A 71,651-nucleotide genomic window follows, 5' to 3' on the forward strand; every position below is an offset into this window, starting at 1 on the left:
TATTGATCAAGTCAAACTTGATTAATCAAGTTAAACTTGGGGACCCATGCTTGACTATTCTCCTATTTGTTCAATTCACAAGTGATAAATAGGATTTAACCTTACGCTTAGCTTTATATCCAAGTCCGAATCGATTGTATACGACTCTTTATTTTCTAAGAAACAAATCAAGATTCTTGAAACCCAAAGTGAACCGTTCCAATTATTGGTGTAGGGTGCACCAGAATTAAACCTGAGTTTTGATTTTGTCAGAGGTTCAAGTTAAGTTTTGTTATAATATAATAAGTTAACTGAATGTGTAGGCTGTTTACTTAACTAGGAAAGTCCTAGTTGCAACTAGATAGGAAAGACTTAGTAGATTGTGGAAGCTAGGTGAAAAGACCAAGTGGGTCGAGAGGATTCGACACTTGGAGGGAAAGCTCGATAGGTTTGGAGGACCGAAGATCGAGAGAAAGTCTTGGGTGGTCGATCTAATGCTAAGCGGCAAAGTCCAAATAGGCCTAGAGGATCAAGATTTGGCAGGTAGGTTGAAATAAGCAATTGGAGGAGACACAGTGAGGTCGTGTTCCGGGAAGGAACAAATCCTAGATCGCTAATCCAATTGAAGAAACTAGGAAGGTTTCCAAGTTGAGATCAAGATAGTGTTACTGTTTATTACTACTCATGCATCTTACTATTATTCAAATGTTATTGTGCTAACTCTATTTTGCAGAAGCTTTCATTCTAACTCTGTGTTATAGGAATCGAAATTTATTGATCGACCAAACACTAGGATTGGTCGACCAAACCAAGTTGATTCAGACTAGAGATCAGTCGAAGCAGTGTTGGTAAAGTGATTAATCGGTCGATCGAACCCATCTATCTGTCGACCGAACTTTGATGATGTGGCATAGTACAGATTGACCAGAGGCAAAGAAGGAAGTCAAACTGACCGATTGACTGAACCAGAGGATCGGTCAACCGAACAATCATCGCATTAAAGATGCATTAATGAAGAATCTCAACGAACAGGGAAAGTGCACAGTTCAGTTGACCGAACAAGGTAATCGGTCAACCGAACCATTAAATATCATCAACGTACGAAGATCGGATCTCAGCAAAGAAGGAAGGGAGTGAGTTCGGTCGGATGAACCCAAGGATTGATCGACCGAACGTTGACCATTCTTAAACAAAGGAGCTCGAGGTTCGAGACTCAATAACGCATAGGTTTTGAGTTCATCTCTGTATAGGGCTGCTGTTTTGTAACAAGTCTACTACTCATCTCCAAGCAAGCTACTGCTCCATCCAAGAAGTACCGATCGAGCTTCATCCTATATCTAGTGTCGGTATATTCTTATTTAGCTTACTTTGTACTTTAATTCAAGTAAGATAGTAGGTTGTTACTATCTTACATATTTCATTGTATGAATTACTTCTATGTAAATGTTTCAGAAAAAAAAAAGAATTTTAGTGAATTGTCCAACGGTGCGATCAAGGATCGCGGGTCTTGGAGTAGGAATCGACCTAGGCTCTGAACCAAGTAATCGAATCGTGTTCTTTATTTTCCGCTACACTACTTTGGTTTAAACGCTTAAAAAGAAAAGAGTTTTTGAAAAAAGCGATATTCACCCCCCCTCTATCGCACTTTCTCGATCCTTCAATTAGTATCAGAGCTTGGTATCTCTGAAAATACTTAATTATTTTTCAAAGCAATTTTAAAAACTTTTTCTTTTCTTCTTAAAAAGATTTCTTTTCTTTAGTTCTTAATTTTTTTTATCTCGCACTGCTAATCCTAAGACGAAAGTCTTGGAAATTTCTTTTGTTAAATTTCTTGTGTAAGAATGTCATTGACATATCTATTGCACCCAAAGGATATCCATATATCTCCACAATGACATAATATGTCCACTTTGGGCTTAGGCCCTTATGACTTTGCTTTTGGGCTCCCTCCAAAAGGCCTCATGCTAATGGAGATATTCTACATCCTTTTAAACCCATGATCTTTACTAAATATTTCCAATGTGAGAATTTGATTGAATTCCAACAATCCTTCCCTCAAACAAAGGACCACAATTACTCTCATGTTCTGGGCCTCCCCGCGAGCATCTGGTCACCTTGACCTGTTCCGGGCCTCCCTGCAAGTAGCTGAATCTGGTTAATCTTGACATGCTTCGGGTCTATTCGTGAGCATCCGGTCACCCTGATCTACTTCGAGCCTCCCTACGAGCATCTAATCACTCTAACATACTTGCCTCCCTCAAGTATCGATCACCCTGACTTGCTCTAGGCCTCCCCACAAGCATCTAGTCACCTTGACCTACTCTGGATTTCCCGTGAACATCCGGTCACCCTGACCTACTTTGAGCCTCCCCACGAGCATTCAGTCACCCTGACCTACTCCGGGCCTCCTCGCAAGCATCCGATCACCCTGACATACTCCGGGCCCACCCTCAACTTCGTTCAAGACCGCCCCACATGGCATCTGGTCTAGACCATAGCTCTAATACTATTTGTTGTGCTTCGGCTCCTTCTTCGAATCTGCACATCTTGTTTCATGGACTTCAAATGTTGAAGACATTTCTTTTAAGGTGACAGATTCTAAATCTTTAGATATATAGTAAGCATCTACTAATGATGCTCACTCGGTAGTTCTAGGAAATGTATTAAGCGTGTACCTTAGCAAATCTCGGTTGTTTACCTTTTCTCTGAGATTTGTGAGTCCAGTGATTAGTTCTTTCATTCTCGAGTAAAGATGTGCAACGGTTTCTTCTGCTTTAATTTTATGTTACTCGGCTTGTTTCTTAGCAGATCCCGTCTCGCGAGCTTGGCTTCGGACATCCCTTTCGTGTAGCTCAAGAAATTTCTCCCAAAACTCCTTTGCTGAGTTGAAGGCGTTGATCCAGTTGACTTCTTGTGGCGGTAGGACGCTCAGCAGATGGAACTCTGCTTTACCGTTTGCCACGAAGTTGGCATGCTCCTTCTTTGTCCATTGGTATTCTTCCTTACCTTCGGGTGCTACAAAGCAGAACTTCATTATTAAAAGTAATTCAAATTTGGTTTTAAAGAATACCTCCATGTAAGATCGAAAAGAAGTTAGATATCTCCACAATGGTATGATATTGTCCACTTTGGGCCTAAGCCCTCATGGTTTTGCTCTTGAGCTCTTCCTAAAAGGCCTCATGCCAATGGAGATGCCTTTTTCTTATAAACCATGATCTTCCCCATGTGTTTTCAATGTGAGACTATGTTTGCAACCTTGCAACCCCAACAATCTCCCCCCTCAAACAAAGGACCATAGGGTCTCCCTCAAATATCAGGTCACTTTGACCTGCTTAGGGTCTCCCCTCGAGCATTAGGTCACTCTTGACCTGCTCAGGGCCTCCCCTCAAGCATCGAGTCACTCTTGACCTGCTCAGGGCTTCCCCTATTTTGTTCAAGGTTTCACCCACATGGTTTAATCTTGGATCATAGCTTTGGCTCATGCTTCTTCCAACGGTTAGTCCGATGAAGAGTGACCTCGCTTTGGTACCAATTGTAGGATCGAAAAGAATTTAGATATCTCCACAATGGTATGATATTTTCCACTTTGGGCCTAAACCCTCATGATTTTGCTCTTGGGCTCTTCCCAAAAGGTCTCATGCCAATGGAGATATCTTTTTCTTATAAACTCATGATCTTTCCCATGTGTTTTCAATATGTGACTATGTTTGCAACCTTGCAACCCCAACACTCCATTCTCTTTTTCCACAACTTGTGAACTCCCCCTCAAACTTTGGTGGGTAGATGCTCGATCCGACCATCGTCTCGTGTGCTTCGTTTGACGGTTAGTCCTCCTGAAGCGTCTTGGCTCTGATACCACTTGTTGCGCCCAAAGGATGTCAACATATTTCCACAATGACATGATATTATTCACTTTAGGCCTAGGCCCTCATGACTTTGCTCTTGGGCTCTTCCAAAAAGCTTCATGCCAATGGAGATATTCTACATCCTTTTAAACTCATGATCTTTACCAAATCTTTCTAATGTGAGACTTTGATTGAACCCCAACAATATCAAGAAGGGAGAAGCATCTATGAACCTCCACCATACGATCAAGTCTATTTCAAATCCTGGAGGCAAATGATGGAATGTTTCGTAGGAAGCAATAATTTTGATAGTTGGATTGCAATGAAACAACCATCTCGAAACTCAGAAGGGAATACAAAGGTAACAGATATATTAATAAATATTTTGCCTAATGAAATTTTGTGTCAATTAGAAAATTATAAGAATGCATTCGAGTTGTGGACAAAAGTGATCGAGCTTCACGAGACTCCGTCGAAACTAGAAGATCAAGGCAAAAGTGAGTTAGAACGAGAGTTCGAATTTGGAGAGCCATCCTCAGAGTTAGATACAGAAGAGCAAGACCAAATCAACTTCATTGTGTTAATGGTTTGAGGAGGAAGCTGATGGATCCAAACTCTTGTCAGAACAAGTGTCCAAGCCCGAATCCGAGATGACAACAATCAAGGGGGAGAATCCTATCGAGGATTCAAAAGGTTACATTGTCAATTCAAAATTTAAAAATCACATAACTTGTTTTAAGTGTCGTAAAGAAGGGTACTACAACAGTAAATGCCCTATGAATCAATCTGCACAATCGGAGGTAAAGGAGGAACCAATGCTTAGAATCCGGAAAAGGAAGGACCATATCTAATGCTTCAAATGCAAAAGAATGAGACATTACAAATTTCAATGTCCAGAGAGAAGACCCAAGGATTTAGGAGGAGCAATTAAGGTAAATCAATTTATTTTACATAAAAATTTGCATGCTTTAAATCTTTCCTGTTGTACTATGAAAAAACATGAAAAATCCTACATTAACATTACTTAACAAAAATAATTTAATTAATAAAATTTTAAATGTTACTAAAATTAATCAAATCAATTCAAACTTTAATCAAGACTAGATCTAGTTAATCAAAATTTATTTACTCAAAATAATTTAAATCAAAATAATTATCTAAAGTTAATTAACAATAAACAAAATTTAATGAAAAATTTTGTAAAATAAAAATAAGAAATCAAACCATAAAAATTCAAAATTAAATAAAAAATTAATTTTTAGAAAACTAGAAGAACAGAACAATCTTTAAAAAAATAAAATTGATAAATTAGGAAATATTATTAATAATTTTATCAACTCACAAAATCTAGATCTAAGTTACAAATCTAAACCAAATCACTATTTGATCCATAAGAGTCAAATACATTATTTAAATAGATCATATCTAAGCTATAACTCAGGGGGAACAAATAGAAAGACTGTTCAACCAACTTGATTAACCTACTTTGCATACTTAGGATTATGTTACTTTTTGCTTAGTTTAGAACGGTTAGTTAAAAAAGGTTAACAAAACCCTAAGAACATAGCATCGTGAATTGGGATAATAGTACGTCAAGGAAGTTTTATCAAACACATGTCTAGGCTAAATCTTGTGTATTCTACCTAGTACACTAGACTTAGTGGATCTGACCAAAGCTACCCCAGTCAAACATGGACTAGTTAGACCAAAACTCAGTATTAAGTTTTTTGGGCAGGAATATTTTAGAAAGTATTCAGTAAGTGGTCCATCGTTGATACACAAGAAGACCATATGCCTCACCACTGAATCGAAAACTTATTCTTAGGAAGCCGATTTGATTAACCCAAATCTAAATTTGAATCTAACACGGGTTAAACAACCTTTTTTTTATAGGCTCTTTATTTAACCTAATTCAATCAACTCAAACTTAACTTTAAAATCAAAATTCTAAACTAAATAAAATTAATTAAAACTTAAAATTAATTAAAACTTAAAGTTAATTAATTTAAAATTAAAATTATAAACTAAAACCTAATTAAATTTTAATATAAAATAAAAAATTTAAATCTAAAATAAATTTAATTAAAACTTTAAAATTAAAATTAAAATTTAAGCTGAACTAAAATTAAACTTTAAAACTTAACTAAAAATTTAAAATTAAATAAATTCTATGATAATCAAAACTTAAATAAGATCAAAATTAATTTACAACTAAATTACTTTCGAACTTAATTATTTTAAAAAATTAATTATTTTAAAAGTTATTTAAAACTTATTTAAAAATTAATCTAAAACTTAAATAATATTTAAAAGTTATTTAAAACTTAATCAAATCTAAAGTAAATAATTAATCAATTAATCTTGAACTTACCAACTAATTACTTAAGTACATTAACCATAAACAAAATTAATTTTCAAAATTAATAAAACTAATCTTTACCTAATTTATTTCTATGAAGCTAATTAAATTAATCCTTAATTAATTCATAACTAATTTACTATGAAACTTTAATCAACAATAATTGAAATAAGTAATAATTATTCTAATAATTATATTAATTAATTAATCTGAATGTAAATTTTTAACCCAATTAATAATTATTAAAATATAAATCAACCTGATTAATTATCTTTAACCATTAACCCTAAAATTTCTAAACTAAACATATATTAATTCAATTAACTATATATATATATCGCACACACGATTAATATTAACTTGATTAATTAATCCAATTTAATTCAAAATTAACTTAAAATAATCCAAGTTCAACTAAATTCAAACTCAACTCAAACCCAAGTCAAATTACAATAAATTTAAAATCAATAAAGTCATCTTACACAACTATAGGATTACCATTGGTGAGATGCTAAGAAAAGTAAATTGAAAATATTGTTAAAAATATTTTTGAGAACCTATAAATTTATTTTCTTAAATATATTTTTAAAATATCGATTGATGATTGATTAAGTGTATGATATATAAATTATTGTTAATCATCCCTTAAGTTTTTAAGTCAATCTTGGTCCTTAGATCATCACCTAAGTCTTTAGAATGAGTATCTAGTTAAGGGGGAGAGATTCTATTGAAGGACATATTTTCAACTTTATTTTAAAAATGTATTCAAAATCATACTTTTGAAAATATTTTGAAAAAATCATAGTTTGAAAAATACTTTAAAAATTTCTTTGAAAATTTATGAAAATGATTCCTTTGAAAGAATTCTTAGAGTTATGAACATATGTTTTTCAAAATATATTTGAATCATGATTGATCCTGTCGGGAAGCTGAGAAGATGAACCTGTCGGTATGACGTGTCTGGAGGGTTGACCGCATCCTCTTGACCTGGTGGTGAGCTGTCCTCTACGTTGACCAGATCGTCAGAAGTCCTCCTCCGGTCAACTGTACCTGTATCCAGCGATCGGGTTCCCCCGGTCTCTGGTACCTCGGTGCTCGAGGCGAATCCCATAGACATATAAGTAACCGCATAATAGTATAGCAATAAAATGAACAGATACCGAGTACGAGAACTTACCCTGGCCCAGGGGGGCGCCCTCGGATGGATGGATGAGATGACTGCGTCGTCGTGATCCCGAATAGTAGATAAATGTCCACCGAACGCGTAGCTGGCTCCAGTGGCTCGGAGCCTGATGCGATATGGATCCGTAGGATGACGCACTGTCCGACTACAATCTCGACTCGCAGGCCGGAATACAACAGCGGCTCGAAGGCCGGACACCATATCGGCTCGCAGGCCGGAATAGACAAATAGTACGATACCTGAGCACTCGAACGGTGGCTGCCCGGAGGGCGACGGAGGTTGTTGTCGAGGGGAGACACTCATCGGAGGCAATGCCGGTGGTCGCTGGAAATAGTAGCCGCTTAAGGCGGTGGCTGTTGGTTACTACTCGGAAAACCTAGAGGTTCCACTGTATAAAAATTTTGTACAAAGGTCTGAACCTTTTCCTAGCTACCATGTGTTCTTTTAAATTAAATTTTGGATCGCCTGCGGAACTTAACACGTTTGATCCAAAACTTAATCTATTCGTTCTTTTAGGTTTTGACTTGGGTCTCCTGCGGAACTTAACACGTTCGACCCAAATCACCTTAAGTTATTAATTCCATTAAATATTAATTTCCATAATCGGTTCCCAGTACTGACGTGGCGAGGCACATGGCCTTCTTGGATATGGGAGCAACCACCACCGACTAGACAAAACCTTTTATAGAAAGCTAATATTTAATTTCCTAAAATAACTTTAGGTTAACCGAAAAGAACAATCAAATCACAAGGAAAAGAAAAAATAAAAGAACACAACATCGAAAAACATATTCGAAATTCTAGAATCGTAAGCCTCTTGTATTTGGTATTATTTTCATAAATAACTAGTATGATGCGGAAAGAAAAATTACTAGTTATACCTTGTAGAAAAACCTCTTGATCTTCTACCGTATTCCTCTTCTAACATCGGACGTTGTGTGGGCAACGATCTTCCGAGATGAGAACCACCTAGCACCTTCTTTTTCCTTACAAGTTTCGGCCATCAAAACTTCTCCTAGGATGAAGAGGTTCGGCCACCACCACCATGCTCCAAGGGATGCTAGAAAAGAGGCTTCTTTTCTCTCCTTCTTCTCCTTCTTAGATCCGGCCACCAAAGCTATCTCCACCATGAGAAGGTTTCGGCCACACAAAGGAGAGGAGAGGAAAGAAAGGGCCGGCGACACCCAAGGAGAAAAGAGAGGAAAAATAGAATAGAGTTGTTCGCCTTGAAGCCTCCTCTACCCCCTCTTTTATAATCCTTGGTCTTGGCAAATAAGGAAAATTTAATAAAAACTTCCTTAATTTTTTTGCCATTGAAAAGGAAAATTTATTTAATTAAAATAATTTTCTCTTTTCAAATTATAATGGTCGGCCACTCTTCTCCCCAAAACAAGGAGAGTTTTAATTAAAACAAAAATTAAAACTTCCTAATTTGTTTCTAGAAATTTATATAATTTTCTCGAATAATTTTAATCCTTCATGATTGGTTAATAAAAGAAATTTTATAAATTAAAATCTTTCTTTTAAACATGTGGATAATTTCCAAAAGGAAAGTTATCTCTAAAATTAAAATCTCCTTTCAATCTACAAATAAGGAAAGATATTAAATCTTTTCTTAATCTTTTGTAGAAACTAATAAAAGAGAATTTTTAATTTTTAAACTTTCTTTTAAATCATGAATATAATTAAAAGGAAAGTTTTTACCAAAATTAAAATCAACCTTTTAATCTACAAATAAGGAAAGAGATTTTAACTCTTCTCTTAATCTTTTGTAAAATCTTATAAAAGGAAGGATTTAAATTTTTAAACTCTCTTTTAAATTATATTATCCACATAAGAAAATTTTTAAAATTAAAATTCCTTTTTATTTTAATAGGGCCGGCCACATGAATTCACCCATGAACATACCCATGGCCGGCCCTAGCTTGGTCTCCAAGCTAGCTTGGCCGGCCCCTATAGGATGGGTAAGAAGGTGGGTATAGGTGGGTATAGTACTCTATAATTAAGAGGCTACAATAGGGACCGAGAGGAGGAATTGGTTTTGGTCTCCCGATAAAATTAAGCATCTCGCGTTCGCCCCGAACACACAACTTAATTTCATCAATAATAATTCATTCCACTAAAGAACTATTATTGAACTACCGCACCAATCCCAAATTACATTTTGGGCTCCTTCTTATTATGAGTGTGTTAGTCTCCCTGTGTTTAAGATAACAAATGCCCACTAATTAAGTAAGTTACTGACAACTCGCTTAATTAATATCTAGCTCCAAGAGTAGTACCACTCAACTTCATCGTCATGTCGGACTAAGTCCACCTGCAGGGTTTAACATGACAATCCTTATGAGCTCCTCTTGGGGGCATTCTCAACCTAGATCACTAGGACACAGTTTCCTTCTATAATCAACAACACACACTATAAGTGATATCATTTCCCAACTTATCGGGCTTATTGATTCATCGAACTAAATCTCACCCATTGATAAATTAAAGAAATAAATATCAAATATATGTGATTGTTATTATATTAGGATTAAGAGCACACACTTCCATAATAACTGAGGTCTTTGTTCCTTTATAAAGTCAGTATAAAAGGAACGACCTCAAATGGTCCTACTCAATACACTCTAAGTGTACTAGTGTAATTATATAGTTAAGATAAACTAATACCTAATTACACTACGACCTTCCAATGGTTTGTTCCTTTCCATCTTGGTCGTGAGCTACTGTTTATAATTTATAAGTAACCGATAACATGATCTTCTGTATGTGACACCACACACCATGTTATCTACAATATAAATTAATTGAGCAACTACATTTATTATAAATGTAGACATTTGACCAATGTGATTCTTATTTCTAGATAAATGTTTATACCAAAAGCTAGGCTTTTAGTATACACTCTAACAGTGGCGACAGTAATCGCCGGAGGCGGCGAAACTGGACGGTATGACGAGGCAGCGGCGCTAGACACCAAAAGAAGAGGCAGCGCTAGACGCCAAAAGGGGCTGCGGTGGTCGCTATACACAGCGACGATGGCCGCCGGACTCGACAGCGGCAAAGGCCGCTGGACGCTGCGGCTATGACCGCGAACGGAGGTAGCGGTGGCTGTCGTTGGCAGAACCCACAGTTGCTGAGGGCGGCAGTGGCGGCAGGAGGTGCCGGCAACCGCTGGAAACGGCGGTAGCACTGAAGGTGTGCTCTCCCTGGCGGCGACTACAGCTCCCCACGGAGCAGAGCGTGGAGTGAGCTAGCGAGAGAGAGAGAGATGGCTAGCTGATGAGGAAGGAGAAATCGGCGGCGGCGGCGTGGAGGATGGGGGTGCTGGTCGTGACTTTCGCGCGATCATGGCGGCGGAAAAACCCCTCTCCTATTCCTCCCCGGCGATGGCGGGCACGCACCAAAGGAGCTCCCTCCTGTGCACAGCGGTGACCCCCCTCTCCCTGCGTGAACCGTGCTTCCCTTATACTCAAAACCCTTAGCAAGTGAGATGACAATAATGCCCCTCGTCTTCCTTATTATCACACTTCGAGCCCTCCTCATACATCCGTATCACAAGTCTTCCCTTCAAGTCTAGTCGAAGGAGGCGCGAGTCCGACTGACTAGACAGTCCGTCACCAAGGCTCAACCGCTCTCGATGCCAAAGTCAAATCGATGAATCCAATGTACAAGGTCACGCGAGCGGTCGCTATAATAATGGTGTCGCAGGAGATGGTAACGATACCGAGCGGACCAAGTCTGTAATCGGACCAATGCCGAATGCGTAGCCGCGAAGATACTGACCGGACGATCGAAGTGCTGTCGCTCGGGTGGATAGATGCAAGACGAACGCTATCGTACGTGCGATCGAAATGATGCCGATCGGATGGATAGATGCTGGACGGACGCTGTCATGCGTGCGATCGAAATGATGTCGATCGGATGGATAGATGCTAGACGGACGTTGTCGTGCGTGCGATCGAAATGATGCCGATCGGATGGATAGATGCTAGACGGACGCTGTAGTGCGTGCGATCGAAACGATGCCGATCGGATGGCTATGAAAGTACTGACTACGCAGCCTCAAGAATAGTCAACGGGCGATCGTAAGGTGCCACCCAGCAATCGAGTGAACTAAATGGAATGATGCCGAGTGACTGCATCACTCGTGAGTCGATCGGAAGTGTAGCCCGTGAATCGAAGGCTCGTGGAGGCGAAAGTCACGAGCCGAACGGGCGCATAACCTATATTCTGGTTTGGAACCAGTAGAGATACTCTTTGTTCGCGACCCTCGGAGATAGCTCGACCCTGATCGGGGGAGATAAGAAATACTATATGCTGATAAGCTGGCTCGAGGCCAGTGATAATCGCTCGCCCCCGAACGGGGGAGATAAAATATCTGAAGCTGGTCCGAGACCAGTGGCGACCGCTCGACCCCGAACGGGGGAGATAGAATATCTGATAACTAGTCCATGCAGCGGTCTTCAAGCCGGGGTTTTATAGTCGCCGGTTCGACTCTACGATTTAACGTCTGGGCTAGACGGTCTTCAAGCCGGGGTTTTTATAGTCGCCGGTTCGACTCTACGGTTTAACGTCTGGGCTAGACGGTCTTCAAGCCGGGGTTTTTATAGTCGCCGGTTCGACTCTACGGTTTAACGTCTGGGCTAGACGGTCTTCAAGCCGGGGTTTTTATAGTCGCCGGTTCGACTCTACGGTTTAACGTCTGGGCTAGACGGCCCTGAGGGCTAATTCAAACCCGGCCGATCGGATCGGGGGTCTTCGCCATCGAGCCCGTGGCGCCCGGGCTCGTATATAATCCTCCGGCCGATCGGCTCGGGCCCATCGAGCCCGTGGCGACCACGGGCTCGTATATAATCCTCCCCGCGGCTCGGCTCGCCATCGAGCCCGTGGCGCCACGGCTCGTATATAATCCTCCCTGACGGTCGGCTCTTCATCATCGAGCCCGCAGCTCGGATATAATCCGCCAGCCGATCGGTTTGGGGTCTTCGCCATCGAGCTGCAGCTCGGATATAATCCGCCCGGCCGATCGGCTCGGGGTCTTCGATCATCGAGCGCCCCCGGATATAATCCGCGCTCGAGCCGGCTCGAGGGTTCGCCATCGAGCCTCGCCGCCGTAATCCGCCCGCCCGGCGTCATCGACACCGATCGCTCAGCGGATATAATCCGCTCGGCCAATCGGCTCCGGGGTCTTCGTCATCGAGCCTGCAGCTCGGATATAATCCGCCCGGCCGATCGGCTCGGGGGTCTTCGTCATCGAGCCTGCAGCTCGGATATAATCCGTCCGGCCGATCGGCTCGGGGGTCTTCGCCATCGTGGGACTAATACAGATCATATAACTAACCGAGAACAGATAACGGAAAAACTGACCGAGGTCATGAGAATGGCAGAACTCTCCGGCGTCGTCCATCTTCACGTTCCAGATCAGGCGCGTTCCCACAGACGGCGCCAATTTGATCCTGTCGGGAAGCTGAGAAGACGAACCTGCCGGTATGACGTGTCTGGAGGGTTGACCGCATCCTCTTGACCCGGTGGTGAGCTGTCCTCTACGTTGATCAGATCGTCAGAAGTCCTCCTCCGGTCAACTGTACCTGTATCCAGCGACCGGGTTCCCCCGGTCTCTGGTACCTCGGTGCTCGAGGCGAATCCCACAGACATATAAGTAACCGCATAATAGTATAGCAATAAAATGAACAGATACCGAGTACGAGAACTTACCCTGGCCCAGGGGGGCGCCCTCGGATGGATGGATGAGATGACTGCGTCGTCGCGATCCCGAATAGTAGATAAATGTCCACCGAACGCGTAGCTGGCTCCAGTGGCTCGGAGCCTGATGCGATATGGATCCGTAGGATGACGCACTGTCCGACTACAATCTCGACTCGCAGGCCGGAATACAACAGCGGCTCGAAGGCCGGACACCATATCGGCTCGCAGGCCGGAATAGACAAATAGTACGATACCTGAGCACTCGAACGGTGGCTGCCCAGAGGGCGACGGAGGTTGTTGTCGAGGGGAGACACTCATCGGAGGCAATGCCGGTGGTCGCTGGAAATAGTAGCCTCCTAAGCCGGTGGCGACAGTAATCGCCGGAGGCGGCGAAACTGGACGGTATGACGAGGCAGCGGCGCTAGACACCAAAAGAAGAGGCAGCGCTAGACGCCAAAAGGGGTTGCGGTGGTCGCTATACACAGCGACGATGGCCGCTGGACTCGACAACGGCAAAGGCCGCTGGACACTGCGGCTATGACCGCGAACGGAGGTAGCGGTGGCTGCCGTTGGCAGAACCCACAATTGCTGAGGGCGGCAGTGGCGGCAGGAGGTGCCGGCAACCGCTGGAAACGGCTGTAGCACTGAAGGTGTGCTCTCCCTGGCGGCGACTACAGCTCCCCACGGAGCAGAGCGTGGAGTGAGCTAGCGAGAGAGAGAGAGATGGCTAGCTGATGAGGAAGGAGAAATCGGCGGCAGCGGCGTGGAGGATGGGGTGCTGGTCGTGACTTTCGGCGATCATGGCGGCGGAAAAACCCCTCTCCTATTCCTCCCCGGCGATGGCGGGCACGCACCAACAGAGCTCCCTCCTGTGCATAGCGGCGACCCCCCTCTCCCTGCGTGAACCGTGCTTCCCTTATACTCAAAACCCTTAGCAAGTGAGATGACAATAATGCCCCTCGTCTTCCTTATTATCACACTTCGAGCCCTCCTCATACATCCGTATCAATGATCATTTTGGAAACCCTAAATACATCTTATAGTCTTTCAAAAGGTATGGGAATACCTTAGGAATACAGTGAGAATATTTTTAAGAAAAGGTATTTCATCATACCTTAGAAATTCTTAGTGAATACTTTAGAAATCAAAGATTTCAAAATCACCTTGGGAATTTTATATTCAAGCTATTTTGTTACTTGTTGTTCAAGTTACCCCTATTTTTGATGTGTATCAAAGGGGGAGAGATAGTGATTCAAGGGGAGTTATTAAACTCAGGGGGAGTAAAATAAAAAATAAATACTTGTTTGCTTATATATTTGCATATTAACTTAACTATGAACTTTGGCTGTTAAACATCAAAAAGGGGAAGATTATTAGTGCAGAGTGTACCAGAATCAAACCTGAGTTTTGATGTTGTCAAAGGTTCAAGTTAAGTTTTATGAGCTAACAAGTTAACTGAGTGTGCAGGTTGTTTACTCAATCGGGAAAGCCCTAGTTACGATTAGGTATGAAAGACTTAGCAGATCGTGGAAGCTAGGCGGAAAGACCAAGTGGGTCGAGAGGATTCGACACTCGGCGGGGAAGTTCGATAGGTTTGGAGGACCGAAGATCAAGGGAAAGTCTCGGGTGGCCGATCCAATGCTAAGAGACAAAGTCTAAACAGGTCTGGAGGACCAAAGTTTGGCATGTAGGTTGAGGTAAGCAATTGGAGGAGCGACAGTGAGGTTGTGTTCCTGGAAGGAACAAACCCTATGTCGCTGATAACTAGCATTTTTATTGATTATTTTGACTCTTATTATTGACATTTTTACCTTCTCACATGCTTAATTTGATGTTTATACTATGTATTGTGAGTAGGAACTTATTTTGGACTTAATTATAAATTTCCTGCAAATTATGGAATTTAACCTCATGTTTTTATGTGGTTTTGTAGGAAATCTAAAGAGACATGGATTAGGGTCTGATCGGATCGAATTTAACTTGATTTGGAGGTTAAACAGAGGAGATCAAGCTGAATCAATATGGACCGTTGATCCTGATCTAGAGAGATCTTGTTCCTTCATTCATATCTAAGTTATCTAACCCTTCATCCTGATTTAAAGCGATCTGGACCGTTCATAGGGATCAAGGCATCAAGGGTTCAACCAAGAAGAGGAGCAACAATTCAAACCCAATCTAAAAGCCCACTCTTCAAGCCCAATTTCAAAAACCCAATTTTCCTTCTCTTATTGGATCTGAATCCCATCAACCAAATCCAAAAATCCTCATCTCCTTAACCCCAACCCGGCAACCCGTTAAGAACCCTCTTCTTCTCCTCACGCGAACAGTTTTGAGGGGGGCGATCTTCTTCTCGCGACAAAGCTATGTCACACGACTCTTCTCGCACCGACGACTTTCTTCTTCCTTTCTTTCTCCGGCCGACGACTCTTCTCTTACCTTTACAGCCGCCGGCCAGATCTCCAACCCGTTCTACCTTCTTCTTCCCAATTCCAATCTTATTTTATTGATTTGCTCAAGACGAGCAAGAATAAGTGTGGGGGAATTGAGAAGAAGAAGGTAGAACGGGCTAGAGATCCAGCCGGCGACAGTAAAGGTAAGAGAAGAGCCACCGTCCGGAGAAAGAAAGGAGGAAGAAAGTCGCCGGTGCGGGAAGAGTCGCGTGACCTAGCTTTGTCGTGAGAAGAAGATCACCCCCCTCAAAACTATTCGCGTGAGGAGAAGAAGAGGGTTCTTAACGGGTTTCCGGGTTTGGGTTAAGGAGGTGAGGATTTTTGGATTTGGTTGATGAGATCTGGATCCAAATAAGAGAAGGAAAATTGAGTTTTTGAAATTGGGCTTGAAGAGTGGGTTTTTAGATTGGGTTTGAATTGGAGCTCCTCTTCTTGGTTGAACCCTTGATGCCTTGATCCCTATGAACGGTCCATATCGCTTTAAATCAGGATGAAGAGCTGGATAACTTAGATCTGAATGAAGGAACAAGATCTCTCTAGATCAGGATCAACAGTCCATATTGATTCAGCTTGATCTCCTCCGTTTAACCTCCAAATTAAGTCAAATTCGATCCGATCATACCCTAATCCATGACTCTTTATATTTCCTACAAAACCACATAAAAACATTATATTAAATTCCATAATTTGTGGGAAATTTATAATCAAGTCCAAAATAAGTTCCTACTCACAACACATAGTATAAACATCAAATTAAGCATGTGAGAAGGTAAAAATGTCAATAATAAGAGCCAAAATAATCAATAAAAATGCTAGTTATCAACTCCTCCACACTTATTCTTGCTCGTCTCGAACAAGTAAAATAGAACAAAAAAGATAACTAAAAATGCATTCCCCTAGCAATTCTTACTCAAACTTAGAAAATAGTGAAAGAGAGTTACCTAAAATTGTCAAATTCAAATGACCAAAGCATTCATGAATTCAATTCATACACTAATTAACAAGCATGATAACTTCAATCCATAATGGATAAAATGAGAATGATAACAAAATAATCTCACAAGGAAAGTGATTGTGGTTCTCCTCTCATATATATATATACAATAATGTAGCTCACTCAAACTACTCATGGATTCATACACTACCATATGCTTGCTTTGCTTCTAATCTCCACCACTATAAATATAAGAGTGTACAATAAAATAATGAAGACATTATTTATGTAAAAAAAATATGAATCAAACAAATGATAGTGTAAGAAAAGAGATGAAGAAGATAAAGTAAGGTAATGGTGGAAGACATGGACATAGTAGAATGTTACATAGATGAGTACAAGAAAACAATGCCCAAAAACATATCTCATACAAACTTTCAAGCTAGCTCTAAAAACTCAATAAAAATGTGAATAATCTCTATGATAGCTTTCAATAAATATTCACTCATGATCTACAATAAAATTCAAATTTTACTACCATAAAAATTGTTACTCACAAAAATTTTTACCATTTTTCACCAATTCAATAGAAATGTGAACAACTCCTACTTTGACATTTCTCACCACCTATTTTTTCACTAACTGGTTCTGCCTCCACATCATCATTACTCTTTTCTTCATTACTTGATTCAGTCATCATCTTCTTATTAGCTAATCTATGACATCTCACACAATACTTTTAGCATCAAAATAAGAGTAATATAGTAAAAAAAAGTCTTATCATCATTATTTAACATAAATAGTTTCACATCATTAATTAACCTAAATAATTTCATTATTTCTGTATTTACCAAAAAACTTCCTTGTTTGTGACTTAATAGAATCTCTTCATCTGGAAATGGTACTATATCCAACACCTTTTTATAATTATAAACAAAATATCACTTCTATAATTATATTTAGAAAAAAAACATACTAAAAATATAGTAACTCACCTTACTAAAATCAATGTCGATAAATAACCAGGGAAATCTTACTCCTTTCCTAACAAAACAACCAGGGAAAACACCATAAAGACCATGCATGTTCAAATGAAGGTATGCTTTCATATAACCATGCCTGAATACACAAAGATATTATTACAATAATATGAAATATATCACAATCGCACTTCAAAAATTAAAAACTCATCATTAGGCTAACAATACAACTATCTACATATTTTTTTCTTCCTTCCAACCTATTGTCATTACCAGTATGTAAAATAAGTTGGTGGCACAAATCTGTATGCTGCATATCCCCACGTGTAATCAAAGAACCTCGTCAGGTTATCAATATAGGATATAATAAATCAAGGAGTGGAATAGTTACAAATATAAAAAATAACACAGTTAAATAGAAGACAAATAAATAGTCTAACAAAATCATCCACTTCAGAATCCTTCTCTGATCCAACTAATACAAGCATTTTATCATGAATTGCAATCTTATTTACGTTGCTGACTTTTCCTCCAAATAATCGAGTCATAAATTTGGACTTTATGCTGACATCCAAATCAATAGGTTGCCCCACATGAGCCAAACCAAAGATGATGTGAAACTCAGTCGATGTGAATGGAACTACAATGTTGTCACTAAACAAGAAAGAACGCGAAGACTGCTGGAATCTGTTTAATACTAAATCTATTTTGATACTATTAATTGACATCTTAGGAACCTCGAGCCATGGAGCAAGTGGAGTGCTTTTGATTCTCTTTTTTTGCTTATTATCCAAATTGGGTAATACTTCATCTAATACAGCTTTGAAATATGTTGGTGAACAATGCAAACGTGATTGTTTGCTGCTCTTCTCCACAGATTTCGCCTTAATCTCCTTTAATTTTATAGCTCTGCTTTTCTTTCCCATTTCTGTATAAAAATAAATTATTTAACAATTCATACCATAAACTATAATCCATGGAAGATATAGGCATTAAAGTCCTTAAATTGAGTATATTATTCAGTTTATTGATAATCACTACACAATAATTATATATCTTATTCAATCATTCAATTGAAGAAGATAAAATACAAACACATTCATAAACACAAGTTGCAATTAGAAATTCAGAACCCATTTTTATTCAAACTAACAAAATCAACCACAATCAAACAACAAGAACAATTTATAATTCATACCATAAAGTACAAGTCATGGAAAATATGGACATCAAAGCGCTTAAATTGAGTATGTTATTTGTTTTTTTGCTAATCAATACATAAAAGTAACATATATCTTTCAATTCTTCAATTGAAGAAGATAAAACACGAACGCAATCATAAAATTATAATTCGAATATCAAAACTAATTTTATTCTAGCTAGTTGATTGGACAACATCAAAAAGTTAAACTATTTATCCATTCATACCCTAAAGTACAAACCCTAAATATTTTGGAGCATCAAAGTGCTTAAATTGACTATATTTTTCAGTTTATTGATAATCGATATTTAAAACTAACATATATCTTTTAATTCTTTAATTGAAGAAGATAAAACACAAACACACTCATAAAATTATAATTTGAAAATCAAAACTAATTTTATTTGAGCTAGCAAAATGGACAACGCTAATAATTATAACAAATTACGCATTTATACCCTAAAGTAAAATCCTATAGATTTTTGGACATCAAAATGCTTAAATTGAGTGCATTACTCAGTTTATTGATAATCACTATAAAATTTGCACATATCTCATATTCTTTTAATTGAAGAAGATACAATACAAACTTATTAATAAAATTGTAATGCGGACACCTAAACCTAATTTTATTGAGCCTCAATCTCATAAAATCGAAAACACTCATAAGATGGTTTAGTCGGGTTCTGTCACCTCTTTGATTTTTGCCTTTAATGTTCATAGAGATAGTTTAGGAACGAAGCCGAGGAGTGTGTCGCCGATGGTTTGGAGTCGCGGAGGTAGAGTGCCTCGTCGAGGTTTGGAGTTGCGAAGTCGAGGAGTGATGGGTCAGATGTTGGAAGAGAAAGGAGCAGTTATGCATTTTAAATCTAAACGAGGGCAATATGGCAATTTCCCTAGGGTTAGGGAGTTGAAACAAATAAACCGATTTTGTCAAGTATTGGGAACAAATTTATATTGACATGGGACTGAATGCAAAGTTTGACTTCCAATTGGGGATTTAAAGATAATTTCTTATTTATTTAATTATTTAAAAAATAATAATTTTTCTTACAAATAATTTGTTTGGTTTAGAAAAATAATTTATAGAAGCTTGTCAATCCTAACATGTGAGACTAAAGAGAAATATAGAAAATTATTGATAAATTTTTTTTAATAATACGTTGCAGTTAAAATTCAAATTCTAGATCTTTAATTGATTAATGAGATTTTTTTTTTAATAATACGTTGTAGTTTTTCAATGTGAAAAGAAAAATAAATATTTACATAATTTAATTTTAAATTTTATCAAATTAATTAAGAGTTAATATTAAAGGTTCAGATTTTTAATAAGATATTAAGATAATATTATTATTAGCGTAATTGAATTAGCCATATAATATTTTCAGGGGAAAAAAACACGACTTGTTCTTTTCACAGAATCAAAATTTACCGAGGCTGATCGGAAATCTGTCTTATTTATTATTAAATTTAGGGCCGTGCTTCTTCCGTTCACACGCCAAAATCGCCTTGAAGCTCAAGGTATTGAATTTGATCGCCTGCGGCCGGGCGATTGATCATTCCGGCCACCGATAAATCGTTCGATCGCCGTCGTACCTCGGCACCATTCGGGTAATTGTCTTTGGAATCATAGTTTGGTTCGTCTCTGCCCTTGTTTGCCTGTGTATATTTTCTTTGCTGTCTCTATGCCATTAATTACGTTCGATTCTCCTCGAGAAGGGAAGGGTAGTAGCCGGGGAGGGAAGATGGTGCTGTCGCAAAAGCTACACGAGGTGTTCAAGGGGACGGTGGAGCGGATCACGGGGCCCCGTACTGTCTCAGCCTTCAAAGAGAAGGGCGTCCTCAGCGTCTCCGAGTTCGTTATCGCCGGCGACAATCTCGTAGCTAAATGCCCTACTTGGTCTTGGTTAGTTATGCCTCTCCTCTGCGTGTCTACGTTCTTGTTTTCTCCCTTCCACCTCATCTGAATTGCGGTTTTTGTTTCATGATTTCGCGTAGGGAGGCGGGCGAGCAGAGCAAAAGGAAGTCGTACCTGCCTGCCAACAAACAGTATCTCATTACGAGAAACGGTATGACCAGTCCATCGTCAGCTGTCTCGTAGAAGTATTATTTTTCCCTTTTTTGTTTATTCCAAATTTGTAAAAGATCCTTCTTTGTGCTCCGATCATGTGGTCGTGTTGTTGCAAAGTAAAGATGAAAATTTTCTATCTTCAGAAGCAATGCTAACTGGACACCTCATTTTTTTATCTTCTCCTTCCATCGTTCACTGTTGCAGTGCCTTGTCTAAGGAGGGCTAGTTCAGTGGAAGAAGAATATGACGCTGCTGGGGGAGAGTTTCTTCTTGGTGGTGATGATGACGATGATGATAATGATGGTTGGTTGGCAACTCATGGGATGCCCAAAGGTAAGTAAATTTTGATTCTTCCGAGTTAGACATCATTTAGTGAATGTCTATTCCATAACTCATTTTTTTGGAACTTTCAGGGACCAAGAGTGTTGATGACGAAGTTTTACCTTCCATGGAATCTCTAGACATCAGAAAAGAAGGGGCTATCAAATCTATTCCCTCTTATTTTGGTGGCGAAGAGGAGGATGACATACCTGATATGGCTGATTACAAGGATTCAGAAAATTTTATAGAGGCAGATCCGGCAAGTGCTTATTTTTTGTGTTTTAGTTCTGAAAAAATGCCATTCCTTTGATAACTCTTATTATTGGTACAATCCTGTTAGCCTTGGGTTACCAATATTCTTAGGCAATAACATCATATGCATTATAAGCAGTTTATAAGCTTGTTTTACTATTATAGGATGGTTGACTTTGTTAGAAATCAGCTAGTGAAGTATATAATTCTAAAATATACACACACACATTCAGATTAAGATTTCTTTATGGTAATGATATAAAGCGGAATTACAATCCATGGATTGGATTGGTTGTGACTATAGAAGTTGAAATTGGTATATATATATATATAGAAAAAAATGAGATTTAGGATCCTTGTTGATTAAGATAGATTATCGTATTCTTCTTCAGTCTACAATAACCTCACTCAATCAACAGTGAGGGAGAGAAAAATAAGTAAGGCATTGAGTCTAATGAGTGATGGCAAGGTCCAGTGGTTCATCGTTTTATGGTGAATGCTGAAATGTGATAAGTCTAAACAATTTATGAGGGTGATGAAAACTCTTCTTTCCATGCAACTCTCTAAGAATCAAGTTGGAAGTAAAGGGAAGCTAAATTGGTCAAGTTTCTTAAATTCATCTCTATTTAGCGAAGATGAACTAAATTTATTCGATTTTTAATATCAATTTGATCATAATTTAATGGATCCTAGTAATTTTCTATTACAATTCAACTTATTTCTAATTAATTTCCTTGAATTTCTAGTTTTTTTTCTTATCTTCTTTTTTGTTTTTACGAATGGGAGCCTTGGTGCAACGGTAAAGTTGTGGTCATGTGACCAAAAGGTCACGGGTTCGAATCATGGAAACAACCTCTTGCAAAAAGCAGGGTAAGACTGTGTACAATGGATCCTTCCCCAGGACCCCGCATGGTGGGAGCTTCGTGTATCGGGCTGTTTTTTTTTTTGTTTTTTTGTTTTTATAGTATCTGATTCTCGAAAAATATCAGAACCTTGCCAATATTAAGTCAACTCAGGCAATCCATATTGGTACTGGATGATTTTGCCAACTATACTGATTATATCTAGTCTGTTAGTTACTAAATTAGACAAGAGTTGGCCAAGTATCAAGATGTTACTATGTCCATGATGTTGGCGGCCTCAATTGTTTGAGTGCATAATGACTGGAAACATACTTTTCTCATTATCAGTGCTGCACTTATTCAAGCTCTTTGCCAAATAATTATGTCTAGGAGGTTTGTTCTCGGTGTAAAATTAATAATTCTGCAATTAAATATATTTTTTCTCTCCATTGACAGAATAAACTTATCCATTTGGGGGCCTTTATGTTTGGATTAATGTTGGTTCTATTCAGAAAAAGATAAATACAGCTATGACGCCTTGATACTTTCTTACATTAGCTTATTATTTGTTAAGTTGTCAATAAATTGCTATTCATCTATTTCTGGACAGGCTGAGTATGCAGATTTAGATCATATTTAGTCTAGTGTGGTCACCAAGTAGCTAGATCCTAGCCCTAGTTACCATGAACAACACCATGCTAACAGTTAGTTTAAAATAAATATTAAAATTGGTGCTTTTGGATGCACATACATAGTAAGGTTCTTTAAAGTTTTCTGTTGTCCCCACGGGGATGCCCAATTGGCTAGAGGGTGGTAGATTTGCTATAATGGGGTATGGTTCAATTCTTGACGGGCGCATGCCTAGAACAACTCTTCCCACCCCTAGTCACTTGGAGGTCTACTATAGGTTGACCCCGTGATTTAGTTCCCTTCACATAATATGGGGACGGGCTCTGAGGGGTGTCTAGGGTGAGCATATTCACCTTGCTACAATTTAAAGTTTTCTGTTGTGTACTTGCAGTTGGTTTGACTGCTTTTTTAAGAATAATATATTCCATCAAGTCTCTCTCTACATTTAAGATATATATATATATATATCTGGATGTTATTGTGTGGTTCAAATGCAGGCCACCCTCCAGTCTACCTATTTAGTTGCAACTGAACCAGAGGATGACAACATTCTTCGAACCCGAACATATGATATTAGCATCACGTAAGTTATATGATGGATAATGATTGTTGCTTCTCCCTAGACAGACGATTTTTGTTTGATTTTTTACTACTGCATGCCACTTCCAATTGCTATATGTTATAACCTTTTTCAATGTTTAGCTAGTACGTCTAATAAACAATTATAACTCACAGATGCACTATTCAGCTCTACATGTTGATTACAGTTTCCTAGTTTCCATATTTTTAGTTCGAGGATTGAAATCTAAGATTCACTAGCATATTTTATATTCAAAATTCGTGAAATAATAACATGACAATTGAGGACTGTGTGTATGTGCTCAACACATGTGGATCTTACAAAAACTTACATGCGATCAATGAGGGTATCATGTTTGAATAGAATTTGTATATGACATTTGGCATAACATGGTCCTATAAAAGCAGGAGCTTATTTGAGATATATCCTCATAAAACAAATACAGTAAAAATTTTAATATTGGTTTCTAGTATTTTTATTGGACAAAATCTTGAAAACCTATTGTTTGTCTGTTCTCTTAGTGAAGTTCTCTTTCGTAGTGGAGATTGATTATTGAGCTTATACATTTCTTTGTTTTTTCAGGTATGACAAATATTACCAAACTCCTCGTGTGTGGCTAACAGGATATGATGAGGTTGTTTTATTATAATTGTGTTTCTCCATGTAATTGAAAAAGGCATTGTAGAATAGCAGTTGTTTTGATTTGGTTTTGGCATTTACTTATATAATGATGGATTTGAGTGTTTATTTTTATGATTTCTTACTGACTTAGTGGTATTAGCAGTCTACTACCATCACAATTTAACGTTTAACATTATCTTTGGCAAATTGTCATGGTACTTTCTGAAGATCCATATTAGTAACTTTTTATTTATTTATTCTTGATTGATGAGATTTTATAATTTCAAATATTCAATTTTGGAAATTAATGGTTCTCTTTGGAACTTATCTGTTTCACAAATATCAAACAGTTTATTTTATGTAATTATGTAAGGTGCAAAATTGATCAATTTAACTAATTCTATCAAAATCTAAGAAATAATTGTTATAACTTTGTAATGGTTATCACTGCAATAATATTTTTTTAGTTTTTGTATTCTTGTATGGTTATTCTTGTATTGTAGATTATTTTTGATGAGTTTTTCTGTCTTGGTGGTGATTATAACCATAATTTCACTCTAAAGTAGATTCTTGGCCTTTAAATTTACCCTTTAACCTTTTATAACATGTATTAACTATGCTCTGATATTAAATTGCAGCGAAGGTGCCCTTTACAGCCAGAACTAGTATTTGAAGATGTTAGCCAGGATCATGCACGAAAAACAGTATTGTCATACTTATTTATATATTTATCATTTTATCAAATATCTTTTCTATGAATAAATATCATATGAAATAGCTAAATTTGAAACTCTTGTAATTCAAGTTTGTTGATTATGTATATGTCTTGTTAAAAGGAGTAGGATGTGGGAGGAGTTGCTGAATTCCACCCTTACATGAGAGGAGTCTTGCATCTTCAATTGAGGATTCTCAAAATATTTAAATATCAAAAAAATCTCACCTTATGTGGGTAGACATTTTGTGTTAAGATTCACTTGAACTTTAACATGCCATAAGTGCAAGAGGTTTAGGTTCAGATCCTATCAGTGCCAGAGAAATAAAATACAATAGTTAGGCTCAATGGACATGAGACGGTGTATTAAACTTAGGATGCTCTTTACCTAATAGTTCCATTTAAAATATAAATTGGTCTCTTTTGTAACGTCTCAAACTTTTGGAAGAGTGGTTAGCCAATCAAATTTATTAGTGGAAACTAGGATGACCATGCCCATAGTCCTACATCAAGAAGTCCAATGCACTATCATATAAAATATAAATTGATTTCAAACTTTTTTAGAATAATGGTTTAGATTTCAAACTTTTATAACTTTAATATGGTATGAGAACAGAGATTCAGGTAGGAAAAAAATTTTGGTTGATGAGTGGTATAGATTTTCATTTGACAAAAGATCCACTGGAAGATTTTTCAAATGGTTTCACGGAGCAACATTGGTCATATTTGTTAGGCTATAGTTAATGCCTTTGCTTACCCATTATCATGTTCAGTATGGTAGATGTGGACACCTTGATAGTTTTGTGAATTCATGCATTGGTGGATCATTTGAAAGAAGTGTACTTTTAGCTTCAGCACATTGTAGCACATTCCAGTTCAAGTCTCAATTCATAGTTTGCATTCATGTAGAAAGTTCTATATTTGCAAAGAGAAATGATATTCATCTAGAAATTTCATCTAGAAAATTCATCTAGATAGACACATAAATGATGGGACCCACAAAAAATGAAATGATGGGTCCCATTTTTATGTGTCTATCTAGATGAATTTTCTAGATGAAATTTCTAGATAAATATCATAGTTCATTTTCAAATTGCAGCCCTATTGTGTTGTTTTTCATTGTTCTCTGATGTTACATCTTTTTTGTTAATTACCCAATTTCCTACTGAACATCTCTTTCCCATTGCTAGTGTTCTTGTCTTTTATTTTTGTAATTTATTCTCGATTCGAGAACTTAATTGTTTGACGTTGTTATATTGATTATCTGGAAACTGACAGGTGACAATTGAAGACCATCCTCACATGCCAGGGAAGCATGCATCTGTGCATCCATGTCGGCATGGTGCTGTGATGAAAAAGATCATTGATGTTCTAATTTCACGTGGAGTTGAACCAGAAGTCGATAAGTAATTTCCCAGCATAATAACCCAATTAAAAAGCTTTGGGAATCTGAACTTAATAATCTTCATTTGTGCATCTGGACTTGTTTAACATCTACGTTTCTTCTAATGTTCTCATGTATTTGATAGGTATCTCTTCTTGTTCTTGAAGTTCATTGCTTCTGTGGTTCCTACTATTGAATACGACTACACTATGGACTTTGATCTCGGCAGCTCCAGTCATTGATCACAAAGGTAACCTTCTGGGTAGTGGATGTGATCTGGTGTCATATTACTGATTCATTTTCGATAAGATTCTTATCGCATTATGTTTCTCTGTTTCTCGATGCAGTGGTCTGGTTGATGACAGCATGAAGTTGAACAATATGAAGCCGTGTTGGGGTCGAATTAAAGCGACGAAGCGAGGAAACTATTTATCATATTTTAACACATGAATATGGTCGAGTCATTACACATGCATGCGTGCTTTTTTAATGTAAAACGAGTGAAAGAAAACGTAGGCGGTTAATGGCGTTATTTGTATATAATTGATGTTTTAACCTTTCGATTTCATAATCATACTCTCTCTTAAGTAAATCATCTCCTGGTCGGATCAAAGCTAAGCTATCAAATCAAAATCCTGATTTGAGTATTTCGCAACATTCTTCTTTTCTTTGTAGATTTTACTGAACTCTCTTTTGTCATGCTACCTTTTGCTGCGATTGACTGTGTTTGATAGTTATGCACTAACAGTTGCTTATCTAGTGGTACTTGAGTTAAATTTAAATGATCTTTTAAATCGTAAATTAGGGGTTCATGTGCATAATGGTACTATTAAGAGGAGTTGAGCTTTGTTGTTACATATAATTCACTTAGATTGCATCCATGTGGTTTGGTGATATTCAAGAGCTGATGATAAACATTGAATCTAGGGGCGCAAATGATGTTCAAAAATACAAATATTTTGGTTCAAGTTTTGTGTTTTGTTCGGTTTTGATTCGAGTAGAATTATATTTAAACTTGTGTTTTGTTCCATGAGTTATTTGAATCTTAATTTGAGAATATTTTTAAATTAAAAATAATCAAAATTCGGCTCATGGACAGATCGTTCAGAACGATCGAACAAACTATTTCGGTTTAAAAAAAAATTATCGAACGGCTCGAATTCGATAACCATCGGGTTGTTCCTAACTTCCTATCGGTCGAACGATTTTCTTTCTATCGTGCCATCGTGGCCTCTTTCTTCCTACTCCTCGCCACCTTCGGCGCCTCCGCCGACGATGAGTGCCTGCACACGGTGTACGTCCGCACTGGATCTGTGATGAATGGCGGCACCGACGCCACCATCGGGCTGACGGTGGGCGACTAGGCGGGGCGTGAGTTCACGGTGGTGGACACGACGGCTAGTACTGCGAGTACGTCGAGGTGACCGCGACGGGGTCCGACCTCCCCAGTGCCCAGACCCTGTTCTACGTCCGCCAGTGGCTCGCTGCCGACGCCCCACCCTAAGCCCTCTACGCCGCCATCGACGGATTCGGTCGACCAGCTCCAGACCGCTCCTCAACGGTCCGATCAGCTCCACCTCGTTGTCGGAGAAGGCGTCGCTGATGCTCATCATCCTTCTTATTCCCCCTCCTCCTCCTCAACGCCCATGGAGCTTTACCTCCGATCGCCGCCGACATTGCGAGAAATTGATCAGTATGGAGTCCTGACAGCATTGTGAACGTAGTCTTTATCAAAAAAAAAAAAAAAATGACAAGTGTTGCATTTTGGGCGTGAATTAAAAAAAAAAGTTATCTGGTAACATCAAATCTGATACGATCTTTCGAATTTTCTAACGGCTGCTAGCGATAAATTAGAAAGTCATAGCGGGCAAATTGAATTAAAAAAATAATTAATCTGATTGGATAATGTCGAGTATGGGATGATTGATTCGGTCTCATAAAATTTTTTCACATATTACTACGATAAATCGGTCCTATAAAAATTACTCGACTACATCCTTTAGTTGCGTGTCCCATTTAGAGAAAAAAATTCTATAAATTCGTTATAGATGGGACTCGAATCTTGAGTGTTTGGATAATAATCTGGATATCCTGTCGTTACACCATAACCCCGGAGACAAAACTAAAATAGAATAAAATTTTTATAATGACTGGACCCACCGCTTCGCGGTCTCATATCCCAAAAACTCCGAAGGGATTTTTTAGAAAGTCTCAATACCACTAGTTGATAAAAGTTTGCAAGAAGATTCAAACCTGACACCTCAGTCGACGAACAAATTAAATTGAAGATCGATCACATGGTTGCTATCATATTCACTGAATTTCCAAGTCCAAATCACCGTTCATTACAGGTAGCAACCACGACTACACTGCACAGTCAACGAACACAAGTATATGCACAATAACGGACATGTTTAACAACATTATTCATGTCCTTTTATATCTACAACAATCCCCTTATGTACATGTTTAGGGAAGGAGTAAGTCATGTCGACGAGTTTTCATGAAGCTGTCTGAAGGCGTTTCATTATGACGATCACAAACACAAAGATCGAGACCAACAGAGAGGACCTCACTGCATCCTCAAATGCATCGTTTCCATCTGTCTCATTCTTCTGAAACAGGAACATCTGCTTTGCCAGCCTCGTGATCTTGTCAATGAACTCAATTAGCTTACTCTTGGCATTTTCTAACATCCACCCAAGCGGTCCAGTGTCTGTGTCAACACGCTCTTCTGAGCTCCCGGTCTCACTGCTTTCGGAGGCACCTACAGTGTGCAAAGTTATAATCAACACAGTGAGCTAAGGAAATAAAACTCTGAAAATTAGTAGATTTCCCAAAAGATACCGCAATCACCCAAGAGACAACACTTAAATGTACAAATCATATTAAACCAACATTCTCAGACAGTCACATCCACAAATACCACTGTAAAAGTGTAGTCCTGGCAGTACTCAAAAGATATTTACACGAGAACAAGAATGACTGGAAACAATTAACATAACTGTAAGCCAAATTACAAGCATCTGAAATCAAATGCATAGAAGAATAATATGAAAAGGATCAATTGTAATTGGTGAATTTTTTATTGTGTGGATATTTTTATGAATCTATCCACGTGAGATGGATGTAATATACATAGGACAAATAATTTTGAAGATTAGATCTAAAATTTTAAGTTGAACAACTAGTTGTAGTTAAGCTAGAACACATGTCAACGTGAGCATCAAACTTGTGTGACAATTAGTAGAACCTCCCTCCATATCCGTGGGGCCGGCACTAGGGGGGTCGCTAAGGTAGCGGATCTACCTTTTTTTTTTGTGTGACAATTAGTAGATGTAAAGAAATGAACATATTTTTGCGATGAAAAGATTTCCCTCATAGATTTAGAATAAGAATAAACAAGTTCCAAAATTGATGCCTTCAAATTGATTGACTAGTGCTAATTTAGGATCATCTCTGAAATATACCTTCAAGAAAAGTTTTTTTCAGTTCCTGAACTGTTTTATTGTTCATGACGGCATCCCAAACAGCTTTATCAGATGAAATTGAAACAACCATTCTCTGCATGGGCAAAAAGAAAATAGAGGATAGATTATCCCAAATAATCATAATGACGCCCTACAGAAGGAGAAGAGCATCTACATTACATAATATGCATCAAGATTATGTTGATTAGGCCATGATAGTCAAATGGTCAATGTCATCAGGATCCACACATTAATATCTCAATTCATCTAGCACTAGTAGCAATAAAAATGCTTTGGAGCAATGCCCACATTGTGCTCTTTCTATGCAATTGTCATATACAATAGGTCTTGTGATGAAGCAACTGTAACTTTAAAAGAAAACAAGCAACAAATTCAACTGATGTATTGATTTACATAACAAAGTTACTTATGGAGGAATCACCTCAATGGCCAATAGATTGACAAATGAAGAACAAGAAACAAATCAATGGTTAGATATTTCTATTTGGGCCTGTAAATCTACCCAAAGCATACTCCCAAAAATCAACCATAATACAGTAGCATAGAGATCAAACAGAATATAAAAAACGGCCAACAAAACCTAAAGAGAACAATTCTGATGATCACAGGAATTTATAGTGTGCCATGGTCTCTACACTTCAGGGTGTAGCTGAAAAATCTTGTAACTCAATTTTAAGATACAATTCATACTGGTTAATGTATAGAAGAAAAGTCAGTAAGCTAACTAAACCTGAAAATTTATTCTGATTACATTACTGATGATAAGCATGAAAAATTATCAACCAATAATTTCTCTCAGTGGTTCTACATGTCAGCATCCAATATCTGAGATTGTCTTTCTAATATCTTCTATAGAATAATTATATCTATAACAAGAAAATAGAAACTCTTCTGACAATTTGTCACGTAGTGAGAGACATGATGAGAAAAGATTAAATGCAATAAAAGTCAAGCGCAAACCTGAAGAGTTGCATTTGCATTGAACAATTGAAGTGCATCTAATGCATTCTGTCGTTCTTTATAGTTTGAGATGTCTGAACTATAAACTTGCATTGAAGGTTCAATCCAGTCAGGGTGGCACAATTCATCAGTGGACTCAGATGATGAGTTGTAGATCATGTTCATTTGAGCTATATTCTTATCGATTGCTTCAGAAGAATCATAATCCTCCAATTTCGGTTCATAGTTTACAATATGTGGGAAAACAACCGGGCCAAGCATCCTACAAGAGAGCGAAGAAAAAACATAGCTTCCATGTCATCAAAAATTTATTTCTAAGTGGTTGCATAAGTGTTTGAGCTGAAGATTCAATTCGGTTGCAGTAGTATTCTATATTGCAGCCCCATATTGAATATGTAGGCAGCATATGTAGTATGCATACTGCATATACAATTAACTCCTATGTAATTCCAATTCAATTAGACAAATTCAATCAAATAAAAGATGGTATGGTCAAAATAACCTCGTATCCCTAACAAACGAGGAAGATAAAAAAAAGAAAACTCTTACAAAAAATTATTAATTCGAAGCTACACACATAATCTCTACTGTTCCTGTTTGAAATCGGTGGAGATGGAATGTTGGACATGTGGCTCGGATGTTGATAAAATGAAGACTCCTCGCTATCAAAAGATAACTTCGAAGCACTCATGCATATCAAAAGAAGCATTAGTGACCGGCCCAGGAAGGGGTCCTCGGCGTAGGCTCTCCGACGCTCAAGTCAGTTATCGGTAGAAGGCAATGAAATGAATGAACAGTGGAAATTGCATAGTCTCGCGTAAATTGAGCGTACCTACGCCTATAGATGGAGACCCCTTTTTATAGTGTTACTGTTTGTCTGTGTACGAAGCTTAAAGCGTTTGACAGACCATAAAGATGCTCTGACATCTTTCCCAAAATGAACCTGCAATCTTTACGTTTGGCAGAGAGGAAGCTTCTGATGTACAATTTGCATATGGAATATTCACTATCCTTCGTGGCACAAAACGCCAAAAAGAAATATGAGGTCATTGGGTTGGGCCCACAACCCACTTACCAAACTGACATAGCTTTTCCTATGACTTGGTCGATAGTCGCTTGGCCGATCGGACATATAGAATGTAGTTGGGAATTCGTCCCTTACTCGGCCTATCGGTTTTAACTAAAGAGTTTAATCGGACTGAGCGTCCATTCAGCCGATCGAACCGTAGTTCCGATCGGCTGAACTGCACAACCGAGCTATTCAATTGTGCTATCTTAAAGAAACCTTGGCCTTGGATAATGTTGACTCGTCTTGAACTATTCGTCCATATTGAGAGGCTTGGCATCCGGCTGGCCCGATGTTCTGGTCAGATAACCTCTTGGTCCAATGGTTCGACCAGCCCATTGGGCTGATCGGATAACCTCTTGGCCGTGATGATTGACTGTGTTGGCTTTAAGGGTTGACCCTTCCTTGACTTTGACCACTATGTCAACCAGCCTCTTGGAGTTTGACTCGATTCGGGGGGCCCACCTCAATCGCCGAATCATTTACTATTTTATAAATTTTAAATTTTAGCCCTAAAAACTTTAAGAAAAATTATACTTCTGGCCTATTAATTATAAGATATTAGAAATTCACTCAAACTTTCTAGGTCGGCCACAATTTACTCGAGAAATAGATAGATAGAATACTTCACCAATCTCCTTGGCACCACATTAGACACTCAAATTTGATGGGCACACTTTTGACCACATCTAAAAAACCTGTTCAGCAAATGAGATCTGAAACATCAAGATCCATGTGTGTTTGACATTGGTGTCATTGAATCCTTTAAAGAAAATAATATATAAGGCAGTGTCGTAAGTGTTATCACTTGTATTGTCAAACGTCTAACACGTAATTAATTTTAAACCAAGGAAGTTCTCCAAATCTTTCATACGATTAATTTTATTTATTCAAAATATAGTAGTTGCTTTTATGCCAAAACCAGAACGGTACAGATTGGATTCACTTAATGCTCGATTTTACAAGGAAGGAAAAGCTCATACAAGTTTGATTAATTAGATATGCTATTTGGTAACAACAACGTGTTAGCCTTCTTTTATATGCATATAAATAAATGTTTCAGATTTGACTAATTTGAAATATGATTTGGTAAAATAATTTGTTATATTGAATGATATATGCAAATTAGATTTATTGTTATGATTTCAATTCAAAAGTTTATTTCGTACGCTAAATTTAAAATTCCATTTGTCTTCTTCTTCTAAGATGATTCCCATCCATAAGCCATGATCCAGCTATGGCAGATGGAAGTGCAAGATCTTTATCTTATTATTATTATTATTATTATTATTATTATTATTATTATTATTATTATTATTATTATTATTATTATTTTGGAGAAGCAAACCAAGGAAGTTCTCAAAATACTTCATAGCTTCCATCTTATTTATTTACTTTTTGTTTAAAAAATTGAGGTTGCTTTTATATTTTAATAGGCAGATCACAGATTGGGGAAAGCTTACTGCCGAAGGGTTGAGACGGCGTCCTCGGCCTCCTCCCTCGACGGTGCGCTCCCGAACACATGCCGGTCTTCCTTCACTTCCTCGTCCCAGAGCGGGGCCTCGTCTGCGACCCGCTCCCAGTCCTCCAGATCGGCGAGGCAGCCGGAGTGCGAGCTCCAGATCGAGGACGACCCGTTCTCCGCGGAGGCGAAGGTGGGCGAGGCCGCTCCGGAGGAGGAAGACACGCGCATGGCGCCGGACGGAGGCTTGGTGCGGACGGAGGAGAGCGGCCCCAAGACACCGCCCCCAACCGCGCGGCCCATGGCCCGTAGGAGGCTCCCGCTTACCATCGTCGGCGGCAGCGGCTTTGGCATCGAGTGTTGGGAGATCGCGGCGGCGCTTCGGAGGAGGCGGCGGCGAAGCAAAGGGCGGAGAAAGAGGTAGGGAAGGCAGTGAAGGTGCGGACGATGAGGTGTGGTTCGCAATGTATTCAATCGCATTTATGATGATGGTGAATGCATTTACGTCATAGAAAGAGATATAATAATAATAATAATAATAATAATAATAATAATGACGGTGACCTATTAATACGGATAAAGTGCGTAGATTTTAGAAATAAATTCATCATTTTAAAATTATTTAATCATTTTAAAACATAATTAAATTATAATAATTATTAGAGTATATTTATTTTAATAATTTATTAAATTTAATTACACACTGTTACATACGCTTTTCTAATTATATAGAAAATTATAATATAGTGTGTAAATGATAATTTTAAATATTAAAAAATAAATAAAATAAAATAATAGATTATTATAAATATATTTATAAGTAAGTTACTTATAAATTAATTAAAATTATAACATATTATACTTCTTAAATAAAATTTAGATTTGTTAAGAGATTTTGACTTTTGATTTATAATTTAATTTTTATTTTGGTGTCAAAATTAAACCAAATCATGGTGTAACAGTTTTGGACGTTTAGTTGGTATGTACTATTTTTTTTAGTCATTTTAATTACTTTAAGAAACATAATTAAATTTATAATTAAAAATATTCTTGTATAATTTTTTTTCAATATAGAACATTCCTCAACTACCTCAACTTGACCAACTAACTTAACTTCTTATTTCTCCAAAATGAAGAGCTTCTTATGTATCTTAGAAAACATATGGAGTAGTCTACCATGACGATTGCTTTCAGCTTTATCCTGAGTTATTACTTATTATTGTTCCAACAAGTTCATGGGTTAAATTCATCACCAAACCAATTCATCTAGATAAACAGACTATATCATACCATCTACTCGATATCAATGAACTTTTGTCTCCTTTCTTACAATCTCGTTCAATGCTAGAATGTGGTGACTCCCAAAGGTCGTCCAGTTATAAAAGTTTTTAAAAAATAGTAACAACTTGATCCTCATGGCCTTTCTTCTAGCGTAATCACGACCCTCAGATTATAAAACTCATGAAGCTTCGCGTGCAAGAAGCTCAAAATTAATTGAATTAGTTACCAAACAAAGCTCAATGCAACAAGAGATTGTGACATAAACAATAGAAAGGATGAATGAACGAGTACGCCATGAAGAAATGGATTCAGTCACTGTCATTTCGGAGTGCTTGCTTTTGTTTTTTTCCCCCTTAATTTTAAAACTGATAGAGAAGGATTCTCTTCATATTCACTTGCCATGATCATGGAAATTCAATTCAGCTCAAGGAAACACAAAATAGCTCCAACATGTTATTCTTAAGATTATATTAATTAAATTAATTAAGATGACAGCAAGTTCTTATGATGCAAGAAAACTACTGAGTTTATCCCCATTTAATTCTTTAACACTTTTATGGTTATTGCGTGTTTTCTTCGCGGATAGGGAAGATTATTTTATTATTGTGTGCGTTTGAAAGTTGAGACTAGAAAAGAACATTCATGTTTATATTACCTTGATCTTCTTTTCACCAGATTCCGGAAGACAAGTATGTTACAGCTCACAAGCAAACTCAACTCTTCTTTTCACACGGTAGCATTTGGATCACAATCGAAGGAAGAAACAAATTTTCTTCACTTTATATGCATGAGCATATCCTCTATCTTCATAACAGAACCAATGGTGTAGAGCAGGGTGCTCATTCAATTTTTCAAGCACCTATACTGATCGATTCATACCATGCATCAGGTGAGTTTTAGTAGTTCCATGGACTGCTCTATTTTCTCACCAACACTGCTTGATACTTGTCTAAGCAAGTTCTGCACTCCATTCACCCACTTTTGCTTGGTGGTCTCGTTCTCACATTCGAACTCTATCAAACCCTGCGCTGTTCTCAGACCGAAGTAGCATCTGTCCTCCATAAACTCCTTTGCACACTCGGGCCACGCCGGAATCTCATCGTATACGCCATAGACAACACCTGGTTAATCACCAAGAATGGATACCGAAATTTATAAGCTCTGGTTCAAGTGAGGAAGCAGCTAATGCCATGCCATTATCAACATCACTTACTCTTTTTCTTCTTGGAAAGTGCCCCTGCTATATGTTTGCTTTTGAGCTTCACTATGACCTGAGAGAATTGTATCCGTGACAGATTACCAATGAATGATAGATTTGAGAACAATCAACAGCTAAAATTTGAGTTATTGATTACCTGTGACTTCCTGTTGATGTAGATTGATACTCTCTTCCAGTGCAAAGTTCCTGGAAAATTGATCAAACTGAAATTCAATTTTGTTGATCAATTGTGAAAATCCGAGCTGACAAATTCAGCTGCCTTACCTTTTCTGGTGCGTTTGAGCAGCTCGCCTTCTTTGCACCAGATATCTGGGCTTCCACATTGACTCTTCTCGTAAGGGATGACAGTGGCAGCGTTGTTCCTTGCTTCCCTGTTCAGTCTCAGCTTCAATGCAGCGGCTCCTCGTAGCGCTGTTAAGATTGAGAGATCTTAATCAGTAAATTGACGATCAGAACGCAATAATTTATCAATCAAAATCCAACCTGTTGCGGCAGCGGCCGTGAGAGTCATCAGATCTCCGGCAGTTTTTACGTCGACCGCAGATCGGACAGCAGAAGCCACAAGCTCGTGGTCGGCCCCCGCTTGCTCTGCGATCTCGATGCAGTGCGACGCCAAGATCTCGGTCGCAGAGGCCATGGCGGCGCTCATCTTCGATGTTTGGTTCTCGGAGTTCGAGGCCGCAGTGATGGCAGCAACAGCCGCAGCGACTCCGGCGACGGACACCGCGGCGTGGATGCGGGCTTTCTCGGCGCGGGCTTTCTCCTTACTCCTCTCTTTGGTTCTGCTGCTTTCTTTTTGGTGAAACAGTTTCCCGATTGTTCTATTGTGGGTAATTATGTTGTTCCCGCCACCGCGAGGCTGTAGAATTAGTCGACGGAAACACGATGAATCTAAGAGATCCATTCCATCATCAACCATATAGCTAGAGGAGAGCGATCTTACTCGCTTACTGGCAGTCAGAGGAGCTCCGGCGTTGGCCGCAGCGACGACAAAAAAGTCAGGATGCATCATCTCCGGCAGACGATCCACCACGAAGTTTCTCTTCTTGTTCCGAAGGAGGGCCTTGGAGATCTCGGAAGCGGAGACGCTCCACGATCTGGCGAGGAACTCCATGGGCTCACGGGGGGTCTGCGGCGGGGGGATCTCCTGCATCTTAAGCGCACACTCCGGCTTCTCACGTTCTTCACCCTCCACCAAGTCCTGCAACCGGACCAGATCGTCCCTCTTTTTGCTCCTCCACAAGTAGGCCTTCTCCATTCCCCTGCCTGCTTTATGCCGCTGAGACTGGTGAGATTGAGAGGAGATGATCTATATATATCAATACACACAAGCAAGAGGGCTGGGCTGAGCACGAGAAGGGGGACAAGAAGCGGACAGATAGCGGGCAGCTGTTGCTGTTGCTTGCTGTTTTTGTCGTCGGATGCATCCGCTCGCGCTCGTCCCTGTGCGCTGGGCTTATCATGGCTCATCCACCTCAGTCAAACTCGACGACAGGTTCGCCTGGTAACCTGGCGAAGTCCCCTGCGGTGTTCCGCGATTCCCTACGCCTTTGTTTTGTTTTGTTCCGTTCCGGCAACAGCTGTCCGTAGCAGATTCACGAAGAAAGGTGTGTCCGGACGGGTACTTTCGGTGGCCGGGGCATCTCAAACTTTACCGCACACAACCGCTGCGTGGAATTCCAAGTGCGCGGATGCAAAGAATGACAAGTGGCGCAATTGTTTAGGCAGTGCGCTGCAACAATTTTCTCATGTCTATCAGTCACCGGCATCCACGTCGGTAACCGTGGCGAAAGCGAAAGCTCCTCGGCGAGCCGCGGCTCGGTTCTTGCTCGTGGGATGCGCCAGCAGGCAGCGCGGCTGCATGAGCAGTGTGGCACACACGGAGCGGCCTCCCGTTAGTTTAGCGTGGGTCAGTGTCTGAGCAGGCGGGCGGCCACATGTGCCTGGTGATGGATCGCCACTCACTGCTTCCTCAGGATAAGTTACGCGTCGCAATCATACTCTTGTCCCTTTCGCTTGCGGAGGAAGTGATCCCCTACCCATGTGTCTGTGCCATTCTACCTTACAACAATTAGCTCTGCACTAAAGCTGTTTTTGTTATTTTGTTAATAAAACACATATATTTGTTTTTTCCCATTGAAACACTGTGGTGCTTTGTTTTTTTAGCAGGCCTCCCTGTAGTAGAGTTGCCGGTTATAAAGGAATGGAGGAGACAAGACTGCAGAGTGAGAGAACGCAGTATATATATATATTTTTTCCTGATATTGTGGTAGGTATATTGGAAAGAGTCTCCTTGTTCAGACAAAAAGCCGGTTCTCGGGGAAGAAGATAAAGTTAACTATCATGCTTGGCCTCGGCCGTCAAAATCTGCGATGATATATATAGAGACTATTAAAGGATGGGTAGGGAGCTACCAGGCAATCATTTGAAGAGACATTTCACTACAACTTGGCTAGGTTTCCGTTTATAATTGATTTGTGGGCTGTTCTGATAGGGAACATGAGATTATAACAGTTTGTTTATTACATTCGTGGTGAGAGGCGCTTCGACGGCTCCACACCCGTTGAAAGAGAGTAAATTTTAAAAAATATTCAACTTCAATTTTTTAAAAAGAAGCAAAATAATACAGTTAGAAATTCACTCTTATCCAAATTATTATTTGGCCAGGATGAGGATGGTAAACGAGTCGAGTCAAGCCAAGTCAAACTTTGGAGTATTTAAATTTATTTGATAAGGTAATCAAGCTGAATCGAACTGAACTTAAAATGAACCAAAATTTTCAAATGATTGTTGAACTTTGACTTGATTTATTTTTTTATGAATTTGAGCTTGTTTGAAATTTGACTTGAGCTTAATTCATTTAAATGTTATCGAGCTCTCAATTCAAGCTTGGCTTGAGCTTGGTTTGAGCTTAATTTGAACTTGATTCGTTTTGATGTTATCGAGCTTTTAATTCAAGTTTTTTGATTGTTTGAAACTTAGTTGTTTGATTGATTATTGAATTTTATAATTTAAACTTATTTATTTTATTTTATTATTTATTTAGCATATTAAAAAGAGTTTTATTAATGAATATGATTCATGAACATTGTTTACAAATATTGTTCACAAACGTTAACAAGCTGAACACATATGTGTTTAAATTTTTTTGTTTAGTTTAACGAGCTGTTCAAGCTTGTTTGTTTAATTAATCTTGTATATATTGAACGAACATAAACAAGATCTTATCAAACCGAACACCAAACATGTTCACGAATACTTGGTGTATTCACAGCCCTAAGTCACCTAGCCATTATTTGATTATAAAATCAATCTCTTTTGACTTTTTTTATCAGCTATTAATTGGTTGTCACATTAGCCATTAACTACTTGATATATTTGACATTATTTTAACTATAATACAACTAATATTTGACTGATCGACAACGACTAAATAATCATCTCATCTCCTATAAAATGTGAGTTGCATTTCTCATTGGTAGGATTAAGAAATTCTATTTTCTACATAAAGCTTACAGAGATTCTTCTTCTCTATGTTTCTTATTCTCAAACAAGAGGGACAATCTTCCCCTCTTGTGAGAGAAGTTTTTATTACTCTTTGTAATACTCTCCTTGTAACATATCTTATGAATACAAGAGTGAGTTTTTAAGAGTGGCGCTTCATCTCATGCAATCCAAATTTTTATGAATTTTCTACATGGTATCAGAGTAAGTTGGTTGGTTTCGATAGGACGTTTCAAGTTTATTATAGGCACTAGTTCAAGCAACCTTGATGAACCTTTATACGTTTTGCAAATATGAGAGATTTGCAAGCAAGTCCAGCACAACCTCATTATTAGTGTAATATCCCCTGGGTCAAGGTTGACCAGGTTGACTAAGTTTGAGTTGACTCAAGTTTGAGTCTTGATGTTTAGGTTTCGATGTTTGACAATATAAGAAGATTGCAAAAGTAATCATCCAATTAGAGAGATTGTTAATACAATTCCCCTCTGGTCTAGAATTGATTAGTTAGATAAGAAGGAGAGTCAAGTAGGTCTAAGGCTTGACCGGATACTTGACTGGGAAAGTCCTAACTGGAAGTTAGGCAGGTGAAAGAACTAGTGAATGAAGCTAGGCAGTTGGGAAATCTTAGTGAGTAAAGTCAGGTGAAAGACCTAGTGAGTGAAACTAGGTAGGTGAAAGTCCAGGTGAGTGAAGTCGGGATATGAGAAAGTCCTAGTGAGTGAAGCTAGGTAAAAATCTCAGTGAGTGAGTCAGGTAGTAGGAAAGTCCTGGTGGGTGAAGCCAAGCAGATGGAAAGTCCTGATGAGTGAAACCAGGCATATGAAAAGTCTTAATGAGTGAAGCTAGGCAGATGTAAAGACTTGGTGAATGAAGCTAGGCATGTGGAAATCCAGGTGGGTCAAGGTTGATTGGACACTTAGTGTTGGGAAGTCCAAGTAGTTTAAAGGAGTCACCGGATACTTGGCACAAGGAAATCCAGATGGGTCAAGGGTGACCGGACATCTAGTGGAAGGAAGTCCAAGTGGGGCATGGAGGACCGAACACTTGGCACGAGACATTAAGTCCAAGTGGGTCAAGGTTGATCGGACACTTAGCAAGAGGAGAAAAGTCCAAGTGGGTCAAAGGGTTGACTAGACACTTAGTGAAGAAGTCCTAGTAGGTCAAGGTTGACTGGATGCTAGGCATGAGGAAGTCCCAACAGGTCACGATTGACCGGATGTTAGGTTTGGAAACCTTGGACTTGAGTTAAGCAAGCCAAAAGAAGGTCAATCGATCAACCGATCGATTGAATTGTGATTCAATCGATCAGCTGATCGATTGAAGGTGGGTTGCAATTGAAGGCTGGACCAATCGATGGATCGATCGATTGGGAAGCAAAATCGCGAGCACAGAATGCTACCCAATCAATCAGCCAATCGATTGGGCACTGTCAATCGATCGGTCGATCGATTGGAGGCTGGTTTTCTCTCACGATCGCGAGAAAGCCTGAATCGATCGGTCGATTGATTTAGGCAGTTTCCAGCGAGCACAAAGGCTCTCTGAATTGATCAGCCGATCGATTCAATCCTCCCCAATCAATTGGGATATGACCATTGCGAAGGAAAGTGCACAAAAAACCTTCTTCCTCGCAGCGATTCTATAGTGCTCAACTCTCCACTTCTTGCGATCAATTTCTCACAGGTTTACGCCAGTGCTTGAAGCTTCTTGGAGCAAGGTGCTGCTTCATTTCCAAGATCAAGAGGCGTTCTAAACAAGAAAGAAAGCAAGCTAAGGCTTCCTCATTGTAAATCTTGTAAGATTTGTTATTGTATTAGCTTGCATTTCTTTCTTATTGTATTGAGAGATTGTACAAGACTTCTCCGCCTTCGGTAGTTACCGAGAAGGAGTGTTTTTCTTAGTGGAGAGTGTGTCGTGTGTGGATCCTTAGATTAGTCACCTCTTCTTGAGGTGGATACCAAGTAAATCTACGTGTTAGCTTTGTGAGTCTTGTTTCGAGTCCTTTTCGCTGCATATCAACAACAACGAAGCAAGCAAACGAACCGCAACGAGCTATTCACCCCCTCCCCCCGCTAGCGACAAATCGACCTTAACACTCATTTCTTTTCATCTATGATTTCTCAATTTATCTGATTATTTCTCCTGGGCCACTCATATTAAAAGATCTTTAAACGCAAGGAAGATTTTGAAGTATATTACAAATGATCCTCTTGTAGAGTCAGGCATTTCTTTCGAAGCTTGGAAAGAGAAGGATGATGAAGTATTTATTCTCCTATTAAATTCTATGGATAAAACTCATAGAACAATGGTCACTTGTGCCCCAATGTCGAAGGTCCTCTGGGAGCAAATGAGTAATCTGTATGGACAAGAATCAAATCTGGGAAGAATCTTCGAAATCAAAAGAAAAATTATAGATATAAAAAAGGAAGAAAAGATTCTTTCCCAACTATTTGGTGACTACGATGATCTATGGAATGAATATAATACTTTGAGGCCGATTACAAACCGATCTCAAAGTTTTACAACAATAAAGAGAGGAAGATATGATATTTGACCTTCTTATATCGCTAGAAGAAACATATACTCTTCTACGTCAAGAGATAGATTCTGAGGATGAAAAGATTTCCTCCCTATCAAGAGGTTAGGGTTATGATTCAGAGAGCTGCAGCAAGCATGGGACTTGAAGCCTCACAATCAAAGGGTGGCTTCATGTAGACCTAGAAGAACAAAAGGCGAATAAAGTTCAAGAATTCAAAGCTGTGTATGGATACTACAAGAAGCCGAATCATACAAAGGAAAAATGTTGGTGACTTCATCCACACCTAAGGCCTGATCACTTAAATAAAAAGGATCAATCATCCCATAACTCGCCCAAGATTGCAACTCTATAAATCACCATCAATGACGTCTCAAAACTACTCGAGCAAGTAAAAACATCAATAAATGATCAAGGTAATTGCTCGAACTCTTCTAAATTTTTAGTTCTCAAAATTAACTAATTGATTCAGATTGTAATTATCATATGGTCAGGGATAAAAATAAAATTAGTAATCTCAAACTATTAGTTAACCATATGATAGTAAAAGTAGTTGATACGGGATGTAAGGAACAAACCTAGGGGATGACGTGGAAATCAAAGTCAAGGTGACGTGACAGTCAAAGTCAAGGGAATCAAACATTCCCCCACTCGACTTTGCTATTCGCCCAACATTAAGGCTCGCAGTGCCAACCCAACCAGATTATAAGTCGTTCGAAAGAAGGTCGGCCAACCCTTAAGCCGGTCGAATATAGGGGGTTTAGTGCTTTACTCTCAAAATGAAAAGCTAGCATGTCTGGTCATTCAATAGTTGACCAAGTTTAAGGGATGTCTAACCCACCTTACAATCAATCAACCATAGGTCCAGTTGAGGTAAAAGTCAAACTCCCTAATTTATACGAGCCTCCCTGTGTACACCTAGTCGGTCCTAGTACTGGTTAACCCTACGGGTCCCTGCACGGGATAGGAGGCCTCCATGCCCATTCGATCGATAATATGGTCAAACGGACCCATACAACTCAAACGTATTCATCTCCTATAAACACAAGTGTAAGGTAACTCTCTTTATAAACCTAGTTAGACTTCCATATCTTAGGTTCACCTTACCTATAAATTATTATACCGACGATTGGCTTAAAGTATCGATCAAACCTCTCAGTCTAATATACCAAAAATATAGATAAAGATATAAATAATTAAAATATGACATAATTAAATTTTTACGGAAAATAAATATATTTTATTGATAATTTATCAAGAAATAAGTTTATATGAATTTATGGAATTTACTGGAAGTTTTTGTATTTTAAAGGAACCATTTTATATTTTAAGGGGTATAAATGGGTAAAAGATAAAGTCTGTTTAAAATATTCATTTTAATGAGGAGTTGATAATATATATTAACCTAATTTAATATTTCTAAACCTAAGTTTTATTTTCTGCGTTCCATTTCATCTCCACGCCGCCTGCGTCCCCTTTGCTATAGCGGTTGTGTCGCGTCCAATCACGTGATCTGTCATCGTCGACGAGCATTCGTCGTCGCCTTCTCGAAGAAGCCCCGTACTCCTATCCCAAGGGGCCAGCCACCGCCGTGCGTTGCCTCTTCACATCTGACTTCGGTGCCACCGCATAGGAGCAGCTGGTGTCGTGTCCCTCTCCTTGGTCTCCATCGTCGGTCGTTGTATCGCTACTTCTGTGCCAGAGCCGAAATGTGGAGGGCACATCACAGTCGGTGACAAAGCCACTGTTATTCATCGTGAGAGCAAGGGCTACAGCCGCTCGGCTGTCGCACATGACCGACCATTCTAGGCATTCTTTAACACTGCCTAGATGTCGGTCACCCTCCTCCCTCCCGGTCGCCTGCCTTCTAGTAGCCACGAAGGGCACCGGACAACAAGGAGAAAGGCTCTCCTTGCTCATTGTATCGAGCTTCCAGTCGCTGGCAACCCTTCTTGCTGCCCTATGCCACTGATCCGATGAGTAGTTGCTGGTGCCAGAACATAGTTACTGTCAGACCTGCTGTTATTACCAACAGCAAGGATCTCAACCCTTGGACATTGGTTTTATCGCTGCCGTCCCTGTCCTTCCAAACTGACGACGATCATTGCGTTCTAGCTGCAATTAAGCCATCACAAACCAGTAGGATTCGAACACAAGGTAGATCATTAACTTGGAGATGATTAAAACAATCTATATTTGAGGTGGGCCACTACAAAAAAACCTACAAATACTGACGGCATTCCCGACTGAATTTAATTCAGTCGGGAAATACCGACTGAAATTTAATTCAGTCGGGAAATACCGACTGAAATTTAATTCAGTCGGGATTTACCGATTGAATTAAATTCAGTCGGTAATATTCCGATTGAATATATATTTCAGTCGATATTTACCGACTGAATATAATATTCAGTCGACAAATCCTTACGGGTTTGGGTATTGATGTTTACCGACGGAATATTAATGTCATCGGTAAAACCAGTATTAGGGCGCTCCGATTAGTGTTAGGGGTTACCGACAGATTGTAACATTCTGTCGGTAATTACTGACGGAATTATGATTCCGTCGGTAAAGCAGAGTAAAAATTAGGGCACGGTACGACTTTCCTCTCCGCGCGAACTCAATCTTCTCTCCTCTCCGCATCCTCAGCAATCGACAACCGGCGATCTCGGCATCCAGCCTCGTGTCCTCTCCCGTTCTCGGTGATCAGCAACAGGCGACTCTGGTATGCTCCTCTCCTCCTTCTTCTCTTCTGTTTGACGCGCACGCCGCCTGCTATGTCGACGCCTTCTCCCCAGGCGTGTGCTCCGTCGGTGGCTGCTCCCCAGGCGCCGCAGGGCCCTGTTCACTGCAGGCCGGCGATGCATGCCCCTTCTCGCGGCATCCGACCGCCGCATGCCCCTGCTCGTGGCAGCAGGCGGCCGCATGGCCGGCCACCTAGGGCTTGATACATCAGGCCCCTACTCGCAGCAGGCCTGCCGCCGCAGGCCCCTGCTCGCGGCAGGTAGGCGCCGCCCAGGACTGTGTGCAATCTATTTATGAGTTTAATGTAATTGAACTTCAGAAGCAAGCAATTGTTGTTTTTGTAAGCATTCAGAAGCAAGCAATTGTTGTTTTTGTAAGCATAGGATTAGATGAACAGTTGAAAGACTGGATTAAAATTTACCAAAGAAGCTAAAAAAACATTTGGAAACAAAACATATGATCTCTAAATAACTTATTCACCTAATAAGATTTAAGTTAAAACAATTTGTTATGACTACCAAGACAAAATAAAATTTACAAAAAAAACTCCAGTTTGAATTTGCATCAGGTCTACTGTCACAATTTTGTTAGGAACTGTATGACCTACCCATACACATCTTGGTCACATACACAATTAGGAGCCTTGAGAACTATAGACCTTTTACTCTACCTATTGTCATTTTTTCATACTTAACTAGTTTGATCAGTCTTTCAATGAAATTGTCAAGTAGCTTGTAAGTATAAGACACTAAATACTGATAGTGATTTTTAAATACTTTATTATGATGTGTTGTAATACTATTTTGTAGATATTATATCTCATGGCAGATCATCCAGCACCACCAATTCGTGGATCTACAGTTCTTAGGGTTGTTGGAGAGTTGTAAGTATTTTTTAATTATTAGTAATTCATGTTCTTTTTTTAAACATATATCTTATGTTTTAAAATTGTTTATATGCAGATTTACTCCTGACGGCCGTCGAGTATCCACATACATTACAAAAAAATTTAAAGAAAGAGTCTGCATTGCTGGTACTACATGGAGACATGTAGATAGTGAGACTAAAAGTTTTTATTATAACGAATTTGTGGTAAGTAACTTGAATATGTACAATATATTTAATCTTTAATATACTAAATTTTTAATTTCTAATTGCATAAAAAATATACATGGGAGGAAGGACACGAGGTAGAATTTGCAGCGACTTGGAATATTTACTGTGCCAAGTTATACAAGGACCTTTTATATTATATGAGAAAGGATGGCACTAGACCAGCTTATGTATCCGACGAGATTTGGAGTACATGGACGGCCACTTGGTCTGCAGAAAGATGGCAAACAAAGGCTCTAAAAGCTCGAGAAAATAGGAATACAGAGCCATGTGGGCCGAGTACCGGATCTGCTCGGCATACATCAGGATCTCATTCTATTGTTGAGCACGCCATAGATCTGGTGAATTGAATTTAATATTTTGTAAATTAAATTTTTATTTATTAACAAGCTTGTATATTTGTGAACCAACTTATTTGTGCATGCAGGAGCGTTCTTTAGAAGGACAACCCACTTGTCTAGAGGTCTTTCTTAAGACTCACAAGAGAAAGGATGGTGCATATGTAGATCTTCGATCGAAGAACATTGGGGTTTGAATTTTTAACTTTATTATAATTAATCGTTATTCATTATTAATTAACTCTAGTAATTGTGTACAAGATATAAATTGTATATTTTTTCTACACAGGAGGAAATGACAAGTAGGGTTGCTCAAGCATCTCAGCCACCAGTAGAGGGAGGGGAGTCACAGGATCTATCCACCCAGCAAATAAATGAAATTTATTATGATGTTGTGGGTGGAAGGACAAAGAACTCCTCCCTTTACGGTCTTGGCTCCCAGGCCAAGGTGGTATTTGATCGCTTGAGGACTCCTAGGGGCCGTGCCAGTTCCTCTTCTTCTTCTTCTGAGGTGGAGTCATTAAAAAAAGAAAATCAAGAATTGAAGACTCAGATGACTACCATGGATCAAAGGTGGGAGGAGAGATGAGCTGCTCAGGAGCAGACATTGTCCCAGATGCGAGCAGCCATTGCTAGATGGGATCGATCACAGCCACCCCAACCACAAGATCCCCAGCCAGAGCATGGTATTGAGTCACAGGAGACTCGAGACCCATTAGACCCTACTGATAATTAGATTTTTCTGAGGTATGTTCAATTACAACTAAATTTTTTTCTTAGTGCAATCATTCTAGTTGTTATTAATTCAATATTAATGTTGTTTGATTGTGAATCGAACATCTGGTTTACTTTATTTTGCAGGAGTCCATATTGATACATTCACCACCGTACTATCATTGGATATCTACAATATAATCCGGGTATTTTATTACATGCAAAATTAGTTATATATTACAATTCTTGAGTTATATATTACATTTATATCGATTCAGTCTGATTATAATATCTTATATTTGACTTTTATAGGATTATATTTGGATATATGTGTAGGTGATGTATCATGGTAAGTTTGGATATTTTGTATTTGACGTTGAGTTGTTAGTACTTTTGGATATTTATAATTGTCAGTACTTGATATTTGGTTATGTTTTATTTTGTATTGAATTTTGGAGATATGGCCACTTGTTAGTATGTTTTGTATTGTTTTTAAGACAGTTTTATCATTTGTTTGTTAGCATATTGTATGTTGTGTTGGTTGTTGATTGTGTGGATTGTTATTATATATGATTTGTGTTTGTGTTACCATCGTTTGTGATGATTTTTATTGTATAAAAATTGTATATATATGATAAGTGGGAAATGTAGAGCAGACATTTCAAAATTTTTACTAGAAATTATCGACGGAATTTCGCATTCCGTCGGTAATCTATCGAACTGCACCAAGATATTTACGATACATTGCCGACGGAAATGTTAATTCCGTCGGGAATCACCGACGGAAATATTATTTCCGTCGGTAATTCCCGACGGAATTAACATTTCCGTCGGTGATTCCCGACGGAATTAATATTTCCGTCGGTAATTCCCGACAGAATAATGAATTCCGTCGGTGATTTACCGACAGAATATGATGCAGTCGGTAAGCTCCGTTATCCGGCGTTTGCCCTTTGCCGACGGGTAAGTTTTCTGTCGTTAATGTATACCGACGAAATTCATACATTCCGTCGGTAATTACCGACTGAATATATTTTCCGTCGGTAAATTTAGCCCCGACCCAATTCTTTCCGATATCAAAAATTCCGTCGGTATTTCGTCGGAAAGCTCATTTACCGACGGAATGCCGACAGAATATTCAGTCATTATTTGCGACTATTTTTGTAGTGGGTAGTTTTGATCATAATGCATGATTGTTTACTGCCATGTTTTGATGAGTTGTAGTTACTCGCTTACCTTAAATCTATCCTATATTGCTCCTGAGTTTGATACCTTATGATTTATCCTTATATTTGAATCTGTTGTCGAGATCTATATAGTCTTGGTTGTTATTCATGATTTGATTTATATACATGCATGATATTATCATACCATAGTCTAGTTATAGGCTTATGCTCGTGCATTTATATTATAGTATGATTATATACTTAGCCTTGTGCCTGCAGGGTATTGATATGATAGGTAGTATAGTTGTATACTTGTGAGAGCATATATATTAGTGAGATGGTGTAGACATATACTTGATGAAAATCACTCCCTAGTAGAGGAGTAGCATATTCCACTAGATTTCTCCCTTCGGATCAACCCCTAGGATTATTTAATCTTGACCCCGTTGTCTATTATATGCGTGATGATACCACGGGATTAGTTGAGATATTAATACTAGATGACTAGTATTCTCTTGATGAGATTGGTTGACTAATATCTTGGGGACCTGATTATCTATTTTCTGCCTAAATTTAAGAAAGATGATATCGTAGTATAAGATACCGAGTATCCAAGTAGAACCTTGTTATATAAGCTCATGCCTATACATTAGTAAGATAATACCATAGTGTAGTATTTTGAGTGTCTTACTAGACCCGTGGTTAGTATATCCTGTCGACCATTATCTCTCATTCGTGGTTGAGAGAGTCGTCAGCGATCATAATATATACGACTGCCCACGAGACCATTCGTGGTAGCGAGTTCGCATGTAGTCTGTAGCCAGACAGCTACGTATATACCCCGTCTACCCACTAGACCATTTGTGGTGGTGAGTTCACCCCCAGATAGTGACTGTTTATTTATCCTGTCTGCCCACAAGTTCATTTGTGGTAGTGAGTTCGCCTACAGACAATGACTATTGGTTTACCCTGACTGTCCACGGGATTATCCGTGGTAGAGCATTCTCTTGCAGTTAGTGCTTGTTATATACTTGCTATATGTTGGTCCTGTATTTGTTTGTATATGTTTGGATGTACTGTATGTACTCTCGATTTGTTGATTATACTTGGTTGAGCATGTTACTGAAGTGCTATGCTATTGATTATACTTTTGATTAGTTGGTGATACGTTGGGATACTTATGTCGGTTAGTAAGTGATGCGGATATTGATCAAGGGCCCAGAAGGAATTAAGGGGGGAAGGGGGGCATTTTGGTCTTTTCACTATTAGGGCTTTAAGAAAAAGGGAGGCACTGTTCACAAAAGGGGGAAGCTGTTTTCATGGTTGGTTTCCACCGCCGCTAGGAGGAAGACGCGGGGAAGAGAGCGCACAGAGACGTCGTCTCCACTGCTCACCAGGTAGTTTTCATGCTGAAAACAAGAATAAATTGTTAAGGAACACTAGGTTGAAGTTTAGATTGAGATTTGCATTCAAATATTAATACTTGAACCTCAAAACTTCAAGTTTTGAGTCTCCTAAAGATTTAGGGATTCCAAGACATTGTTGGTGCAATGACAAAAGTTTGGAGCATGTCTTTAGGGAGAGTTACTCTTTAAGAACATGAAAATTAATTTTTTAAACACCATGGAAGGTAGTTAACCTTCGTTAGAGTAAATGCTCAAGGTTGAGCATTGAAAAATAATGAAGAGCGGATATCTTCATTGTTGAGTTGTGGATGCTCTAGTATGAGCATTATGAAGTGGATCAATGCTCAAGGGTGAGCATTGGGTACAATGAAAGGTATGAGACTTTCATTATTAGAATGATGAATACTCTAGGATGAGCATTGTGAAGTGGTTGATGCTCAAGGTTGTGCATTGGACACAATGAAGGGTATGAGACCTTTATTGTGGTATTGTAAACAATGAGCGAAGTTGTGAATAACGTATGAGTAACTCTTCAGGAGGAGAATTTTTGATGTGTGCCAAAGGGAAAGAATGTAGGATTTAAGTTAGGCCTTCATTACCTTAAGAGGGAGTTTGCCCTCTAGGAAAAGGAGAGAATGAAGGAAACTCTCACTCATGATTTGGCATGAAGAGAAGTTGAGGCGATGGGATTAGGCTAACTTAAAGGTATTGTCAAACATAAAAATGGGGAGATTGTTGGTGCAATATCTCTTGGGTCAAGGTTAACCAAGTTGACTAAGCTTGAATTGGCTCAAGTTTGAGTCTCGATGTTTGGATTTTGATGTTTGACAAATATATGGAGATTACAGGAGCAATCGTTTGATTGGGGAGATTGTTAATACAATTCCCCTCTGGTCTAGGATTGATTAGTTAGATATGAAGAAGAGTCAAGTAAGTCAAAGGTTTGACCAGATACTTGATTGGGAAAGTCCTAACTGGAGGTTAGGCAGGTGAAAGACCTAGTGAGTGAAGTTAGGCAGTTGAAAAATCCTAGTGAGTGAAGTCAGGTGAAAGACCTAGTGAGTGAAGCTAGACAGGTAAAAGTCTCGGTGAGTGAAGCCGGACAGTGGAAAAATCCTAGTGAGTGAAGCTAGGTGAAAATCCTGGTGAATGAAGCCAGGTGAAAGACCTAGTGAGTGAAACTAGACGAGTGAAAGTCCCGGTAAGTGAAGTCGGGCAGTGGAAAAATCCTAGTGAGTGAAACTAGGTGAAAGTCTTGGTGAGTGAAGCTAGATAGTAGAAAAGTCCTGGTGAGTGAAATCAGACAGATGAAAAGTTCTGGTGAGTAAAATCAGGCAGATGGAAAGTCCTAGTGAGTGAAGTTAGGCAGATACAAATACCTGGTGAGTGAAGCTAGGCACGTGGAAATCCAGGTGGGTCAAGGTTGACCGGATACTTGGTGTTGGGAAGTCCAAGTAGGTCAAAGGAGTGACCGGATATTTGGCATAAGGAAATCCAGATGAGTCAAGGGTGACCGGACATCTGGTGGAAGGAAGTCCAAATGGGTCATGGAGGACCAGACACTTGGCACGAGACGATAAGTCCAAGTGGTCAAGGTTGACAGGACACTTAGTATGAGGAGAAAAGTCCAAGTGGGTCAAAGGATTGACCGGACACTTGATGAAGAAGTCTCGTCAGGTCAAGATTGATCAGATGCTAGACATGAGGAGTTCCAGCAGGTCACGATTGACCAAATGTTGGAATTGGGGACCCTTAAGATTGAGTTAAGCAAGTTAAGGATGGTCAATCGATCAACTGATCAATTGAACCGAAGCCCAATCGATTAACCGATTGATTGGGAGAGCTCTGTGATAAACAGTAGCCCAATCGATCGGCTGATCGATTGGACGCCTAAATTACAAGCGCAAAAGCTTCCCCAATTGATCAGCCGATTGATTGAGCACCGCCAATCGATCGGTCGATCAATTGGGGGCTGGTTTTCTCGAGCGATCGCGATAAATCCTGAATCGATCAGTCGATCGATTCAGGCAGTTTCCAGCAGAGCACAGAGGCGCTTTGAATCGATCAGTCGATCAATTCAAGCCTCCCCAATCGATTGGTCAATCGATTAGGATATGACCGTTGCGAAGGAAAGCGCACAAAAGTCTTCTTCCTCGCAGCAATTCGATAGTCTTTACTCTCCACTCCTTGCGATTATTTCTCACAGGTTTACAACAGTTCTTGAATCTTCTTGGAGCAAAGTGTTGCTGTACTTTCAAGGTCAAGAGGCGTTTCACACAAGAAGAAGAAGCTAGCTAGGGTTTCATTTGTGTAAAATCTTGTAAGATTTTCTTTGTATTTGCTTCTTCTTTTCTTCTTGTTGTATTGAGAGATTGTTCAAGGCTTCTCTGCCTTCGGTAGTTACCGAGAAGGAGTGTTTTTCATAGTGGAGAGTGCGTCATGTATGGGTCCTTAGATTAGTTACCTCTTCTTGAGGTGGATACCAAGTAAATCTACGTGTTAGCGTTGTGAGTCTTGTTTCGAGTTCTTTTCGCTACATATCATCATCACGAAGCAAGCAAAGTAAGCGCGATGAGCTATTCAACCTCCCCCCTCCTCTAGCTACAAATCAATCCTAACAAACTCCATATTGCTTCAAATCCAGTCTTTCATGAGTGAACCAAACACATCAAAGTCGATTGTCACTCTATGCATCAAAAGATAGAAGATAAAATCATAATCACTCCTTATATACGAAGTCATGAGTAACTTGTTGACATCTTCACTAAGGGAACTACAGTTAACCATATGCAGAATATCCTCATCAAGTTGGGCTCCATGGATATCTATTTGCCAAACTTGAGGGGAAGTGTTGAAAATAAGGAAGATAATATAGTTTGGAAATCCATCGTTATCCAAATCATTATTTGGCCAGTCATCCAACCATTGTTTGGCTATAAAATCAACCTCTTTTGGCTAGTTTATCAGCTATTAATTGGTTGTCACATCAACCATTAATTGCTTGATATACTTGCTGATCCGGATGTAGTTGAGGACATGGAGGGAAATAAGGAGATGAAGGAGGGCATTTTCGTCTTTTGGGACACTTAGGGCTTGGGTGCTTATAAGGAGCACCGTTCACACAGATTAAGAGGGGAGGGGGATGCGTGCTTTTTGGGAGGCCGCCACCAGCAACCTCCTGGAGGGGGGTCTCGCCGGTGCCATAATCTCTCCTGTTGAAGGAACGTTGTCGCCAGGAGGGAGGCAGTCTGTGCTTTTCTCTTCCGTCGCCGGCATCCTCACTAGCTCCCCCCTTCTCCTTCCTCGCTGAAGGCCACGATTGCACACTGCCAAGGTCGCCGCTGCACCTCTCTTCACTGATCTTCTTCGCTGCCTCGCGCCCAAGGGGTGCTTTTGCTGCCTGCGGCTACATCCGGGGTGGAAGCAAAGCTTCTTGATCCTTCGCTACTGCCGCCGGAGAGATCCGCCGGCGATGAGGGCGTCCACACCTCACGCCATAGTCACTGTTGATAGCACAGCACAGCAGCCGCCGTTGTCTAGCGCCGTCACCTTTAACAACCCCTGCCGCAGCCACCGACACCTCCGGGCAGCCGTCATCACCCTCCAAGAAGCCGTCATCTGACGGGCTCAGGTTTGCTTCTTCCGGCCATCGCGCCGAGATTATGTCCGGCCATCGAGCCGGGGTATTTCATTCGTCACACCATTATCATGCTTGTGAGTCATCTGCACTATCCGACCTGCGTGCTGTACGCCGGTCTATGAGCCGTTGTGATATTCCCGCCGAGGTGTTGTTACCATATCCAGCCTACGAGCCGTCTCTTGGGACCCTTGCTGCATTAGATCCCATGTCGCCACACGATGACTAGATCAGCACCACGATCAGCTCACCGATCCATCTGAGGGCGCCCCCCTGGGCCAGGGTAAGTTCTCGTACTCGGTATCTGTTCATTTTATTGCTATACTATTATGCGGTTACTTATACGGCTGTGGGATTCGCCTCGAGCACCGAGGTACCAGAGACCGGGGGAACCCGGTCGCTGGATACAGGTACAGTTGACCGGAGGAGGACTTCTGACGATCTGGTCAACGCAGCGGACAGATAATCAACCGAGTCAAGAGGATGCGGTCAACCCTCCAGACACGTCATACCGGCAGGTTCGTCTTCTCAGCTTCCAGACAGGATCAAAGTGATCCGGTGGTAAGAGCCCGGGACCCCCTAACGAGGGGTCAAGGCCACGTGGAGGTCAAAGGGCCAGGTGGTCCGTCGAAGAAGGGTGAGCCGACCGGACGCATGGAAAAAGGGCAGGCCGATCGCCCTGCCCGTAAACGTTTGATAGGGAAAGACGCCCTGACAGGAGTCAGGGTTCCAACGCTCAATGAAACAGTAAATAATGACCGAGCGGAAGGCCTAGGAGAAGGCAGGACATAATGGGCGCGCCGGCCGGCTGGCGCGGGGAGTTAGGGCCATCCGGACGACGCTCTTCGCGCCGGTCGGCCGGACGGACGTCCTGGCCGGGCGGTGAGTGAAGGATAGGAACATCTTCTGACAGCCGACAAGTCCTATGGCCAGGCCATACTCTAAGTCGGACAACAAGGTATTCTGTTGTCCCATCGGAGACATGATTGAACTGTAGCAATATGGTGTCAGGTAAGCTCTCTGACAGGTACATACCGAGGTATGGGCTGCGGACACGTATGCGCCCCGGGGGACGTGCATTAGTTCTTTCATCGCTCTATATAAAGAGCCTCTTCCTTTGCCGGAGGTACGCAATTTTTGGACAAGCTTGGAAGCTCCTTTTTCCACTACTTACCTGACTTGAGCGTCGGAGGGTCGCCGCCGGGAACCCCTTCCCGGCCCGACTTCTGTGCAGGATCGCCGGAGCTTCGGAGGCCCACGTCATCGACTAGGAGAGCGCCACGTGGCCAGCGTCCTTTGGTTCGGCGATTCGGACAGGATCAATTTGGCGCCGTCTGTGGGAACGTTCCTGTATCCGATCGGAAACAATGGACGAGGCTGGACGACAACACGCGGTGACACTTTCAACTGAGGAACTCGACGCTCTGATTGAGATAAGGGCCGCTAAACTTGTGGAGCAAAAACAGAAGGCAGCAGCCGAGCGGCCGAAGCAGCAAGCGACATCAGCGTCTGGTGGCCGAGCGGAAGCACCACCAGCGACAGTACCATTCCATCGGGCTCTCTTCCGCACTCCTGGAGCTGTAGCAACTAATAGAGAGCGGGGATCATCTTCGGACGAAATACCAAGACGGGACAACAGAAAAGGGAAAGCCCCCCGAGCGGATGCATCTCCCGAGCGGATCAATCGCCAATTTTCGGAGGCCATTCTACAAGACCCTCTGCCCAAGCACTACGTGCCTCCGACGATCGGCGAGTATAATGGAATGACCGACCCGGATGATCATCTGGGTAAGTTTGATAACACAGCCACTCTCCATCAATACACAGATGGAGTAAAGTGCCGAGTTTTTCTCACCACTCTCTCGGGATCGGCTCAACGGTGGTTCCGGAGGCTGCCGGACGGATCCATCACAAGCTTCAAGGACTTCCGAACGGCCTTCCTCCATCATTTTGCAAGCAGTCGGCGCTATCAAAAAACGAGCGTGAGCCTGTTCGCCATCAAGCAAGAAGCCTGTGAATCGCTTCGAGCTTACATCCAGCGGTTCAACCAAGTGGCGATGGACATTCCAACGGCCACCTCGGAAACCATGATGAATGCCTTCACACAAGGCCTAGTGGATGGGGATTTCTTCCGATCGCTCATCCGAAAGCCGCCCCGAGACTATGATCACATGCTACACCGGGCGAACGAATACATTAACGTGGAAGAAGCACAAGCGGCAAGGAAAAAGGAAACTCCAGCCGAGCGGGCTCCTCCAGCCGAGCGGAAACAGCAAGCCGCTCATCAGCCGCCTAGAGGACCAAGGGCCGAAGCAATCCGATCCTCCCACGCCATGTCTCATGTGCAAGAGGTAGCTGTCGCCCGGCCCAAGCCAAAAAAGAAATGGACTCCGATGTTCTGCTCCTTCCACCGAACGGATACGCACAACACAAGGGATTGTCGAAGTCTTCCCTTCGTGTCTCATCCAGTACCACGAAATGCCGGACGACGGTCTCCCTCAGCCGATAGGCGACATAGAATTCATGAAGCCAATCGAACACGAGCTGATAGGCGACAGCAACGGACTCCCGACCGGCACCGTTCCCCAAGGCAGGAGGATCACCGAGCGTCCAGAGAACGGTCTCGACCGTCCGCTCGGGAAGAGGAAAATAAAAGCAATACCTCCCGAGGCGAGATCAACGTTATTGCTGGCGGGCCGACCGGAGGAGACTCTAACAGAGCAAGAAAGGCGAGCGTCCGGCAACTCCAGATTCACGCGGTCGGCTGTAGTCAAGAACGGGCGAACGGACCGGAAATCAGTTTCGGGCCAGGGGACTTGGAAGGAGTTGAAGTACCCCACGACGATGCTCTGCTCATCAAAGCGGTAATAGCGAATTATACTATCCACCGTGTTTTTGTAGATACAGGAAGCTCGGTCAACATCATCTTCAAGAAAGCATTCGATCAGTTGCAAATTGATCGAGCCGAGCTGCTACCCATGACAACTCCGCTATATGGGTTCACTGGTAACGAAGTTCAGCCGGTCGAACAGATCCGGCTGGCTACCTCGCTGGGAGAAGAGCCGCTCAGGAGGACCAGGACAACAAACTTCGTGGTGGTCGATTCTCCCTCGTCCTACAACATTATTTTGGGACGACCGGCTCTCAGCGAATTCGGAGCGGTCGTCTCAACCTTCCACCAGAGGATCAAATTCCCCGTAGAGGACAAAGTGGGAGAAGTACGGGGAGATCAGCTAGCAGCTCGGCGATGCTACATCGAGATGGTCCGAGCAGAGGCCTGTTCCTCTCGGAAGGCGCACCGGATCGAGGTAAACGCCATCACCGAAAAGCCACCCTCTTTAGTTTATGAAAAAAAAGAGGAAGTGCAGATTCACCCAACCCGATCGGAGGCCACAACCTTTATAGCGTCCGATCTGGAAGAGAAGCAGAAAGAAGAATTGATCCAAAGCCTCCGAAGAAATCATGATGTCTTCGTCTGGTCGACACATGAGCTGCCCGAAATTTCACCAAGTATAGCGCAGCATGAACTACACGTCCGACCGGACGCACGGCCCGTGAAGCAGAGAAAAAGAGATTTCAGCGCCGAGCAGAATGCTATCATCCGAGCGGAGGTGGAGAAACTCTTGGAGGTCGGCCATATCCGCGAGGTACAGTTCCCGAGCTGGCTGGCTAACGTAGTATTAGTCTCCAAGCCGGGCGACAAGTGGAGAGTATGCATAGATTTTCGGGATCTCAACAAAGCTTGCCCGAAAGATTTTTATCCTCTGTCCCGAATAGATCAGCTGGTGGACTCTACGGCCGGCTGCGAATTAATCTGTATGCTCGACGCCTACCAAGGCTATCACCAAGTGCCGCTCGCCCGTGAAGATCAAGAAAAGGTTAGCTTAGTGACGGCCAATGGTACTTATTGCTATAATATAATGCCGTTCGGATTGAAGAATGCCGGGGCCACATATCAGCGTTTGATGAATAAAGTATTCAGAAAGCAGATCGGGCGGAACCTAGAAGTTTATGTAGACGACATTCTCATCAAATCCGTCCGAACGGCAGATCTCTTCAAAGACAATGAGGAAACCTTCCGAACGCTGCGCGAATATGGAGTCAAGCTAAATCCCCAGAAGTGCCTGTTCGGAGCAAAAGGGGGGCGTTTTCTGGGGTACATAGTGACCGAGCGGGGAATCGAAGTAAATCCCAGCAAGGTGAAAGCCCTACAAGACATGCCGCCTCCAAGAAATACAAGGGAAGTGCAGCGTTTGACCGGTCGGATAACCGCTCTGTCCCGGTTCATCTCCAAAACCGCCGACCGGAGCCTTCCTTTTTTCAAGATCTTACGCAAAGCTACAAAATTTTACTGGGACGAAGAATGCGAACGGGCGTTCGAAGATTTGAAAGCATTTCTGTACTCTCTCCCGATATTAGCCAAGCCGACTGCGGGTGAGCCACTTCATATGTACTTGTCTTCAACCGAGCACGCAATCGGCTTAGCTTTAGTGAGGTCGAGCGGAGAAGAGCCTGTATATTTCCTCAGTCACATTTTAAAGGATGCTGAATCCCGCTACACTGGACTCGAAAAGCTAGCTTTTGCTCTGGTCCTTGCCGCTCGGCGCCTTCGTCCATATTTCCTGGCGCATACCATTATTGTCAAAACCAATAGCCCGCTCGGACGTGTTCTACTAAATCCAGAGGCATCCGGACGACTCATCAAATGGACGACAGAGCTAAGTGAATTTGACATTCAATATCAGCCCCGCTCGGCGATCAAGGCGCAATCCTTGGCCGATTTTGTGACTGAGGTGCAAAGGCCGGAGCCCGAAGCTATGTGGAGAATATATGTGGATGGGTCGTTCACTCGGCTCGGGAGCGGGATTGGGATATTGTTACTCTCCCCTCAAGAAGAGAAGATGCACTTATCCGTCCGGCTGGATTATAGAGCTACCAACAATGACGCAGAGTATGAGACCCTCATAGCCGGCTTGCAGGCAGCTCGGCATGTGGGAGCCGGTCGGGTAACGCTTCACTCGGATTCGCAGTTGGCTGCTCAGCAGCTCTCTGGCACCTTCGAAACCAATAGTGCTCGGCTCAAGCTCTACGCTGAAGCCTTCGAGAAGCTCAAAGCTGACTTTAAAGAAGTTATTGTCCAGAAGATACCCAGAGCAGAAAATCAAGCAACCGATGAGTTAGCCAAGCTCGCGAGCTCAATAACGCCGGTCGCCATTCAGCAATCAATTGAAAAAGTACTGTTAGTGGCGCACGTCGACCGGATAGAAGGCCTCACATTTCCAAACGATTGGCGGACACCCATCATAGAGTTCCTCCGTTCGGGAGCCACGCCGTCCGACCAGAACGAAACCCAGCTGTTAAGGAGGAGAGCCGGTCGGTTCACACTCATCGACGATCAGCTTTACAAAAAGGCTTTCTCACGCCCGTTGTTGAAATGCGTGAGCTCGGAGGACTCGGCTTACATCCTCCAAGAAGTGCATCAAGGATCGTGCGGAGGGCATCCGGGCGGACGATCGTTGGCCAAGAAGATCCTCCTGGCCGGGCACTTTTGGCCGACTTTACAAGCAGACGCCGCTCGGACCGTGTCGACGTGCCTTTCATGCCAGAAGTACCATAACTTCTACCACCGGCCGGCAGAGGAAATGAAGGCATCAACCGTTTCATGTCCGTTCGATCAATGGGGAATGGATATTGTCGGTCCGTTTCCGATAGCGACCGGGCAACGGAAATTTCTGCTAGTGGCGGTGGATTATTTTTCCAAGTGGGTGGAGGCCGAGCCGCTGGCAAAGATCACCGAACAGATGATCAAAAAATTCATCTGGCAACACATCATCTGTCGGTTCGGCATCCCTCGCCGATTGGTTTCCGAAAATGGGCGGCAATTCACAGGGAAGATGCTAGAGGATTGGTGCAAAAGCTACGACATCGAGCAACACTTCACGTCCATAGCTTATCCCAGAGCAACGGTCAAGTCGAAGTAACCAATCGGGAAATTCTTCGCATTCTGCGCGCCCGGCTCGACCATTTGGGAGGAAGTTGGCCAGATGAAGTGCCGGGCGTCTTATGGGCCATCCGAACGACGCCGAAGGAAGGGACGGGTGTCACGCCGTTCCATTTGGTGTACGGGGGCGAGGCGGTCATTCCGGTCGAAGTCGGCGTCGAGTCCGTCCGGATTCAGAGTTATGATAACGGCAACGCCGAACGGAGGAACATGGAGCTGGATTTGGTCGACGAGGAGCGAGCTAAGGCGTCCGTTCGGCTGATGGCGTACCGGCAGCGGATGAAGCAAAATTACAACCGTCGTGTAATTCCCAGATCATTCCAGGTCGGCGATCTTGTCTGGAAGAAAGTCAAGCCGGTCGGCGATGTCGGCAAACTGGAGGCACCATGGGCGGGCCCCTTCAAGGTTATTGAAAAGCTCCGCTCGGGCGCATATTATTTGGAGGATGAAGACGGGCGGCAGCTAGATCGACCGTAGAGTGCAAATCATCTCCAGCCTTATCGAGCTGAATGAAAGGTGCACGAATGTAAATCATTTTTGTATATGTTGGTCGCCCATGTCCTTGTAATGCAGGAAGCAAAATTAATGCAAAGGATGGCCAAGGGTTCCGCCGATCGGCAGTGTCGAAGTTAGCCGTAAAGACCGTCGAGCTCCGATGTTAAATATCGAGAGACGAGCCGGCGTCTATAAACGTCCGAGCGGAAGACCGTCGAGCTCCGACGTTAAATATCGAGAGACGAGTCGGCGTCTATAAACGTCCGAGCGGAAGACCGTCGAGCTCTGACGTTAAATATCGAGAGACGAGCCGGCGTCTATAAACGTCCGAGCGGAAGACCGTCGAGCTCCGACGTTAAATATCGAGAGACGAGCCGGCGTCTATAAACGTCCGAGCGGAAGACCGTCGAGCTCCGACGTTAAATATCGAGAGACGAGCCGGCGTCTATAAACGTCCGAGCGGAAGACCGTCGAGCTCCGACGTTAAATATCGAGAGACAAGCCGGCGTCTATAAACGTCCGAGTGGAAGGCCGTCGAGCTCCGACGTTAAATATCGAGAGACGAGCCGGCGTCTATAAACGTCCGAGCGGAAGACCGTCGAGCTCCGACGTTAAATATCGAGAGACGAGCCGGCGTCTTTAAACGTCCGAGCGGAAGACCGTCGAGCTCCGACGTTAAATATCGAGAGACGAGCCGGCGTCTATAAACGTCCGAGCGGATAGCTAGTCACATGGTACAATCAACGATAACCTGGTTATACGGCTGAGCGGCTCGCTCATCAAAAATGTACGGAAAATCCTTTTGGGGGTAAGGCACAAAGAAAAAGTTGGTCAATGAAAGTTAGGGATATTAGCATGTAAATGCCAAGCGGTTACGCCCGAAAACTTAGCGGCTGCGCGGTCGCATGATAGATGTAATTAAGACGATCGAATTGAGCCGGACGGAATCGTGGTGCCGAGCGGAAAGGATATAAAGAACACTTCGGCGTGACGAGGGAAAAATGCCTTGCTAAAACAGAAGTGAAAGGAGCAGAAGGTCATCTATTACTCATTAGGTAAATCAAACAAGTCATTACAGAGATAAGTTGGGCCGAACGGCTGGAAGTTCATGAAAACGCTCCTCACGCATCAAAATCAAAAAGAGCGTCGGGGATGGAGTCCATCACGCTCGCGAGGTCCTCGGGGGGGATGGTCAGCTCGGCAGGCAGGTGGCCTTTGGTCTTCAGATAGCCCACTGCCGCCTTGATCGCCTCCTCGAAAGTGAGGGATATCTTGTCGGTAAACTTCTCTCCGAAGTCTTCCGAGCGGAGGAACGCCTTCCTCCATTCTTCGGAGCGAGCCGACTCCCCCTCTTGATACTCTTTGAGCGCGACGTGGGCAGCGTCGCTGGCGGCCTGAAGATCCTTCAAATCTCCATCAAATCTTTGGAGGTCGGCCGAGCAGCTCTCTTTCTCGGTGGCAAGCAGGGCGTCCAAATCTTTGATGCGTTGTTCCAGCCCTCGGATCTCCACTTTCATCCGGTCCATATCCTCGATGGCCTGGAGCTTCCGGGTGGTCGCCGTCTTGATCTCCTTATCTCGTTGCTTGATCATCGCCTCAAGCCGGACGACCTTGCTCGCCAGATCGGAAGCCCTTTTCCGCTCGGCTTCCAGTGATTTTTTGGCCTTCTCCAGAGCGGCCGTCGATTGTTGGTTGTCCCCGGAGGCTTTAAGTTTTCTCAGCTCGTCCTCCAGCTCGGCCAACCGATTGCTAATAGCAATCTGCTCCACCCAGTTCTACGATCAAAGGTGGATAGGTTAAAAACTTAATTCAACTACACGAATGGAGAAGAAGGGCATACCCCGGTGGCCTGTTGGAGGTTGCTGTCGCCGAGCTGCCCAGGAGTCATCTCTTTTATGCGACGCCGAGTGTCCTCCCAAGCTTTTGCAAGGTGGCCCGTCAAGGTGATCTGCTGCTCGGGGACCACGGGCCGATCAGCAGCAGCCATGTATCTCTCTGAGGGGAGGCGCAGAACTGTCTTAATTAAATTCGAGCCGCTCGGCTCGCTCTGAGAGGCATCGGCCTTACCGGTGGACGAGGAGGGGAGGTCGCCCAAACGCCTGATAAGGCGCAGAGTTCTAGAAGGGCTGGATGGCGGCACCTCAGAGCTGGCCCTCGGAGAGCCATGTGGGGTCGGAGTATTCTCGAGGGAAATCGTCCCGGACAACATCGGAGCATCCACGCCCCGCTCGGGCTGTGGCTCATCAAGGGGAGTGGAGACAGACGCAGATTCCGGGCGTCGGCGCTTCCGAGTGCGTAGCGGCACGTCATCGGCCGAGCGACCCTCCACCTCGGCTTCGGTAGGAGGTTCTATGTCGCCCGCGGCCTCATCGTGAGAGGCAGGGGCGTCTGAGGCTTCGGGGACAATTGGTGTCCCCTCGCCTTCTTCGCCGGCCGGATCAGCTGGAGAAAGGCCCCGTTCGGCGGCCTCCTTGTTCGTCACCGCCTCGATCTGAGCGGCCTTCAATTTGAGCTTCTCGGTAGCTTTGGCGCGCCACATGACTTCAGCTGCAGAAGCAAAAAATAAATCAGTTAGAACAAAACAAACGGGAAGATAAGGGAACTTACTCATGCTGCAGGGCAGGTCGGCTGTGGCAGAGGACAATTCGAATATGCGCATTACTCCCGGGAGGAGTAGCTTGTCAATATGATAGCGTTGGCCAACTAGCCGTTCGGCTGCATGAAGGTAGGCCACGTCGCCTCTAAATTTGCCGAGCTCCGGTTGCGCCGGCATCGCCGTCTGCCACTTGGTCCGAAAAGTTGGCCACTCGGGAAAACGTATATAGAAAAAATGCTCCTTCCAATGTTTGTTGGAGCTCGGCATGCCATCGAAGAGGACGAAACCTATCCTATATTGAAAAACAAAAGTTCCCCACTCGGCCTGCTTGGGATAGTAAAAGTAGTGGAAGATTTTTGGGTCTAAGGGGATGCCGTTCAGTTTGAACAAAACTATTACTCCGCTCAGCAGCCTAATAGAGTTGGGAACTACCTGGCCGAGCGGAATGCAGAAGTAATTGCAGACTTGCAGGAAAAATTCATGGGGTGGGAAGCGTAGTCCGGCCAGAAATTGGTCTCGGAAAAAAAGAACTGTGTCGATCGGCGGTTCATGAGGACGATCGGCCGTTGTGGATAATACTATTTGGTGGTCGGAAGGAATGTCGTAAGTCCGAGCGAGACGCAACGCGTCCTCCTCGTCAAAACGACTTTCCATGGTCGAGTACCATAGACCCGGAGCACCGCCGGTTGACTGCGAAGTACTAGTCATGACCGAGAGACAGGAATGCGGGACAAAGGGGAAAGGTTCAAGCAAGGAATGGAGGAAAACCGAATGAAGGAAACGATTAACAGCAAGAAGAAAACGTTGGGAACGAGAAAGAGGGTCTTACGAGCAAGAAAGATGATCGACGGGGGCCTGGGGGTTGCCGAAGAATCAAGGGGCGAGGTCGCCGGAGAAAAAAAGCGAGCAAAGGAGCGCCGGATGAAGACGAAGCAACAAGGCGGCGGAAACGAAGTCGCGGGCTTTATATCGCCGCCCGGGAGCAACCTCCACCGTCCGATCCAGGTCGTCGATAACGAGGTCATCATCCAGCCGTCCATTTCAAACGGCGGCTGCCCCATCGGAAGTGACGCCACCGCCATACGCTGACAAACGCATGATCGCCACGTGTCAGCGGGATACTGGCCGCATTTAATGAGCTCCCCTTACCGTGCTCAGCGCACGTGATGGGTAATAGGGGAGAGCATCGGACATGGATGCCAAGAAAACACAAGGCATGGACAAGATACCGCCGGACGGATGAGCATCCTTACGCCTGGCCGATCGGCCCAATGCAGCCATCATTGCTCAGTTAGATCGGCAGTCCAGTCAGTCGGACTTCGCCTCCTTCGACTAGACTCGAGGGGGAGGCAAGTGATCCGGTGGTAAGAGCCCGGGACCCCCTAACGAGGGGTCAAGGCCACGTGGAGGTCAAAGGGCCAGGTAGTCCGTCGAAGAAGGGTGAGCCGACCGGACGCATGGAAAAAGGGCAGGCCGATCGCCCTGCCCGTAAACGTTTGATAGGGAAAGACGCCCTGACAGGAGTCAGGGTTCCGACGCTCAATGAAACAGTAAATAATGACCGAGCGGAAGGCCTAGGAGAAGGCAGGACATAATGGGTGCGCCGGCCGGCGGGCGCGGGGAGTTAGGGCCATCCGGACGACGCTCTTCGCGCCGGTCGGCCGGACGGACGTCGTGGCCGGGCGGTGAGTGAAGGATAGGAACATCTTCTGACAGCCAACAAGTCCTATGGCCAGACCATACTCTAAGTCGGACAACAAGGTATTCTGTTGTCCCATCGGAGACATGATTGAACTGTAGCAATATGGTGTCAGGTAAGCTCTCTGACAGGTACATACCGAGGTATGGGCTGCGGACACGTATGCGCCCCGGGGGGCGTGCATTAGTTCTTTCATCGCTCTATATAAAGAGCCTCTTCCTTTGCCGGAGGTACGCAATTTTTGGACAAGCTTGGAAGCTCCTTTTTCCACTACTTACCTGACTTGAGCGTCGGAGGGTCGCCGCCGGGAACCCCTTCCCGGCCCGACTTCTGTGCAGGATCGCCGGAGCTTCGGAGGCCTGCGTCATCGATTAGGAGAGCGTCACGTGCCCAGCGTCCTTTGGTTCGGCGATTCGGACAGGATCACTTGCCATTATTTTGACTATAATACAACTAATTTTTTATTGATCCACAATGGCTAAATAATCATCTCATCTCCTATAAAATGAGAGTTGCATCTCTCATTGGTAGGATTAAGAAATTTTATTTTCTATTTTCTATAGAAAGCTTACAAAGCTTCTTCTTCTCTGCATTTCTTATTCTTAAAGAAGAGGGACAATCTTCCCCTTTTTTGAGAAAAGTTTTTATTATTTTTTATAATACTTTCCTGGTAACATATCTTATGAATACAAGAGTCAGTCTTTAAGAGCAGTAATTCATCTCATGCAATCCGAATTACTGTGAATTTTCTACAAAATTGAGTGGCTTTCCTAAAAATGACACATGCTGAAACAGTATTTGTACCTGTCAAAAATAAAATCATGTCTCACTAGCTAGTGACAAGCTCTACTTCAATACCAACTCGACTATACCCACTTAGGCCAGTTTTTTACATACAAGAAGGGATGAACTCAAGCTCCAAGATGCAATCACAATTATGAAAACAGAGACGACTGGGAAACATAATATAATCGATGGATTTGATGGGTTGATTACATGGTACACTTAAATATCCACAGTTTGTACTCTTACATATTTATATATATGGACATTATTTATTAATTAAAACCACAAAACATGCAAGACACAACCACAAATTAAAACATGCCGACAAAGAAACTAATTAGAGAAGCATTAACAGAACTCGGCCAAAGTGTATCGATCAAGGATACTCCTGAGCAGCCACCGATTGGTAGGACACGATGAAGACGTCGCCGTAGACAAACCCGGCCAGGCCGCCGCCGATGAGGGGCCCCACCCAGTAGACCCAGTTTCCAGCAAAGTTTCCGCTGGCTACCGCCGGCCCGAAGGAGCGGGCCGGGTTCATGGAGCCGCCACTGAAAGGTCCGGCCGCCAAGATGTTCGCCCCCACGATGAACCCGATCGCGATGGGCGCGATCGTCCCCAGCGACCCCTTCTTCGGGTCCGCCGCCGTCGCGTACACCGTGTAGACCAGCGCGAAGGTGATCACTATCTCCATCAGCACTCCCTGCAGCTCGCTCAAGCCCGCCGCCACGCCATGCGTCGGCACCGCCTGTCGTGGACGTTAATTAATTGATGGAAGGAGACCCAATTTGGAAGAAACTAATGAACCCGCGCAGAAACTAACTTACCAGACCGCCGGTAACGAACTGGAGGAGGAAGCAGGCGACGGTGGAGCCGAGGAGCTGGGCGATCCAGTAGAAGGCGCCGGTGAGGATGGTGATATGGCCGCCGACGGCGAGGCCTAAGGTGACAGCCGGGTTGAGATGGCCACCGGAGATGTTGGCGGCGATGGACACGCCGACGAAGAGGGCAAAGGCATGGGCGATGGCGACGGCGACCAGCCCAGCCGGATCCAGTGCTGATCCCGACGTCAATTTATCTGCATGCATGCAAAATCAATCAATCGACTAACCCTCAATGCAATCACAATTATATTCAAACGGTCAGTAGAAAATTTTCATAGAATCGGATGGTTATTTAATCTGATTAATTATTTTTTTTTAATATGAAGTATCATACCAAAAGCAATGGCGGAGCCAACGCCGGCGAAGACGAAGAGTAGGGTGGCGATGAACTCGGCGAGATAGGACTTGAGAGCCCCCACGCTGAAGGAGTCCCCCAGGCTTCCCAACGCCAGCTTCACCATTGTCAACCTACTTAATTAGTCAATTAATTAGCTACTGATCAAGAAACTAAATTAAGCTAATCCCTGGGCGTATACGTGATTTATATACGCGTGGGCTGGGGCCCGTCGTTTTCGCCAATGATGGAAGCTTTGTGGGCGTAGTCGTTGGGCGTAATTAGAATAAGACGTGGGCGGCGAGGGCTAATGCGAATGATATTAACGCTAATGGTGCTTGTTAATATAAATGATGGCCGACCCACCGCCCCCGCTTAAATTTAATGCATGGAGATAAATAATGGACGTCAGGACAGCTGCATTAATTACTCCATTATTATTATTGTTATTATTTTTGTTTTTTTTTGTCCATTAATTTTATTTTTTATATATGAAAAATCCAGGGAATATTTATTAGGTACTCATAGATTTTTTTAGGTACTAATAATTAATTTGCCTTAAGTCAAATTTGAATAATTGATCAATGACAATGCGACATAATCAAGTTCTAGCTCGTTTCAAAATAGTTAGCTCGTTTCAAAATAGTTACATGAGTTTTGAGATGATCTTGATTGAACCCAATCAATTGATGAAAGTCAAATTTGATGATGAATGGTGTTCATGGAAATGTATCTATTTTTTAAGAATAACTTCGTAGAAAACTAGTTCATCTCAATATAAAGTTTAGTGAATTATGCAATGACAACATTGTTGTTATATCTATTACATAGATTAGCTAAATGATAATTTTAATTAATCTCATTGATTATTTCTGAGGTGATCGATTTGATTCTATGAAAAATTTTCATTGATCATCAGGATAAATCAAGAAATACATACGACAGTCAATCTAGAAACTCAGTCTACTTTAATTGTGCCACTTATTTGGAAGGTAAATTAGCTAAGTGCGCAATGGATATACATTCATTTGAAGCAATAATTAATATACTATGTTGTGCTAATTAATAATTATAAATTTATATATGGGTTGATATGTTTTATTTTGTTATTCTTAATTTATGTCGTCGGGGATAAGATGCCCTTGTCCTTTCGAGCTTCAATGGCTAGCTCTCGCACTATCATTTGTTCCCCGTCTCATGAAATTATTGGGAGTAGTTGGAAAGTGAGGGATCACTTTAGCTGAAGTGATTAGGTTCATCTGCTTCTCAATTTTAATAATTTGAGCTTAACGCTTAATCACAAAAATATATATAAGTAATCAACTTTTTTTTCGATCTATTGTTTCCTCAAAATTTTCTAAGACCATTTTTAATTAACAAAAAGAGAAATTTTAATTAAACCAAAATTTTAGCATCAAATTTACATAATTTTTTAATAAAAAACTGAAAGAAGATAATTTCACAAAGAAATAATTTAATAATGAATCAAATAAACCCTTCATTGTGCAAAGTGAACCTTGTAACCTTTAATCGTTTGCTATACGAGTATGTGTTTTATATTCATCACACTGTTCATATGTAGTACATATAATTCAAAGTCTTCATATGCAAATAGGAATGAAAATGGGTCTGATTTGGATTGAATTCTGATGCAGAGTAGAATAATAAATTATTCGGTAATTTATTAAAAGACGTATTAGGTTTAATGTATTTATCAAAAAGTGCATCATGATTTTGTATTTACCAAAAGGCGGAGTTTATCAAAATCAATTCCCAGATTACCCCTCTGGCTAACCTGGCAACCGCCTTTTTCAAACATATTTTTCCAAGCATCCAAGCCGAAATTAGAATAGAAAAATAATTTGTGGTTCGGATGCACATCTTCTCACCGTCTCTCTCCCTCCATCCCTCTGTGTGGTGTTATAAACTTGAAAGAAAAAAGAAATATAAACCCTACGCTTGCCTTTACTGCTCGTGGTGGTTGGCGGGATTGCAATAGACCAGTTAGGTTTATGGCATAATTGCGTAAGAGTTGCTAGAGGAGACCAAGGACAAATTAAGTTAAGAATGTCAGCCGAGAAGGACAAACTTCTTGCAAGAGAGAAATTAGTAGAAACACACATTTAAAGATTTAGACATGTATATATGGATTTTTTTACTGTAAAATAGGGTAGTGAAGGTAAATAAAAATTACACTATTTATGTGTGAAGGGTGGCAGCAAAAAGTGGTTTTATGGTTAATTTTGATTGTGTGGGGAATAATATTCAACAACACCTGAATTATGATGTAATAGAAGACTTAATCGATTTAAGTCATGTTAATTTTTGATGTTGATAGTTAAGTTTGGCTAAAAATTATTTATTTATGGTTTAGGGTTTAGTCAGTGGTGGTCCTAATTTACAAGAAATATCTGCTTCAAAAAGGGTCTGATATCGATAACGTGTTATGTGGTTAAAACTTTGCTTTTACATCAGACCCTTCCTAGTTTGAGCAAAATTACAATTTAACTACAGAAAAAGATTATGTAGTTGCAAATTTACTAAAATAGTTTGTAATTTATTTATCAGGGATGATCATATAACTGACGAAATTCTATCTGAGATATGGAATACTCTTGATGCAAATTCTAGCATTGGACATGCAAATAATGTAGGAGAACTATCCAGAACAAATATTCCATCATCTTCACAGTATAGTTGTGTGCATAACACAAATAGAAATACAAGCAGTAATTTCACATTTGATCTAAATGAAGAAGCTAGTATTCAAGAAGATGAGGTTCTGAACCCGTGTGCAACACTTGTTGATTACTATGAGCCTAGTTGGAGTGAGGAGGAAGGGTATTATAACCGAAATGGAGAGGAAATGCAATGCAATACAGATGTACAAGAATTCTTTGCTGATGATATGCAGATTGAACAATATGAAATATCTCAAGAGCAGTACAGTGACTTAGAGGAGGAGTTCCCAATAGCTGATGATCCATATATTCTAAATTCTCGATTGCTCCAAAGGCCAATTGAAGATGCTACAGATCAGCATGAATTTTGTGTAGGACAGATATTTCAGTCTCGACAAGAGTTCAAGAATGAACTTGTGAAGCATGCCATGGTTAAACATATGAGATATAACCCAGTTGACACTCGGAAAAATAAAGTAAAAGTTGTATGCTTCAATCAACTGTGTAAGTGGAGAGTAGTTGACAGGGGGGGTGTCAAGTTCATTGTTACGAAATATATAAAGGAACACCAATGTGGCACCATTAGGGAAAGTGCTGATCATCAAGCATGCTCTTCATCCTTTGTAGCTTCTTTTGTTGAAGAGCAATTTCTTGCTAATGAACAATACAAGCCAAGTATGATTATAGCAGATATAAAAGCCAGGTTCGGAGTGACCATATCCTACAGAAAAGCTTACATAGCTCGAGAGAAAGCGATGAAGAAAGTTGTTGGAGATTATGATCAAGCATATAAAGATCTTCCACTATATCTGTGTGAGTTAAGAGTCAGGGATCCTGAAACCTATGTTGCACTACACAGGAATGGGGATAATCAGTTCCAACGCTGTTTTTGGGGTTTTGGAGCTTGTAGAAGAGCATTCAGGTCTTATCTATGTAAATTAATTGGAATTGATGTCACACACCTAAGAGGCAAATATCCGGGTGTGTTGTTGATGGCTATATCAATAGATGCTAATGACAATGTCCTCCCAGTAGCCTTTGGAATCGCTGAAGTTGAATGTGGGTCTGCATGGGAGTGGTTTATGGATCATACGAAGAGATTCTTTAATGTTGATCCAGAGTCAATGAATATAGTATCAGATAGACATCATGGCATTATAGCAGCAGTTAGGAAAGTCTACCCTACTGCCCATCATGCTTTTTGTTGCCACCACATGTCTTGCAATACGGTAACAGATACTGGCAGTAGGTCAGGTTTAGGGTTGTTTTGGGCAGCTGCTCGAGCAAACACAACACTACAATATGATCTCATAATATAATCCATGCTTGAAAAATATCCAGATGCTCATAAGTGGCTTCAGAACATTGACCCTAAAAGATGGGCTAATGCACACTTTAGTGGCAGAAGGTACACAATGCTAACCACCAATTGTGTAGAGAATTTAAATACTTTGTTCAAGGAGACGCGTGAACTTTCGATAAACAGGTTAATTGATAATACCAGAAGAAAGGTAGCTCAATGGTTCTTTAACCGTAAGGAGGAAGCGTCGAAATGGTATGTAGCATTGACACCTCATGCTACCAAAGAAATGCAATCAAGGAGGGAGAAAGCTAGACGATATAAAGTCCACCCCTACTCTCAATCCGAAATGGAAGTAGAGACATGGGGTGCTTCATACATTGTTGATTTGGAGAGGAAATATTGTAACTGTGGGGAGTTTCAAATTTCAGGATTGCCTTGCTCACATGCAAATGCCGTCATAATTCACCGGAACATGGATACACTCCCATATTGTGAGCATTATTTTCATTCACATAATTGGAAAATGACATACATGGATCGTATTTGTTGGTGCAACATCCCTCAGGTCAAGGTTGACCTGGTTGACCAAGCTTGAGTCTTGGTTTGGGTTTCGATGTTTGACAATGCAAGGTTGATTGAAGAAGAGTCAAGTAGGTCAAGGATGACCGGATACTTGACTGGGAAAGTCCTGGTGAGTGAAGCCAGGTGAAAGACCTAGTGAGTGAAGCTAGGCAATTGGGAAAGTCCTGGTGAGTGAAGCTAGGCAATTGGGAAAGTCCTGGTGAGTGAAGCCAGGTGAAAGACCTAGTGAGTGAAGCTAGGCAATTGGGAAAGTCCTGGTGAGTGAAGCCAGGCAAGAGAAATCCAAATGGGTCAAGGTATGACCAGACATTTGGTGAGAGTCCAAGTAGGTCAAAGGGATTGACCGGATACTTGGCACGAGAAAGAAAAGTCCAAGTAGGTCAGAGGGACTGACCGGATACTTGGCAAGAAGAGAAAAGTCCAAGTGGGTCAAAGGGATTGACCAGACACTTGGTGAGAGAGTCCTAGCCGGTCAAGGGTGACCGGATGCTAGGTCTTATGTACCAACAAGTCATGGTTGACTAGATGTTGGTTTAGGGGGCTTTAGACTTGGTTTTGGGCAAAAACCAAGATCTAGATTGATCAGCCGATTGATCCAGCAGGTTTGGATTGATCCGTGGATTGATCCAGCAGGTTTGGATTGATCCGTGGATCGATCCAGAAGATCTGGATCGATCCGCCGATCGATCCGGTGAGTCCCCGCGAACAGAACCCCTCTGGATCGATCCGTGGATCGATCCAGAGGTCCCAATCGATCAGTGGATCGATTGGGACGCTGCTGCTTCGCGCGATAAGCGCTGGATCGATCCGTGGATCGATCCAGGCATTTTTCCAGAGCACAGAGGCACTCTGGATCGATCCGTGGATCGATCCAAAGCCTCCCCGATCGATTGGGAGCAATCCAATCGATTGGGATTCGACCGTTGGCGTCGTTTATAGCTGTTGGCGTGCGATTTCTTCAGCATCTATTCACAGATTCATTTCAGATCTTCACCAGCTCCTCCACAACTCTTCTCAAGCTCGAGATCGCCAGTTCTTGAAGGTTCTTGGAGGCTCTTCCAAGTCAAGAGGCGGATCAAAGCAAGAAGAAGAAACTAGGGTTAGGGTTTGTGCACTCATTGTAAGCTTGTAAGCTTGTATTTCTTTACTACCCTTTCTTCTTCTTGTATTGAGTTTTGTAGGGCTTCTCCGCCCTTGGTAGTTACCATAAAGGAGAGTTTCATTAGTAGAGGGTGTGTGCGTTGTGTGGATCCTTGGATTAGTCATCTCCCGTGGAGGTGGATACCAAGTAAAATCCAAGTGTTAGCGTGTTTGTATTTGTTTCTTTGTATTTCCGCTGCGCATCCTTGAAGAAACAAGCAACGCCGAGCAACGAGCACGCGAAGAGCTATTCACCCCCCCTCTAGCTACTTTTCGGTCCTAACAAGTGGTATCAGAGCGAGGCCGCTCTTCACCGGAATCATCGCCGGAAGGGTCAAGCATAACAAGAAGAGCTAGAGGGTGAAGAAGTTGAAACAAAATTGTCAAAGTCAAAGAAATTCAAAAGCTCAACTTCTACAATGGAATTCTGGGATGGGCTCGGATTCGACACGAGGGTGGCTC

At 41.7% G+C, this 71,651-nt stretch overlaps 4 protein-coding genes across 6 annotated transcripts; 1 reads left to right on the plus strand and 3 right to left on the minus strand.

Moving 5' to 3' along the window:
* Positions 1-20,090: 20,090 nt before the first annotated feature.
* Positions 20,091-26,645, plus strand: LOC122008016 (autophagy-related protein 3-like). 3 transcript variants are annotated; one of them, XM_042563591.1, is made up of 11 exons: positions 20,091-20,251; positions 20,360-20,546; positions 20,639-20,709; positions 20,916-21,044; positions 21,125-21,291; positions 23,254-23,339; positions 23,919-23,970; positions 24,596-24,661; positions 25,948-26,075; positions 26,199-26,303; positions 26,401-26,645. In XM_042563591.1, the coding sequence occupies exons 2-10, from the start codon at positions 20,386-20,388 to the stop codon at positions 26,293-26,295; spliced, it is 957 nt and encodes a 318-aa protein (XP_042419525.1). In that variant the 5' UTR covers positions 20,091-20,251; positions 20,360-20,385; the 3' UTR covers positions 26,296-26,303; positions 26,401-26,645. The 3 variants fall into 3 exon arrangements, with proteins under 3 accessions (XP_042419525.1, XP_042419527.1, XP_042419526.1); XM_042563593.1 differs by having other exon boundaries at positions 20,118-20,251; positions 20,365-20,546; XM_042563592.1 differs by having other exon boundaries at positions 20,123-20,277.
* A 1,685-nt stretch (positions 26,646-28,330) lies between these two features.
* Positions 28,331-33,512, minus strand: LOC122010609. Its single transcript, XM_042567126.1, has 4 exons — positions 33,034-33,512; positions 30,505-30,766; positions 29,524-29,617; positions 28,331-28,820 (listed from the first exon to the last, which is right to left on the minus strand). Exons 1-4 carry the CDS (start codon positions 33,510-33,512, stop codon positions 28,555-28,557), a joined length of 1,101 nt encoding a protein of 366 aa, XP_042423060.1. The 3' UTR covers positions 28,331-28,554.
* A 1,428-nt stretch (positions 33,513-34,940) lies between these two features.
* Positions 34,941-37,256, minus strand: LOC122008017 (VAN3-binding protein-like). The gene is made up of 6 exons (XM_042563594.1): positions 36,476-37,256; positions 36,016-36,391; positions 35,797-35,943; positions 35,669-35,718; positions 35,527-35,584; positions 34,941-35,434 (listed from the first exon to the last, which is right to left on the minus strand). The coding sequence occupies exons 1-6, from the start codon at positions 36,788-36,790 to the stop codon at positions 35,199-35,201; spliced, it is 1,182 nt and encodes a 393-aa protein (XP_042419528.1). The 5' UTR covers positions 36,791-37,256; the 3' UTR covers positions 34,941-35,198.
* A 27,177-nt stretch (positions 37,257-64,433) lies between these two features.
* LOC122008022 (probable aquaporin TIP2-1) lies at positions 64,434-65,671 on the minus strand. The gene is made up of 3 exons (XM_042563597.1): positions 65,484-65,671; positions 65,093-65,343; positions 64,434-65,013 (listed from the first exon to the last, which is right to left on the minus strand). The coding sequence occupies exons 1-3, from the start codon at positions 65,608-65,610 to the stop codon at positions 64,642-64,644; spliced, it is 750 nt and encodes a 249-aa protein (XP_042419531.1). The 5' UTR covers positions 65,611-65,671; the 3' UTR covers positions 64,434-64,641.
* Positions 65,672-71,651: the final 5,980 nt, after the last annotated feature.

This window comes from Zingiber officinale, chromosome 8A, assembly GCF_018446385.1.
Source record: "Zingiber officinale cultivar Zhangliang chromosome 8A, Zo_v1.1, whole genome shotgun sequence".
In the NCBI taxonomy this organism is placed as follows: Eukaryota; Viridiplantae; Streptophyta; class Magnoliopsida; order Zingiberales; family Zingiberaceae; genus Zingiber; species Zingiber officinale.

Excerpts from the sequence above, each read along its gene's own strand:
- LOC122008016 (XM_042563591.1), top strand. The coding sequence starts at position 20,386 with ATGGTGCTGTCGCAAAAGCTACACGAGGTGTTCAAGGGGACGGTGGAG. Across the intron at positions 20,547-20,638 it reads AAATGCCCTACTTGGTCTTG|GGAGGCGGGCGAGCAGAGCA; the intron begins GTTAGTTATGCC and ends GATTTCGCGTAG. Across the intron at positions 24,662-25,947 it reads AGGATCATGCACGAAAAACA|GTGACAATTGAAGACCATCC; the intron begins GTATTGTCATAC and ends GGAAACTGACAG.
- LOC122010609 (XM_042567126.1), bottom strand. The coding sequence starts at position 33,512 with ATGCGATTGAATACATTGCGAACCACACCTCATCGTCCGCACCTTCAC. Across the intron at positions 29,618-30,504 it reads ATGCAAATGCAACTCTTCAG|AGAATGGTTGTTTCAATTTC; the intron begins GTTTGCGCTTGA and ends TTGCCCATGCAG. Across the intron at positions 28,821-29,523 it reads GAAAAAAACTTTTCTTGAAG|GTGCCTCCGAAAGCAGTGAG; the intron begins GTATATTTCAGA and ends TGCACACTGTAG.
- LOC122008017 (XM_042563594.1), bottom strand. The coding sequence starts at position 36,790 with ATGGAGAAGGCCTACTTGTGGAGGAGCAAAAAGAGGGACGATCTGGTC. Across the intron at positions 35,719-35,796 it reads GCTCAAACGCACCAGAAAAG|GAACTTTGCACTGGAAGAGA; the intron begins GTAAGGCAGCTG and ends TCAATTTTCCAG. Across the intron at positions 35,435-35,526 it reads ACTTTCCAAGAAGAAAAAGA|GTGTTGTCTATGGCGTATAC; the intron begins GTAAGTGATGTT and ends GTGATTAACCAG.
- LOC122008022 (XM_042563597.1), bottom strand. The coding sequence starts at position 65,610 with ATGGTGAAGCTGGCGTTGGGAAGCCTGGGGGACTCCTTCAGCGTGGGG. Across the intron at positions 65,344-65,483 it reads TGGCTCCGCCATTGCTTTTG|ATAAATTGACGTCGGGATCA; the intron begins GTATGATACTTC and ends GCATGCATGCAG. Across the intron at positions 65,014-65,092 it reads AGTTCGTTACCGGCGGTCTG|GCGGTGCCGACGCATGGCGT; the intron begins GTAAGTTAGTTT and ends CGTCCACGACAG.